Source organism: Hylobates moloch, unplaced genomic scaffold (assembly GCF_009828535.3).
Source record: "Hylobates moloch isolate HMO894 unplaced genomic scaffold, HMol_V3 SCAFFOLD_20, whole genome shotgun sequence".
Classification (NCBI taxonomy): Eukaryota; Metazoa; Chordata; class Mammalia; order Primates; family Hylobatidae; genus Hylobates; species Hylobates moloch.
This window is the reverse complement of record NW_026652295.1, coordinates 27,747,739-27,819,276: the sequence shown is the minus strand read 5'-3', so window position 1 is coordinate 27,819,276 and position 71,538 is coordinate 27,747,739. Positions and strand designations below refer to the sequence as shown.

Here is a 71,538-nt window from a genome sequence, read left to right as displayed (position 1 = left end):
GGCCTCCCAAAGTGCTGAGATTACAGGTGTGAGCCACTGCGCCCAGCCTCGAATGTTGGGAGAGAAGCTGAGTGTTGGGAGACAACAGGACTTCTATGTCTGCTAGACTTGCGGGCTCCTTGCTTCTAGCACTCCCATTATCTAAAGTAGCCATATGTTTCTCATTCACTTGATACACCGTTTCCTTTCGACCCCCACATCCTCACTACCTATTTCTTTGTTTGAGCACCAATAAATAGTGTGGGCTCCCAGAGCTCAGGGCCTTGGCAGCCTCCACACTCGTGATGGCTACTTAGTCCCACTTTCTCTCTCAAATTGTCTTTTTCTCATTTCTTTGGCTCCGCAGGACTTCGTCGCCCCCACGACCTGGTGTTGGGTCTGATCAGCCCAACACTCAAATATGCCATTATTAAGCTATTGGTGTTGAAATAAAACTCACTAATTCAAAGCCACTTGGAGATTTTACTTTTCTCTACAGTACAGCCAGTTGTTACTAAAATGTAAACAATGAAACTCACTTGAAGCAGAGAAAAAAGGGGATGGGGATAAATGAGGATTTTAAACATCAAACTGCTATAGAAACTGCTTTACCCAAAATTTTGTTCCACAGCCTTTATTGGATTACCTATCAGTGCAAACAAACTCTAGTCATGTGGACAGGTCTCAATTTTGTGAAAAATAATTTGGATCTAGCTTTTTTTTCTTTTTTTTTTTTTTGAGATGGAGTTTCACTCTTGTTGTCCAAGCTGGAGTGCAATGGTGAGATCTCAGCTCATTGCAACCTCCATCTCCCAAGTTCAAGTAATACTCCTGCCTGAGCCTCCTGAGAAGCTGGGATTACAGGGGTGCACCACCACTCCCAGCTACTTTTTTGTATTTTTAGTAGAAATGGGGTTTCACCATGTTAGCCAGCCTGGTCTCCAACTCCTGACCTCAGATGATCCTCCCACCTCGGCCTCCTAAAGTGCTGGGATTTCAGGTTTGAGCCACTGCACCCGGCCTGATCCAACTATCTTTTGTAAAATAATAAATTTTTGATGTTGTCTCATGGCTAGAGTTCCAAGTAAAAGCTGTTGGATATTGGTTTGTGTGTATAGATACATGCTTAAATGTGTTTATGTGTATGTATGTACATTGTGTTACGCCTAGCATACTACCAAACGGCTTATACATAAATGAGTACTCATAAATTAAGTCCAAATGCTTTTCAAGTTCATATGAATTTAGTAATCTTTAATAATCTAGCTTTAAAATTATTGCTAAATTAAAAATAGAAATGTCTTCGAATTGTCAGCATACGTTTTTGTTTCAGTTTACTGATTAGTTTTACATTTGCCTCTGCTAGATATTTTAAGGTGTCAGGGTTTGACATAAAGGTCGTAAGTCTGTAAACCCAGCCAAAAACAGAATGATCTTTGTGTGATTTTTTGGTAAGTATGACTAATTTAATATTGTTAGGTCAGTGAAAACAGCTAAACTTCCTGAGTTATTGGCAAAAATACCCATGTGTTTAACTTTCAAGTTCTTGCGTAGGTGAACACCTGACTAACAGAAAAGTAATTCAGAATGAGTAACTTTGTCTACTGCCTTCATTCCCGAGTAATCTACGTACTGCTAAAAATTAATAAATTGAGTAAATGTAAGAGATAAATGCTTACAGGTGAACTTTTTGTGTAGTTTAAAACCTCAAAATTGTTTTAAGTACTTGTTGAATGGCTGGATCATTTCCAATTTAAAAAATGGCATAATATAGGGTATTGGTCACACACTTCCACAGCCTTAGTGGAAAATGAAATCTATTGTGTCCAGAAATGGTGGGTTCTTTGTCTCACTGACTTCAAGAATGAAGCCACAGACCCTTGCAATGAGTGTTACTTCTTTTTGTTTGTTTTTGAGATGGTGTCTCACTGTCACCCAGGCTGGAGTGCAGTGGTGCAATCTCGGCTCACTGCAAGCTCTGCCTTCTGGGTTCACGCCATTCTCCTGCCTCAGCCTCCCGAGTAGCTGAGACCACAGGCGCCCACCACCTCGCCCAGCTAATTTTTTTTTGTATTTTTAGTAGAGACGGGGTTTCACCGTGTTAGCCAGGATGGTCTGGATCTCCTGACCTCGTGATTCGCCCGCCTCAGCCTCCTGAAGCGCTGGGATTACAAGCGTGAGCAACCGCGCCCGGCCGAGCGTTACATCACTTAAGGTGGTGCGTCTGGAGTTTTTTTCCTTCTGGTGGGTTCGTGGTCTACACTGGCTCAGAAGTAGAAGCTGCAGACCTTTGTGGTAAGTAGTATAGTTCATAAAAGCAGTGTAAACCCAAAGAGCACACAGCAGCAAGTTATTACAGCCAAAGACCAAAGCTTCCACAACGTGGCTAGGCAATCTGAGCAGGTTACCACTGCCGGTTCGGGCAGCCTGCTTTTATTCTCTTATCTGCCCCACCCACATCCTGCTGATTGGTAGAGCCGAGTGGTCTGTTTTGACAGGGCGCTGATTGGTGCGTTTACAATCCCTGAGCTAGACATGTAGGTTCTCCAAGGCCCACCAAACTCAGGAGTCCTGCTGGCTTCACCCAGTAGATCCCGCACCGGGGCTGCAGGTGGAGCTGCCTGCAAGTCCTGCGCCATGCGCTCGCACTTTTCAGGCCTTGGGTGATCGTATGGGACTGGGTGCCGTGGAGCAGGGGGTGGCGCTCATCGGGGAGGCTCGGGCTGCACAGGAGCCCACGGAGGCGGGGGAAGGCTCAGGCATGGCGGGTTGCAGTCCCGAGGCCTGTCCCGCGGGAAGGCAGCTAAGGTCCGGCGAGAAATCGAGCGCAACGCCCGTAGGCTGGCACTGCTGGGGACCCAGTACACCCTCCGCAGCCGCTGGCCCGGATGCTAAGTCCCTCACTGCCCGGGGCCGGCAGGGCCGGCCGGCTCATCCGAGTGCTGGGCCCGCCAAGCCCACGCCCACCCGGAACTCCGGCTGGCCCGCAAGCGCCGCGCGCAGCCCCGGTTCCCGCTCGCGTCTCTCCCTCCACACCTCCCTGCAAGCTGAGGGAGCGGGCTCCGGCCTTGGCCAACCCAGAAAGGGGTTCCCACAGTGCAGTGGTGGGCTGAAGGGCTCAAGTGCCGCCAAAGGGGGAGCCCAGGCAGAGGAGGTGCTGAGAGCGAGCGTGGGCTATGAGAACTGCCAGCACGCTGTAACCGCTCACTATGATATGGGGGAAGCATTGGCAGACCTCAGTGAGCTGGATAAAAATAAGGACCAGGTCCAGAGAGTAATCAAAAAGCAAAAAGGGGATGGGCCAAATGGGCACCTGTATGCTTGCAGGTAACGAACATGAAACAGTACTTCCCGCTGTCGGGGGGACACACTGAAATCACCCAAACAATCCAGAAACTACATAAGGTACAAATAGACTGGCCCAGAGCCCCTACAGCAGCCCTGTGTGGCCTGTGAAGCCAGGTGATGCCTGGAAGATGACAGTGGATTACTGCTAGCTAGACAAAGTGGTACTCCCTGTACATGCAGCTGTATCCAATATTGCTCAACTGCTAGAGCAAGCAGTACCGAAGCTGGGAAGTATCCATGCTGTGACTGACTTCATTAATACCTTTTCCAGTATTCCTTTAGCTGAAGATTCGCAAGACTAGTTGGCCTCCACTTGGAAGGGCCAAGAATGGACTTTCCAAGTGCCGCCACAAGGGCACCTGCAAAGCCCCACCATCTGTCACAGTATGGTTGCACAGGAGCTGTCTATAATCTCTTTGCCTGCCTTGGTCTCCCTGTTTCACTAAATGATAACATGCTAACCTCAGAGTCTCTTACAGATTTGGAGACTATCCTACAAACTGTTTTGGACAGCCTGAAGGAGGGATAAGAAGTCAACCCCAAAACGATACAGGGGCTTGGCATGGCTGTCAAATTCCTGAGAGTTACCTGGTTGGGTAAGATGTGAAACATACCCAAAGCTGTCATTGATAAGATAGTAGTCTGCTCTCCAGACAGTAGAGCAACTCCAGGTTTTCCTAGGTTTACTGGGCTACTGGAGGATATTCATTCCTCGTCTGGCACAAGTACACCACCCATTATATACCCTAATAAAGACAGGTAAAAAATGAGACGACATAAATAAAGCAAGAGGCATTTGACAAAACAAAAATATTGGTGAAACAAGCCCAAGCATAGAGACTCTACTGCTGTATTTGTAATCACCGGAGATGTCACAGGGAGGAATTTAGGTTTGGGGCAAAAGCAACTAATGGGAATGGTACCTATAGGGTTTTGGTCTCAGTTATGGGAGGGAGCCAACATGGTAGTGGAGCCACCTATCAGGCCAACCACCATATATAAGGGTACCCTGCCAATATCTGCTAGGCCCTGGTACATTGATGGGCATAGCAAAGATATCCAACACTGGGCAGCAGAAGAAAATATAGACTGGACCGGGTGCAGTGGGTCATGCCTGTAATCCCAGCAATTTGGGAGGCTGAGATGGGCAGATCACTTGAGGTCAGGAGTTTGAGAGCAGTCTGGCCAACGTGGTGAAACCCTATCTCTACTAAAAATACAAAAATCAGCTAGGCGTGGTGGTGCATGCTTGTAGTCCCAGCTACTTGGGAGGCTGAGGTGGGAGAATTGCTTTAACCCGGGAGGCGGAGGTTGCAGTGAGCCGAGATCGCACCATTGCATTCCAGCCTGGGCCACAGAGCAAGACTCTGTCTCAAAAAAAAAAAAAAAGAAGAAAATATAGACTGGAGGTTCCACTTACCACCACAATCCAACAGAGGCAGGACTTACAGAAAGAAATAATGGCCTGTTGAAGACCCAGATGTGTGCACTGTTTCAGGATGGCTCTTTAAGTTCCTGGACTAAGAATCTCCGTAAAGCCATACAAACTTTAAATGAGTCACCCACTAGCACACATGGCATCACTCCTTATAAATGGTTGGCAAGGCCTGTAAGACATGTCCCACAAACTCTCGGGGTTACATCAAAGACACTGAGCCATGCTCCTGAGGCAGATGGTGAGACAGGTTCCTGAGAACACCAGCGGATCTGCCAAGCAGTGATGGCTACAGGGACCTGAAGCTGAGCTGGAATATGCCTCCATACTGGATTAGTTTTATAGTACTGGAGGATGCCATGATAACTGCCATAGAAGCAGTGGTCCCAGCTGTGCTCCTTGATAGAGTTCCGAGAGACTTACTTTATCAACATGTGGCAGCACCCGTACCTGCTGGAGTAATTATAGTATGGATAGCATGGGCAAGGCTGGAAACTTATCAATTGGCTATTACGGCTGCTTCTAGGAAAAGAAGACATGTGTGGTTTTGTAATCCAGGCCTGAAGCCCACAGTGGCATCCCTAATAGTGCCAATGGGAGAAAACACAATGATGATAATGTTGCAAGGAGTGGCCGGGCGCAGTGGCTCACGCCTGTAATCCCAGCACTTTGGGAGGCCAAGGCAGGTGGATCACGAGGCCAGGAGATTGAGACCATCCCGGCTAACACGGTGAAACCCCGTCTCCACTAAAAATACAAAAAATTAGCTGGGTGTGGTGGCGGGCACCTGTAGTCCCAGCTACTCAGGAGGCTGAGGCAGGAGAATGGCGTGAACCCGGGAGGTGGAGCTTGCAGTGAGCCGAGATCGCGCCACTGCACTCCAGCCTGGGTGACAGAGCGAGACTCTGTCTCAAGAAAATAAAAAAAAAAAAATAGGTCGGGCGCGGTGGCTCACGCCTGTAATCCCAGCACTTTGGGAGGCCGAAGCGGGCGGATCACGAGGTCAGGATATCGAGACCATCCTGGTTAACACGGTGAAACCCCGTCTCTACTAAAAATACAAAAAATTAGCCGGGCACAGTGGCGGGCGCCTGTAGTCCCAGCTACTCGGGGGGCTGAGGCAGGAGAATGGCGTGAACCCAGAAGGCGGAGCTTGCAGTGAGCCGAGATTGCGCCACTGCACTCCGGGCTGGGCGAAAGAGCGAGACCCCGTCTCAAAAAAAAAAAATGTTGCAAGGAGTGAATACGCCCTTGAGGGTTCCTACTAACCACCTGTGTTTATACCCATAGGTTGTTCCTACTACTCATGGCAGCTGGTAATGTCTTTCTAGACTGAGCTGCAACTCCAGAAGCAGTCAACAACCAGTCAGATACCTCTCCCTATGAAATAATAATGATATGCCTTAAAATACTCTGCCTTTCTCCTGACAGAACTGGAGTGACTTGTACAATAGCACTGATAATGCAACCTGGGCTCACTAGGGGTTGCCTCCACCTAGAGGCTCAATCGCCAACGTGACAAAGACCGAAAATGTGCCTTTCTAGGTGCTACCTGTTGCACCTATTTCCCTGATGAAGAGAGTAATGTCACAGGTACTTTAAACCATTTGTCAACTCAGATCCATGATACAACCTAATTAGGTTTCTTTTACTCATTCTCAAATTGGTTACACAGCTTCTCTAGTCATGGGAATTATGTTTTGCTAATAGACATTATAATTGTAGTTAACTTCTGCTTTTTGTGCTCCTACGTATACTGTAGATGTGGCCTGTATGTGCAAGCCATGGCTATACATTATAGACCTGTATAGTTCTTTCCTTGCACCCTACTCAGGGAGTCTCGCACAAGACTGGCAGAAAGAATGTAAGAGATGGGGGGGCAGGGTGGATTGTAGCATGACAGATCACTCACCATGTTACTTAAGAGTGTATGTCTACTGCCTGAACCCTGAAGGCCCAGTGGTGAGCCAAGGCCACGATGCCCAGCAGAGGAGCAGGTGTCCTTGAGAACACAAACATCCCAGAGAGTATATGAGAACCTACCAAGAAAAACAGTCTCATTGCTCAAACACAGTAGGCAAAAAGCCAGAAAATTAACTTAAAAACAGTTTAAAGACAGGAGGCGGGATGGATCTCTGGAGCTATCCTGCTGCACCCAGGAGTACCCTGTATCTAAGTCCTACTAAACTCACCTGCTTATTAAGCTGGGTTGTCTTTGGTCTTCCGGGACCTTCCCAGTTTGAGGGGAACGTTACAGTCCCAAGTTTTTCTTGTCATACTTTCCAATCTTTCTCCTCCCCTTGTTAACTTTCCCCAGATCCTAGTTTCAGTTTCTGTTGTTGTGGCTAGATTTTCAGGCCCAGTGGTTTTCAAATTTGCCTGAATATCAAATTCAACTGGGAAATATTAAATAACACAATATTCCACAGATGTGAAGACGATCTGGCTGTGACATCTGTCATCCCACAATAATTCCTGGGCCCTTTTCTGGAGACTCTGAAAGCACTCAGCATCTCAGTCTCTGGGGTAAGGCCTGGGGATTCTTGTTTTAATTAACTCCCCCAGGTAAATTTTCACCTTTGGGGACTCCTGCAGTGTTGTCCCAAAAGCACTTATAGGAAGGTCTAGGGCAGAAAAACATCTTTTCCCACCCAGTGCCAGGTTCATGGCTGACACTTCATAATAAAAGATAGATTAACAAGGGAAAAGCAGGCCGGGTGCAGTGGCTCACACCTGTAATCCCAGCACTTTGGGAGGCTGAGGCTGGTGGATTACCTGAGATCAGGAGTTTGAGACCAGCCTGGCCAACATGGAGAAACCCCCGTCTCTACTAAAAATACAAAATTAGCTGGGCATTGTGGCACACCCCTCTAATCCCAGCTACTAGGGAGGCTGAGGCAGAAGAATCGCTTGAACCCGGGAGGCGGAGGTTGTGGTGAGCCGAGATCGCGCCATTGCACTCTGGCCTGGGCAATAAGAGTGAAATTCTGTCTCAAAAAAAAAAAGGGAAAAGCATAAAAACAAAAGGGAAAACCATACAAATCTATTAAACATAAGTTTTATCGACACAAGAGCCTTCAGAAATGAAGACCTAAAGAAATAGGAAAATCTGCGTACAGCAGACCCTTGAATAACGTTGTTTCATTCAACATCATTTTGTTATAATGTTGATGAGAAAAAAAATCTATTTCTCCTGGAAGCCACTGTCTGTGAGTTTCTTCCCACATCCCAAAAATGTGCACATTAGGTTCATTGGCATATCTAGTCTGAGTCTAGTGTCATCGGTCTGAGTGAGAGAGCACGTGAGCATATGTGTGAGTGTGTGTGTATGAGCCAGCCCTATGATGGAATGGCCACCTGTCCACGGTGGGTTCCCTCCTGACACTCTGAGGAGTGGAATTAGGCTTTAGCCACCCAAGACCTTGAACTGGAGTAAGCAGGTTGAAAAATGCATGAATGAATACAAGTTACTGTAAAAGCAAAATTCAGGAAGCATACCATAATCCTACAAATGCATGACAATAAACGATATGGTGCTAAAACACTCAGCCAGCCGCCATATTGATAGGTGACAGCATGCTGGCAGCCCTCACAGCCTTCGCTTGCTCTCGGCGCCTCCTCGGCCTTGGTGCCCACTCTGGCCGCGCTTGAGGAGCCCTTCAGCCCGCCGCTACACTGTGGGAACCCCTTTCCGGGCTAGCCAAGGCCGGAGCCGGCTCCCTCAGCTTGCAGGGAGGTGTGGAGGGAGAAGCGCAGGCGGAAACCCGGACTGCGCGCGGAGCTTGTGGCCCAGCGTGAGTTCCGGGTGGGCGTGCGCTCGGCGGGCCCCGCACTCGCAGAGGCCCCCGAGTCTGCCAGCCCCGGGCAGTGAGGGGCTTAGCACCTGGGTCAGCAGCTGCTGTGCTTGACTTCTCGCCGGGCCTTAGCTGCCTCCCGGCGGGGCAGGGCTTGTGACCTGCAGCCCGCCAAGCCTGAGCCTCCCCTCACCGCCGTGGGCTCCTGCGCGGCCTGAGCCTCCCCGACGAGCGCCGCCCCCTGCTCCCTGGCACCCAGTCCCATCGACCACCCAAAGGCTGGGGACTGCGGGCGCACCGCGCGGGACTGGCAAGCAGCTCTGTGCCCGAGGGCAGGATCCACTAGGTGAAGCCAGCTGGGCTCCTGGGTCTGGTGGGGACTTGGAGAACCTTTATGTCTAGCTAAGGGATTGTAAATACACCAGTCGGCACTCTATCTAGCTCAAGGTTTGTAAACACACCAATCAGCACCCTGTGTCTAGTTCAGGGTTTGTGAATGCACCAATTGACACTCTGTCTAGCTACTCTGGTGGGGACTGGGAGAACTTTTGTGTCCATACTTCGCATCTTGCTAATCTAGTGGGGATGTGGAGAACTTTTGTGTCTAGTTCAGGGATTGTAAACACACCAGTCAGCACCCTGTCAAAACAGACCAGCCAGTGCTCTGTAAAACAGACCAATCGGCTCTCTGTAAAATGGACCAATCAGCAGGATGTGGGTGGGGCCAGATAAGAGAATAAAAGCGGGCTGCCCGAGCCCCCGGCGGTAGCTTTGTGGAGTCGCTTTCTATAGCATGGAAAGTTTAAGTGCTTCTGCTCTGTAGTAATCGTTGCTGCTCGCTTTTTGGGGTCCGTGTTACTTTTATGAGCTGTAATCGCTACTGTGAAAATCTGCGGCTTCACTCCTGAAGCTAGCGAGATCGTGAGCCCGCTGGGAGAAGCGGACAACTCCCACGCGCAGCCTTATAGAGCTGTAACATTGATAGCGAAGGCCTGCGGTTTCACTCCTGCGCAAATGAGAACACGAACTCACCAGAAGGAAAAAACTCCCGACACGCTGCCTGTAAGAACTGTAACACTCACCACGAGGGTCCGTGCCTCATTCTTGAAGTCAGTGAGACCAAGAGCCCATCTATCCTGGACACAATATTGTATTTGAACTGTGTGTTGGTAGAAATTGCTCTCTCCAATTGTTTTGCAAACGTTTATTCCTTGATCTAACCCACCACCACCAGAACTGCAGTCACTGATTAACCAAAAATAGGTTAATTATATTGTTTTTGGTGATCTTAACTATGTGCAGCTCCCATTTACTTCAATATTTAATATTATAAGTGTTTGGAGTCTTTATTTAGAAATTTGGTGTTCTTGTGACTAGAAATTTGCCACAGAAACTTGTTTGTATCTGTCTAGTCGGGTAAAATTAGTTTTATTAAAACACTGACAGGAATCTTATTTTTTTTTTTTTTTTTTTTTTGAGACGGATCTCCCTGTGGCGCAATCTCAGCTCACTGCAAGCTCTGCCTCCCGGGTTCACGCCATTCTCCTGCCTCAGCCTCTCCGAGTAGCTGGGACTACAGGCGCCCGCCACCACGCCCGGCTAATTTTTTGTATTTTTAGTAGAGACGGGGTTTCACCGTGGTCTCGATCTCCTGACCTCGTGATCCGCCCGCCTCGGCCTCCCAAAGTGCTGGGATTACAAGCGTGAGCCACCGCGCCCGGCCATGAATTCCTGTATTTTTATGCTTAGGCTTGATGAAGTGGATAGTCCTGTAGCAGTATAATTGGATAAAAGAGGGTATGATCTACTGGTTATAAACTGGGGTGTACTCAACAAAGCCTGTTTATTCAGATTCGCCTTGGTATCTCTGTGTCTTCATTTATTTCCTCCAGGTACTTTTCCTCACCTCTGAAATGGCAGTTTTATCACCTACTTTAATGGGAAGATCAGCTAGCTTTCATGGCCCGCTTCACGGAACAAGGGCCCAGAGAAAGAGACGTTTCTGCTTCTGCTGTTCTCTCAAATGTTGAGGTGCCATATTTTGGGAGTAGTGTGACTTGAACCCAGTCAAAAGACGTCTAAGTCTCTCTAACCTCTGGGTCATAGGGTCGCCTGTAGCCTGTGCATTGTACTTATACAGTATGCCATTTCCCATGTCTGTCCACCTCTAGGCGCACAGTCCAGCTGGCTTTGACTGGTCAGGAGGGCCAGGCCTGGACCTGGGGTGGTACTGTTGTTTTCAGGTTTCCAAGGAGAAACAGATCCCTTAAGGATGAGAGCGAATCAGAAAAAAACACACGAAAAAGGATTTAGGATTTGCTCCAGAAGCTCACTTCTGGATTGACTGTTGTACCAAGGTTTGGCGAACGGCGGAAAGCGCCTGCCGGTGTGCCAAAGAGTGGAGAGGTCTGAGAACTCTCCAGGAGCACGGAGGGTTTGTGCAGTCATAAATCGTGTTGTTTCTGCATACTTTTTATTCCGTGGAGGATTCCGCTCGGGAGATGGCGCCGTAAACGCAGGTGCGTCCTGGCTCCTTTCTCTTCCCAGTGCGCATCTCGGCGACTCTCACCACCCGAGCCTCAGAGCCCGTGAAACGCAGCATGCGCAGGTTCTCCACCCCGAGGCCGGGCGCGGGAACCTGCAGGGGCAGTAACTACGACCGGGACAAGCCGATCTGCAATTTCTCTCCTGTCTTCTCTCCCACTTAGATCTAAATTCCCACGACGGCGTTTAGAGCTTTTTGTCTTCCTGCGTTATGCTCGCGGTTTCTTGGCAACCTCTCAAAGCAGAGATCACCCCATCACAGATCTTTCTCTGGGGGCGGCCGGGCAAGACGGCTCCCTTATAAACGCCGACAGGTGGCTGTCGATTGGGCGTCCGAGAGGGTGACCTGCAGTGGGAGATCCCAGGCCCAGCACGGGACTTTCGATATAACATTCAGTTTTCCTTCTCTCAGCGTAGCCAGGAAACAATATCCAGTGTAGCGAATTCAAAATTAAGTTCGACAAAATATGCTTCTTGGCATGACCGACAATAGTAACAGGTTATACAGATATTTTGGCCTATAGGGAGCGCGAGGGGGTGTAGCTCAGTGGTAGAGCGCGTGCTTAGCATGCACGAGGCCCCGGGTTCAATCCCCGGCACCTCCAGTGTTTTTTGTTTTTTTTTTTTCCCCTCCTGCAGGTTGTGTCATTGTTTGCAAAATCATGTCTATCATGTCCACGACTCGCCTCAATTTTGTTTTTTTGTTTTTTGTGGCACTTTCATTCTTTCTCTCAATTCTTCAAATTCATATGGAAATCAAGGAAATCAAGCTCCATTTTGCTTTCAATATTGATGCATTTCTGCTCTGAGGCTTTGACACCACCCTGGGTGGCTGTGTCAAGAGACGAAAGACAAAACGAAAGAGGCCGGGGAAGCACAGACTGGATCAGAATTCCAAATCCCGAAAAACAAGCAAGGCATCAAATTAACAAGCCCAATCACATTGGTTACATTTCCCAGTATTATCGAAGATCAAGCAAGAAAGAAAAAGAAAGCAAATGCGAAACCACAGGTAATTTTTTAAAATTTTGGATCCCTTCTTTTTGAGCTGTTCCTTGGTCAAGGGACAGACCCAGAGAATAGGAAAACTGCCACGGATTTCCCCACCACTCTCTTCCCATCGTAGTTTCCTCCTTTTTTCTTTTTCCCCCATCAGGTGTCTCTTGTTCCGATTTTACACTTTGTAGGCCCCCCCTTTTTTTTTTTTTTTTGGAGACAGAGTCTCACTGTCTCCCAGGCTGGAGTGCAGAGTGCAATGGCGCCATCTCGGTTCACGTGCAATCTCTGCCTCCCACCCGCAAGTGATTCTCCTGCCTTAGCCTCCCAAGTAGCTGGAATTACAGGCATGCACCACCATGCCCGGCTAATTTTTCTTTAGTGGAGACGGGGGTTTCACCACGCTGGTCTCGAACCCCTGACCTCAAGTGAACCACACCCCCCCCCCCCCCCCGCCTTCTAAAGCGCCGGGATTCCAGGCGTGAGCAACCACGCCCAGCCTACTTTGTATGCATTTCTTTGACTCATTGTTATTGTTTCTGACTTTATTTAGGTTAACTTTTATTAAAGCAAAATATAAGCTTTGGATCCAAATATAAATTCTTTATTGTGTTAAATAAATTGAAGCCTTCGTATTTGGCTAACTTGAAGCAGCACTTAGCTAGTTTTAAAAGATAAGGAAGGGAATCACAAAATAAAGATACACATCCCCACTCCCTTCTCTTCCCAATTCTAACCGCAGCTCACATTTTGAAGGGCCTCACACATGCATGTGTGAACATCTCAGCATATTAGCGGTGGCAGTTATCTGTAAGGAGTCTGCAGTAACCTTAATTCTTGCCTCCTTAGGAGAAGGAAAGAATTCGATTGAGGGTCATAAGGCCGAAGGAGAGACCGAGGCAAGTCTTAGAGCAGGGGTGAAATATTATTGAAAAGATTTAGAGCAGTAATGAAAGGAAGGAAAGTACACTTGGAAGAGGGCCAAGCAGGCGACTTGAAAGACCAAGTGCATGGCTTGACCTCTTGACCTGGGGTCGTAAACGTTGGTATACTTCCTAAACCTTGTGTTATTTCTCCCCACTCCTGAGATCTTATTGGGAAGTGACTGACCACCAGTTTCACGTGTTTTCTGTTAAGAAACTGCCGTTCTCTGGTACCAGCTGTGACCAATTATTTTATTTACTTTGAGACGGAGTCTCGTTCTGTCGCCCAGGCTGGAGTGCAGCGGCGCGATCTCGGCTCACTGTAAGCTCCGCCTCCCGGGTTCACACCATTCTCCTGCCTCAGCCTCCAGCTGTGACTACAGGCGCCTGCCACCACGTCCGGCTAATTTTTTTTTTTTTTTTAGTAGAGACGGGGTTTCACCATGTTAGGATGGTTTCGGTCTCCTGACCTTGTGATCCCCCCGCCTCGGCCTCCCAGTGCTGGGATTACAGGCATTGAGCCACCACGCCCGGCTGTGACCAATTATTACTTCAGAGAAACAGTTAACAACCGCCTGACCATCAGCTGATGGTTGCCCAACACCCCTGGTGTGTGTGTGGGGGCAGAACCCCCTTCTGCCCTGCTCATACCTGTGCTGCCAACTCTAACAAACACTTACTTCCAAGCTTCATACACACTCCTGGCAAAGAGCCACTCGTGTGGCACCTCTCAGGCCTTGAGGGACAAACATTAATGGCACAGTCTGCCCTCAAAAGGGTGGATCAACAAAGAGGCCTGTGCAGAACAGAGGATCAGGGCTGTTTCGGTAGGGAATTCTGGGAGCCCAGGTAAATAGAGTATGGACTCCATGCCCAAAGGGACATGCATGGCCAGGGAAGGGCCCAGGGCATAAGCAGCCGTTGCCCACCCAGGGTTAAGGATGTGTGCCCTGAGCTCAAAGGTATATTTGTGCTTAACAATACCCACAATGGTCCTTTCCAGTGCAGTTCTAAGGTAAATCTTTCTCGCTGTCTTTTCCAAAATACCGTTTCCTGACTCAGGGATGTATCTAATTTGGAAATGCAACTTGTACCTGCTGGACAGGACTGACATTAGATTTTGACAATACCTGCAAAATTAGTGTAACAAAGTAGACTCTGTCAGAGGAAGAATCAGTCTAAACTTTATAGATTTCTTTTTAAAACGTATTTATTACAAGTCTCCAAGAGGGCTTTATTTTTTCTTTTCAACATCTTGTTTTTCAGCTTCCTTGGCTCTTTTTGCCCATATGCCAAAGAGCCAAGCATTGGCACCGGCCATGCGGAGACTAGCGAAAGCTTTGAAATTCCTCTACTTCTCAGTGATGACTCGGGCTTTCTCCTTATAGATATTCCTGATGGGCATGACCGGTCCTGTCAGCTGGGTGGCTAATTTCTGTTCTTCAGCAGAACTGTCTCCCTTCTTGGGGGCCAAGGGCTTCCTGGGGAAGAGGATGAGTTTGGAGCAGTACTCCTTCAGACGCTGCACATTGGCCTGCAGGGACTCGGTGGACTTGTTCTGTCTCCTCGGATCCACAGAGATGCCACTGGTCCGCGCCACCTTCTTGTGAATGCCTCCCACCCTGAGCTCCAGGCTGAAGCCTCTTCCGACCCTGATACCGCACAGCGGGGCACAGCACGATGGACGGGATGGGTCCCGACTCCGGGCGCGGGGCGATGCGGCGCCCTTAGGCTTGCCGGGCCTTGATTCTGCGGATCTTCTGGGCGGGTTGGCTGAACCACGTGGCCACGCTTCGCTGCCAGTCCTTGTGGAAGTGGGTGCTTCAAAGTCATGCCATTCTTGCTGAGCGCCATGGCTGCCCACAGCCCTCCTACGCAGGACACACTGTAGATTTCCATAGCAGTGTTATATAGTAAGGTTTTATGGCGAGTTTTGTAGCATAGATCATATTACCTTAGGACTGATGGTAAAGTTTTAGTCTAAGGAAAGCTCTGAAAATTTGAAAATGTGTAACCACCCAATGAGTTCAGCTTGCCCACTGCCTGGACAGAACCATTTATCAAGACAGGGGCTTGCAGAGCCGGCTGTGTGGGAGACTCGTTTTATTATTACTCAAATCAGTCTCCCTAAGTGGATTGGAGTTTTTAAGGATAATTTGGTGGGTAGGGGACCAGTGAGTTGGGAAAGTTGATTGGTTGTGTGGGAGATGAAATCAGAGGGAGTCAAAGCTGTCCTCTTGCGTTGGCTCAATTCCTGGATGGGGGCCACAAGACCAGATGAGCCAGTTTATCGTTATGGGTGGTGCCAACTGATCCATAGAGTGCGGGGTCTGCAAAATATCTCAAGCACTGATCTTCGGTTTTACAATACTGATGTTATCCCGAGGAGCAATTTGGGGAGGTTTAGAATCTTGCAGCCTCCAGCTGCATGACCCCTAAACCATAATTTCTAATCTTGTGGCTAATTTGTTAGTCCTGCAAAAGCAGTCTAGTCCCCAGGCAGGAAGTGGGTTCGTTTTGGAAAGGGCTGCTTTTGTCTTTGTTCCAAAGCTAAACTATAAACTAAATTCCTCTCAAAGTTAGGTCAGCCTACGACCAGGAATGAACAAGGACAGCTTGGAGGTTAGAAGCAAGATGGAATTGGTTAGGTTAGATCTCTTTCACTGTCTGTTATAATTTTGCGATGGTGTTTTCAAATGTTGACTTAAAGAAGACCATAAATTTGTGTTGCTTTCTCAGATTTTGAGAATAAGAACAAAAAGTATATGTTTTAATGGGAGATTCTTAAGAATTTTGCTACTGAAGTGGATTTCTCTGTCCATTAACAGCGCTAAATGTTTTGTATTTCCCAGGTGGAAAAACAAAATCTGCAAGCTTTGAATGATACTTGTTGTTAGGTTTTGGTAACAAAGCTGTTGTACTATTCCCATTTCAATGCTCAATAGCCACACGTGGCATGTCATACGTACCAGTTGGACAGCACAGATATAGAATATTTTCATCATTGTAAAAAGCCCTATTTGACAACACTAACTTAAGGTATTAATCTTTCAGAAGAGAAAGCTTCAGTCCAACCCAAAATTATTCAATTGTACTTTTTAAAATATTGTTGAAACACGTTCAATTTTTTAAAATTTTGGAAAACTGAATAAAATCCATTTGTAAATGCCCAAATGGTACTGGAGGTGAAAAACTGAAGCCTTGCTATAGTTTTAGTTTTTTGGAGGGTTATGATCAACACAGAGAAAAGATTCAGCCACCCATAGAGCTTCTTGAGGAAAATTTTCTAATAATAATTTTGAAAATTTGGGGTGAATTTGTTCTTGCCATTATTTATGGGTGCTTTTATGTGCTAGGCACATCAAAGTTCTGGAGAATGACAGGCACAACCAAATGGCTATCTTGGGAAGACCAAAGTCCTTTGCCATATATGAGAGTTTTGAGATGGCCAATACCTTTCAGTATGGTAGATTCTTGTTTTTGAATATGCCCTCTGGGTTTTCAAAACACAGAGAAACTGTTTTTACAATACCTATAGTAGTTATCTAGGGCATTTTCTTTAGCTTCAAAAGTTCTATCGTTAGAATGGACTTCAATATTCATAACTGAGTTATTTCCTCTAATCATTAACATTTTCCCATGTTTTATTGTAGTGCTCATGTTATAATAGCATATAATAATATGTATGAACAACCTGAAAACATATGTGTATGAACAACCTGAAGCCACATGTACTCTCAGTATACAGGTTAATCCTTAAACCTTCAACAAGGTGTCATGCTCAAACTGGAACTACATTTGTGCTTCACACAAAGACCTTTCCGTCAATGACTGACTACATATACAACCATGGTTTTGTAAGACTATAATACCATATTTTTACTGTACCTTTTCTGTGTTTAAGGACACAAATACTTATCTGTGTGTTCCACTACCCTACAGTATTCAATACAGTAACATGCTGTAGCGGTTTTTAGCCTAGAGGCAATGGGCTACACCATATAACCTAGGTGTGGAGTAAACTATACCATCTAGGTTTGTGTTAAATACTCTAAAATGTTCGCACAGTGATGAAATGGCCTAATGACTAATTTTTCAGATCATATCCCTGAGGTTGATCTAGGCATGACTGTATTAGTCCAGTCATCTGAGTAGATGTTGGCAAAAGGATAGTTTTCATTACAGAAAATTAAGTTATGGCATATCCAGTAGAAAAGCATATCTTGAATTTGTTTTATTTTTAATTTTAAAAAAAGTTTTAGAGCAGTTTATAAGCAGTTTTTAAGTTTTTAAGATCACATTATAAGTTCATTTACCATATTCTACCACCATAACTTGATGTAAGCCTGAATGAACATAAGTGCAGCCTTACCATATACTAAGTTCAGGCTTACATCAAGTTATGGTGATAGTATATGGTGAGACGTTTTGCCCTGAAAGTCCTTATTTTAAAATATGTATAGTTAAACTGACAAAGCATGTGAGACAAAAGGAAAGGAGAAAACCAGATGGATTCTAGTGAGTTTCAGCTGCCATCCTCTGACTTGCATGCAAGGCCAAAGATTCACTAATCCAACAAGTGCTTGCTAAAGATTTAGGGGAAATAACATTGCTTTTTTATTTCATTTCCCCCCAATAGTTCATTCCATTAATAGTGCTAGGAAGTTTTGACATAAGAATAGGAACACTTTTCTCGGGTTTTGAAGGGCCTTGTATAGTCATGCAAAGAAGAGCATTGTACAGTCATACCAAGTCTACAGTATGAGGGCGTAGCACAGATATAAGGTACTGGATTATATCTTTTTTTTTTTTTTTTTTTTTTGAGATGGAGTTTCACTCTTGTTGCCCAGGCTGGAGTGCAAGGTCACAATCTCGGCTCACTGCAACCTCCACCTCCCGAGTTCAAGCAAACTCCTGCCTCAGCCTCCCGAGTAGTTGGGATTACAGGCACGCACCACCATGCCTGGCTAATTTTGTATTTTTAGTAGAGACGGGGTTGCTCCATCTTGGGTCAGGCTGGTCTCGAACTCCCGACCTCAGGTGATCCGCCTGCCTCAGCCTCCCAAGTGCTGGGATTACAGACCTGAGCCACCACGCCTGGCCATCTCTATTTTTTAAAAATAGATTTGTGTGTAAATGTCTCAGTTATTTTAAAAACCTTGGTGCTATTTAATACTGTGGTTAACACTTTGGAAGAAAATGGCTAGGTTTGAGCCTGACCTTGTTGGTATAGGCTCACTCACACCTCCAGAATATGGGCTTTGATAAAAGAAAAACTTCAGCTGAATTAAATTTAAAGGAGTTTAATTGAGCAATTAACGGTTTGCAAATCGGGCAGCCCCCCAAAATCACAACAGGTTCACAGAGACTCAGCGCAGCCACGTGGTGGAAGAAGATTTATAGACCGAAAAAAAAAAAAAAAAAAAAAAAGGGCCGGGCGCAGTGGCTCACGCCTGTAATCCCAGCACTTTGGGAGGCTGAGGCATGTGGATCACGAGGTCAGCAGTTCAAGACAAGCCTGACCAATACGGTGAAACCCCGTCTCTAATAAAAATACAAAAAAATTAGCTGGCTGTGGTAGCATGCTCCTGTAATCCCAGCTACTCAGGAGGCTGAGCCAGGAGAATCACTTGAACCCCGGAGGCAGAGGTTTCAGTGAGCCGAGATTGAGCCACTGCACTCCAGCCTGGGCAACAGAGCAAAACAGCAAAACTCCGTCTCAAAAAAAAAAAAAAAAAAAAAACAAAGGAATGACATATGGAAATTGGAAGTGAGGTACAGAATGGCTGGATTGGTTACAGCTCGGTTTTTGCCTTATTTGAACACAGTTTGAACACTCAGCAGTGTATGAATGGTTGAATTACAGCCATTGGGATTGGCCAAGACTCAGCTATTGTTGTAGGCACATATTCCTAAATTAGGTTTTCAATCTTGTCTACCCATTAAGCTAGGTTGCAATTCCTCCACAAGGACCCAAATATAGAAGTATGGAGTCTTTCTCAGGCCATATTTAGTTCGCTTTAACAGCATAATCCGCAGATTATGGTGCAATGGATTCAGCTGATACTCAGGGGTGCTGACTCTAGTTTTCAATTAAGACAAGTGAAGAGAGACAGAACTCTTCCAGATAATGGATGTCTAGGTAATTCAGATAATCCCCCTGGTAAAGACAATAAAGCTGGATGATACATAAAAATAATTCTTAAAGCATTAAAAATATAAACTAGTAATCAATTTTACCTGCTGAGTTTCAGTAAAAGAAACAAACCCAGAAAAGTGAATCCAGCAGTTGGGACCACTTTTGCCCTGGCAACATTTGTAATCTGGACGTAGACGCCAAGAGACTTATCTATGTTTCTGATAGCCTCATAGGGTTAGAGGAACAAAAAGAAACCCAGGGCTGCCCAAAGTGGGGACATTGGTGATCATGCACTCCCACTTAGGCTGCTTTCTAGGAGTAAAGGGGGACTGTAAGTAAACCTGCTCACCCATAAACTGCAGCTTGGCTTACTATCATCTGGGTAGCCCATAAGACCCCAAACCTTGACACTGGTTTAAGGTGGGCTGTATTTCAGCCCATCTAGGTTTCTGAAGATGCAAAGGAAAATCCTCTCTGAAGGAATAAAACTTTAACCTAGACTTCACATTATTTCTAGAAATATTTTTTTCAAATACAAAAACCAGCATATAAACATGTGCATACACATGAACAAACGAGTCTCCATGAAAATCGACAGAAACAATAGACACAAAAAAAGAAAAAAATGACAGATACCAGAAATAGAATCTACTAGACTTCAGATCTGGAAATTATCAGACAAGAGTGTAACAAAAGAGCTTACTATATTCAAAGAAAAGCTAATCTAAAAAATTCAAGGAGCAAATTGAAAAATATAAAAACTGACAAAGTAGATTTAAAAATAAAAACCAAAATTTATTTGTAACTGAAATATATAGTAACCAAAATTAAGAACTTGAAGGTTAAATTAACAGCAAACTTGACCCAACTGAAAAGAATATTAGCGAAGTGGAAAATTATTTAGAAGAAATTATTCAGAACAGTCTGGGCGTGGTGGCTCACGTCTGTAAACCCAGCACTTTGGGAGGCTGAGGCGGGTGGATCACGAGGTCAGGAGATCGAGACCATCCTGACTAACTCGGTGAAACCCCGTCTCTACTAAAAATACAAAAAATTAGCCAGGTGTGGTGGTAGGCGCCTGTAGTCCCAGATACTTGGGAGGCTGAGGCAGGAAAATGGTGTGAACCCAGAAGGCGGAGCTTGCAGTGAGCCGAGATCGCCCCACTGCACTCCAGCCTGGTGACAGAGCGAGAATCCGTCTCAAAAAAAAAAAAAAATTATTCAGAACAAAGTATGGAGATACAAAATAATGGTATTACTAGAAGAGAGGATAAGGAGATCTAATATATATTTAATTAGAATCTTTAATGGATGAAAGACAATAGAGCAGAGGCAATATTTGAATAAATAACAACTGAGATATATAAGACATGGAGAAATGCCACCTGTATTCCCTCTCGAAGGATTCATTTGCCTTAGTTGTTTGGAGTGCTGCCAATGTTCTAGGGTTTATCTCAGCTGCAGAGAGGTGATTCTCCCAAAAGCACACCCTTCCTGGGATGATGCACCTTCAACAATTGATTGCAGTGGAGTAGAAAGATTTGTCGTTTTGGCACCACAGGAGTATAGGCCATATGTAATCCAGTGCTCCCTACGGTGTTGGTTGAGACTTTGGCAGGTCTGCATCTCAGCTTAACTCACTTTTCCAGTTTGACAGCCTCATTCACAGTGCTCAGACCTTAGAAGTATTTTGTGTTAGGAAAAGGACAATTGACTGGGCATGGTGGCTCATGCCTGTAATCCCAGCACTTTGGGAGGCCGAGGTGGGAGGATCACTTGAGGTCAGGAGTTTGAGACCAGCCTGGCCAACATGGCAAAACCCCTTCTCTACTAAAAATACAAAAAATTAGCCAGGGGTAGTGACAGGCACCTGTAATCCCAGCTACTTGGGAGGCTGAGGCAGGATAGTCACTGGAACCTGGGAGGTGGAGGTTGCGGTGAGCTGAGATTGCACAGTTGCAATCCAGCCTGGGTGACGGGGCAAGCCTCCATCTCAAAAAAAAAAAAAATTGTCAAAAAGTAAGAAGCATAGTAGGGGGTCAGAACTATAAATAAATACTATCAGGGCTCAGGTCTAAGGGGGGAAATATTTTATTCTCTTTTATTTTTTGTACTTTAAGTTCTAGGGTACATGTGCACAATGTGCAGGTTTGTTACATATGTATACACGTGCCATGTTGGTGTCCTGCACTCATTAACTTGTCATTTACATTAGGTATTTCTCCTAATGCTATCCCTCCCTGCTAACCCACCCCACGACAGGCCCCGGTGTGTGATGTTCCCCGCCCTGTGTCTAAATGTTCTCATTGTTCAATTCCCCCCTATGAGTGAGAATATGCAGTGTTTGCTTTTCTGTCCTTGTTATGGTTTGCTGAGCATGATGGTTTTCAGCTTCACCCATGTCCCTACAAAGGACATGAACTCATCCTTTTTAATGGCTGCATAGTATTCCATGGTGTATATGTGCCACATTTTCCTAATCCAGTCTATCACTGATGGACATTTGGGTTGGTTCCAAGTCTTTGCTGTTGTGAATAGTGCCATAATAAACATACGTGTGCATGTGTCTTTATAGTAGCATGATTTATAATCCTTTGGGCATATACCCAGTAAAGGGATTGCTGAGTCAAATGGTATTTCTAGTTCTAGATCCTTAAGGAATCATCACACTGTCTTCCACAATGGCTGAACTAGTTTACACTCCCACCAACAGTGTAAAAGCATTCCTATTTCTCCACATCCTCTCCAGCACCTATCGTTTCCTGACTTTTTAATGATTGCCATTTTAACTGGTGTGAGATGGTATCTCATTGTGGTTTTGATTTGCCTTTGTCTGATGATCAGTGATGATGAGCATTTTTTCATGTGTTTGCTGGCTGCATAAATGTCTTCTTTTGAGAAGTGTCTGTTCATATCCTTTGCCCACTTTTTGATGGGGTTGTTTGATTTTTTCTTGTAAATTTATTTAAGTTCTTTGTAGATTCTGGATATTAGCCCTTTGTCAGATGGGTAGATCGCAAAAATTTTCTCCCATTCTGTAGGTTGCCTGTTCACTCTGATGGTGGTTTCTTTTGCTGTGCAGAAGCTCTTTAGTTTAATTAGATTCCATTTGTCAATTTTGGTTTTTGTTGCTGTTGCTTTTTGTGTTTTAGTCATGAAGTCCTTGTCCATGCCTATGTGCTGAATGTTATTGCCTAGGTTTTCTTCTAGGGTTTTTATGGTTTTAGGTCTAACATTTAAGTCTTTAATCTATCTTGAATTAATTTTTGTATAAGGTGTAAGGAAGGGATCCAGTTTCAGCTTTCTACATATTAGCCAGTTTTCTCAGCACCATTTATTAAATAGGGAATCCTTTCCCCATTTCTTGTTTTTGTCAGTTTTGTCAAAGATCAAATGGTTGTAGATGTGTGGTATTATTTCTGAGGGCACTGTTCTGTTCCATTGGTCTATATCTCTGTTTTGATACCAGTACCATGATGTTTTGGTTACTGTAGCCTTGTAGTATAGTTTGAAGTCAGGTAGCGTGATGCCTCCAGCTTTGTTCTTTTTGCTTAGGATTGTCTTGGCAATGCAGGCCCTTTTTTGGTTCCATATGAACTTTAAAGTAGTCTTTTCCAATTCTGTGAAGAAAGTCACTGGTAGCTTGATGGGGATGGCATTGAATCTATAAATTACCTTGGGCAGTATGGCCATTTTCATGATATTGATTCTTCCTATCCATGAGCATGGAATGTTCTTCCATTTGTTTGTGTCCTCTTTTATTTCGTTGAGCAGTGGTTTGTAGTTCTCCTTGAAGAGGTCCTTCACATCCGTTGTAAGTTGGATTCCTAGGTATTTGATTCTCTTTGTAGCAGTTGTGAATGGGAGTTCACTCACAATTTGGCTCTCTATCTGTTATTGGTGTATAAGAATGCTTGTGATTTTTGCACATTGATTTTGTATCCTGAGACTGAAGTCGCTTATCAGCTTAAGGAGATTTTGGACGGAGATAATGGGGTTTTCTAAATATACAATCACGTCATCTGCAAACAGGGACAATTTGACTTCCTCTTTTCCTAACTGAATACCCTTTATTTCTTTCTCTTGCCTGATTGCCCTGGCCGGAACTTCCAACACTATGTTGAATAGGAGTGGTGAGAGAGGGCATCCCTGTCTTGTGCCAGTTTTCAAAGGGAACGCTTCCAGTTTTTGCCCATTCAATATGATATTGGCTGTGGGTTTGTCATAAATAGCTCTTATTATTTTGAGATACGTCCCGTCAGTACCTAGTTTATTGAGAGTTTTTAGCATGAAGGGCTGTTGGATTTTGTCAAAGGCCTTTTCTGCATCTATTGAGATAATCACGTGGTTTTTGGCTTTGGTTCTGTTTATGTAATGGATTACATTTGTTGATTTGCGTATGTTGAACCAGCCTTCCATCCCAGGGATGAAGCCCACTTGATCTTGGTGGATAAGCTTTTCGATGTGCTGCTGGATTTGGTTTGCCTGTATTTTATTGAGGATTTTCACATTGATGTTCATCAGGGATATTGGTCTAAAATTCTCTTTTTTTGTCATGTCTCTACCAGGCTTTGGTATCAGGATGATGCTGGCGTCATAAAATGAGTTAGGGATGAGTCCCTCTTTTTCTATTGTTTAGAATAGTTTCAGAAGAAATCGGACCAGCTCCTCTTTGTACCTCTGTTAGAATTCTGCTGTGAATCCGTGTGGTCCTGGACTTTTTTTGGTTGGTAGGCTATTAGTTATTGCCTCAATTTCAGAGCCTGTTATTGGTCTTTTCAGGGATTCAACTTCTTCCTAGTTTAGTCTTAGGAGGGTGTATGTGTCCAGGAATTTATCCATTTCTTCTAGATTTTCTAGTTTATTTGCATAGAGGTGTTTATAGTATTCTCTGATGGTAGTTTGTATTTCTGTGGGATCAGTGGTGATATCCCCTTTATCATTTTTCACTGCATCTGTTTGATTATTCTCTCTTTTCTTCTTTATTAGTCTTGCTAGCAGTCTATCAATTTTGTTTTCTTTTCAAAAAACCAGCTCCTGGATTCATTGATTTTCTGAAGGGTTTTTTGTGTTTCTATCTCCTTCCGTTCTGCTCTGATCTTAGTTATTTCTTGCCTTCTGCTAGCTTTTGCATTTGTTTGCTCTTGCTTCTCTAGTTCTTTTAATTGTGATGTTAGGGTGTCAATTTTAGATCTTTCCTGCTTTCTCTTGTGGGCATTTAGTGCTATAAATTTCCCTCTACACACTGCTTTAAATGTGTCCCAGAGATTCTGGTATGTTGTGTCTTTGTTCTTGTTGGTTTCAAAGAACATCTTTATTTCTGCCTTCATTTTGTTATGTACCCAGTAGTCATTCAGGAGCAAGTTGTTCAGTTTCCATGTAGTTCTGCGGTTTTGAATGAGTTTCTTAATCCTGAGTTCTAATTTGATTGCACTGTGGTCTGTGAGACAGTTTGTTGTGATTTCTGTTCTTTTGTATTTGCCGAGGAGTGCTTTACTTCCAACTTTGTGGTCAATTTTGGAATAAGTGCGATGTGGTGCTGAGAAGAACGTATATTCTGTTGATTTGGGATGGAGAGTTCTGTAGATGTCTATTAAGTCTGCTTGGTCCAGAGCTGAGTTCAAGTCCTGCATATCCTTGTTAACCTTCTGTCTCGTTGATCTGTCTAATATTGACAGTGGGGTGTTAAAGTCTCCCATTATTATTGTGTGGGAGTCTAAGTCTCTTTGTAGGTCTCTAAGGACTTGCTTTATGAATCTGGGTGTTCCTGTATTGGGTGCATATATATTTAGGATAGTTTGCTCTTCTTGTTGAATTGATCCCTTTACCATTATGTAATGGCCTTCTTTGTCTCTTTTGATCTTTGTTGGTTTAAAGTCTGTTTTATCAGAGACTAGGATTGCAACACCTGCTTTTTTTTGCTTTACATTTGCTTGGTAGATCTTCCTCCATCCCTTTATTTTGAGCCATGTGCGTCTCTGCATGTGAGATGGGTCTCCTGAATACAGCACACTTGATGGGTCTTGACTCTATCCAATTTGCCAGTCTGTGTCTTTCAATTGGGGCATTTAGCCCATTTACATTTAAGGTTAACATTGTTATGTGTGAATTTGATCCTGTCATGATGTTAGCTGGTTATTTTGCCCATTAGTTGATGCAGTTTCTTCCTAGCATCGATGGTCTTTACAATTTGGCATGTTTTTGCAGTGGCTGGTACCAGTTGTTCCTTTCCATGTTTAGTGTTTCCTTCAGGAGCTCTTGTAAGGCAGGCCTGGTGGTGACAAAATCTCTCAGCATTTGCTTGCTGTAAAGGATTTTATTTCTCCTTCACTTATGAAGCCTAGTTTGGCTGAATATGAAATTCTAGGTTGAAAATTCTTTTCTTTAAGAATGTTGAATATTGGCCCCCACTCTCTTCTGGTTTGTAGAGTTTCTGCCGAGAGATCAGCCATTAGTCTGATGGGCTTCCCTTTGTGGGTCACCGGACCTTTGTTTCTGGCTGCCCTTAACATTTTTTCCTTCATTTCAACCTTGGTGAATCTGACAATTATGTGTCTTGGGATTGTTCTTCTCGAGGAGTATCTTTGTGGTGTTCTCTGTATTTCCTGAATTTGAATGTTCGCCTGCCTTACTAGGTTGGGGAAGTTCTCCTGGATAATATCCTGAAGAGTGTTTTCCAACTTGGTTCCATTCTCTCCGTCAGTGTCAGGTACACCAATCAGACGTAGATTTGGTCTTTTCACATAGTCCCATATTTCTTGGAGGCTTTGTTTGTTTCTTTTTACCCTTTTTTCTTTTATTTATTTATTTTTTGAGACGGAGTCTTGCTGTGTCACCCAGGCTGGAGTGCGATCTTGGCTCACTGCAAACTCCGCCTCCCAGGTTCATGCTATTCTCCTGCCTTGGCCTCCCGAGTAGCTGGGACTACAGGCGCCCGCCACTATGCCCAGCTAATTTTTTGTATTTTTAGTAGAGACGGGGTTTCACCGTGCTAGCCAGGATGGTCTCGATCTCCTGACCTCGTGATCCCCCCACCTTGGCCTCCCAAAGTGCTGGATAATTACAGGTGTGAGCCACCGTGCCTGGCCTTTTTTTACCCTTTTATCTCTAAATTCTCTTCTCACTTCATTTCATTAATTTGATCTTCAATCACTGATACCCTTTCTTCCACTTCACTAAATCAGCTACTGAAGCTTGTACATGCATCACTTAGTTCTTGTGCCATGGTTTTCAGCTCCATCGGGTCCTTTGAGGTCTTCTCTACACTGTTTATTCTAGTTAGCCATTTGTCTAATCTTTTTTCAAGGTTTTTAGCTTCCTTATGATGGGTTCAAACAGCCTCCTTTAGCTCGGAGAAGGTTGTTATTACTGACCTTCTGAAGCCTACTTCTATCAATTCGTCAAAGTCATTCTCTGTCCAGCTTTTTTCTGTTGCTGAGGAGCTGCGATCCTTTGGAGGAGAAGAGGCGCTCTGGTTTTTAGAATTTTCAGCTTTTCTGCTCTAGTTTCTCTCCATCTTTGTGGTTTTATCTACCTTTGGTCTTTGATGATGGTGACCTACAGATGGTGTTTTAGTGTGGATGTCTTTTTTGTTGATGTTGATGCTATTCCTTTCTGTTTGTTAGTTTTCCTTCTAGTAGCCAGGTCCCTCAGCTGCAGGTCTGTTGGAGTTTGCTAGAGGTCCACTCCAGACCCTGTTGGCCTGGGTATCACCAGTGGAGGCTGCACAACAGCAGATATTGCAGAACAGCAAATATTGCTGCCTGATCCTTCCTCTGGAAGCTTTGTCTCAGAGGGGCACCTGGCTGTATGAGATGTCAGCCGGCCCCTACTGGGAGGTGTCTCCCAGTTAGGCTACACAGGGCTCAGGGACCCACTTGAGGAGGCAGCCTGTCCGTTCTCAGAGCTCAAACTGCATTTTGGGAGAACCACTGCTCTCTTCAGAGCTGTCAGACAGGGACGTTTAAGTCTGCAGAAGTTTCTGCTGCCTTTTGTTCAGCTATGCCCTGCCCCCAGAGGTGGAGTCTACAAAGGCAGGCAGGCCTCCTTGAGCTGTGGTGGGCTCCACCCAGTATGAGCTTCCTGGCCACTTTGTTTACCTACTCAAGCCTCAGCAATGGCGGACCCCCTCCCCCAGCCAGGCTGCCACCATGCTGTTTGATATCAGACTGCTGCACTAGCAGTGAGCAAGGCTCCGTGGGCATAGGACCCTCTGAGCCAGGCTCGTGGTATAATCTCCTGGTGTGCCATTTGCTAAGACTGTTGGAAAAGTGCAGTATTAGGGCAGGAGTGTCCCGATTTTCCAGGTACAGTCTTTCACGGCTTACCTTGGCTAGGAAAGGGAAATCCCCTGACCCTTGCGTTTCCCAGGTGAGGCGATGCCCCACCCTGCTTCAGTTCGCCCTCCATGGGCTGTACCCACTGTCCAACCAGTCCCAGTGAGATGAACCAGTTACCTCAGTTGGAAATGCAGAAATCACCCATCTTCTGCGGCGATCACGCTGGGAACTGCAGACCAGAGCTGTTCCTATTCGGCCATCTTGTTTTCACTCTATTTTATTCTCTTCTAACAGGGAATTTCTTTTTTTTTTTTTTTTTTTTTGAGATGGAGTCTCACTCTGTCCCCCAGGCTGGAGTTCAGTGGCACAATCTCAGCTCACTGCAACCTCCGACTCCTGGGTTCAAGTGATTCTTCTGCCTCAGCTTCCCGAGTAGTTGGGACTACAGGTGGGTGCCACCATGCCCAGCTAATTTTTGTATTTCTAGTAGAGATGGGGTTTCACCATGTTGGCCAGGCTGGTCTCAAACTCCTGACCTCATGATCCACATACCTTGGTCTCCAAAAGTGCTGGGATTACAGGTGTGAGCCACCATGCCCCACAGTAATGTTTCCATTTCAGCTCTGATTTTAGTAACTTGGACCATCTCTCCCTTATCTTGGTCAATCTAGTTTAGGGCTGCCAATTTTGTTTACCTTTTTAAGAAATAAATAGTTTATTTTATTTATTTATTGTTTTTCTATTTCATTAGTTTCCACTTTAATCTTTATTTCTTTCCTTCCTCTTGCTTTAGCTTTAGTTTGCTCATCTTTTTCCAGTGTCTTACAATGTAAGGGCTATTGATTTGAGATCTTTTGTCTTTCCTAACTTAAACATTTCCAGCTATAAATTTACTTCTTAGCACTGTTTTAGCTGTACCCAGTACATTTTGATATGTTGTGCTGTTGTGCACTCTTTTTTTTTTTTTTTTTTTTGAGACCTAGTCTCACTTTGTCACCCAGGCTGGAGTGCAGTGGCACATTCTCAGCTCACTGCAACCTCACCTTCCCAGGTTCAAACGATTCTCATGTCTCAGCCTCCCCAGTAGCTGGGATTACAGACATGTGCCACCACACCCAGCTAATTTTTTATATTTTCTTGTACAGACAAGGTTTTGCTATGTTGGCTAGGCTGGTCTCCAACTCCTGGCCTCAAGTGATCTGCATGCCTTGGCCTCCCAAACTGCTAGGATTACAGGTGTGAGCCACTGCACCTGACTGAACTCATTTTTATTTATCTGAACGTATTTAAATTGTTTTAAATCAAAGTAAAACACATAACATTAAATTTATCATCTTAACCATTTTTAAGTGTACAGTCTAGTAGTATTAAGTATATTCACATTGTTATGCAACAGATCTCTGGAACACTTTTATCTTTCAACACTGAAACTCTATGCCCAACAAACACTAATTCTCCTCTCCCTTCCAGCCAGTCCTTGGCAACCATCTTTCTACCTTCTGTTTCTATAATTGTGTCTACTTTAGATACTTCATATTAGTGGAATCATACAGTGTCTGTTCTTTTGTGACTGGCTTACTTCACTTACCATGATGTCCTCAAGATTTATCTATTATTGTAGTATGTGATAGGATTTCCTCCTTTTTTAAGGCGACATAATATTCCATTGTATGTATATACCACATTTTGTATATCCATTCATCTGTCAATTGACATTTGTTTTGCTTTTACCTCTTGGCTAGTGTGAATAGTGCTACAGATATCTCTTTAGGATCCCACTTTGAATGCTTTTGAATTCTTTTGAAACCCCCCCAGAAGTAGGATTGCTGGATTATATGGGAATCGTAATTTTAATTTTATGAAGAAACCCTGTGTTGGGAAAACTCTCACCAACCATTTTCCTCTAGTCTCACACCACAATAATCATCAACATAGAAGACTACTGTGGCCAAATGTGTGAAGGTTTTTCCCCCACACATCAAGCAGCAGACACCAGCTAGGTGTCCTCCAATTCAGTTCTGACACTGTCTACCTGAAGGTAATGTCAGTTCCTGCAGGTTGGGGGCTGAGTCCCCAAGACTTCCCCCTATAGCCTCAGATACCAGTTGCAAGTCTGGGTCTCTGGGACTTCCTGACTGACTGGTTTCAAGTTGGGGTTCCTACAACCTCCTCTTTGGGTTAAGTTAATTTGCTGGAGTGGCTCACAGAACTCAGGGAAACATTTACATTTACCAGTTTATTATAAAGGACATTTAAAGGACAGATGAATAGACTGGTAGGGCAAGGTATGGTGGAAGGGGTATGGAGTTTCCATGCCCTCCCTGGGCATGCCACCCTCCAGCAATCTCCATGGGTTCAGCTATCTGGAGGCCTTCGAACCCAGTCTTCTTGGGTTTTTATGGAAGCATTCCTTCCTCAAAGACATGAGGCTGGACCCTCCCGGGGAGGGTCTTAAGACCCATAATGAAAAAGATGGGGTAATATTAGAGTTCTGCCTTGGGGCATGAAAGGAAGTCAGGAGGCAGCTTCTGCTCCTTGATGCCTGCCCCTGAGGCCTAACACACACAACATTATAACAAAAGACTGTAACAATGGAGATGGAAGTTATGAACCAGTAACTGTGGATGAAAACCTATAACCTGTATATATGCATGTATATATGCATATATAGGCCATGAACTCTACACTGTTTTTCATAATGGCTGCACCATTTTACATCCCTGCCAACAGTGCACACATTTCCAATTTCTGCATATCCTCTCCAGCACTTGTTATTTTTATATTCTTTTCATAGGGCCATCCTAACAGATGTGAGATTGCATTTCATTATGATTTTGATTTGTATTTCTCTAATGATTAGTAATGTTGAGCATTTTTTCATATGCTTATTGGCTATTTGTATATCTTATTTCAAGAAATATTTATTAAAGTCTGTTGCCCATTTTAAAATCAGGTTATTTGTTTTTTGTTGTTGTTGAGTTGTAGAAGTTCCTTATATACGCTGGATATTAAGGAACTTACTTAGGAAATGTCTGATAAAGGAACTGTCCTTTATCAGTTGCAAACATTTTCCTCCTGTTCTATAGGTTGTGTTTTCACTTTTTTGACTGTTTCCTTTGATGTGTGTAAGTTTTTAAGTTTGGTGTGGTCCCGTTTGTCTATTTTTGCTTTTGTTGTCTGTATTCTTGGTGGCCTCTCCAAGAAATCACTGTCAAATCCAATGTCCTGAAGCTTTTCTTCCATGTTTTCTTCGAGGAGTTGTATAGTTTTTGGTCTTATGTTTAGGTCTTTAACCCATTTTGAATTAATTTTTTGTATATGTATAAAGATAAGGTCCAATACATTCTTTTGCATGTAGATATCCACTTTTTCCAATACTGTTTATTGAAGGATCTGTTCTTTCTCCATTGTGTAGTCTTGGCATCATTGTCAAAATTATTCTTCCATATATGCAAGTATTTTTTTCTGGGCTCTCTGTTCCATAAGTCTATATACCTGTCTTTATGTCAGTAATACAACCATCTTTTTTTTTTTTTTTTTTTTTGAGACGGAGTCTCGCTCTGTCACCCAGGCTGGAGTGCAGTGGCGTGATCTTGGCTCACTGCAACCTCTGCCTGCCATGTTCAAGCAATTCTCCTGCCTCAGCCTCCCAAGTAGCTGGGACTACAGGCGCGTGCTGCTGTGCCCGGCTAATCTTTTGTATTTTTAGTAGAGACAGGGTTTTACTATGCTGGCCAGGCTGGCCTAGAACTTCTGACCTCGTGATCCACCCGCCTTGGCCTCCCAAAGTGCTGATATTACAGGCATGAGCCACCAAGCCTGGCCCCTACAACCATCTTAATTAACATTGCTTTGTAGTATGGTTCAAAATCAGGAAGAATGAGTTCTACAACTTTGTTCTTCTTTTTCAAGATTGTTTTGGCTATTCGGGTTCCCTGGAGATTCCATATGAGTCTTAGGATGGTTTTTTCCGATTTTTTCCTATTTCTGCAAAAAATGCCATTGAGTTTTTGATAAGAAATCCATTGAATCTGTAGATCACATTGGATAATATGTACGTATTCACAGTATTAAAGTCTTCCACTCCAGAAGCACAGGATGCCTTTCCATTTATTTGTATCTTCCCTCATTTCTTTTAGCAATGTTTTGTAGTTTTTCCTGTACAAGTCTTTGACCTCCTTGGTTCAGTTTATGCCTAAATATTTTATTCTTTTTGGTGCTATAGTAAATGGGATTGTTTTCTTAATTTTCTTTTCAGGTTGGTCATTGTAGTTTGTAGAAATGCAACTGATTTTTGTGTGTTCATTTTATACCCTGCTACTTTTCTAAAGTTGTTTATTAGTTGTAACAGTTTTTTTGTGTGTGTGGGAAGGTCTTCAGGGTTTCCACATGTAAGATCGTGTCATCTGTAAACGGATAATTTTAGTTTTCTTTTCCAATTTGGATGACTTTTGTTTCTTTTTTTCCTTCTTTTCTTCCTTCTCTTTTGTTTCAAGAAGGGATCTGGCTCTGTCACCCATGCTGGAGTGCAATGGTGTGATCTCGGCTCACTGCAACCTCTGCCTCCCGGGTTCAAGTGAACCTGCCTCAGCCTCCGAAGTAACTGGGATTACAGGTGCCATCATGCCCGGCTAGTTTTTGTAGTTTTTTATGGTGATGGGGTTTCACCATGTTGCCTAGGCTGGTCTTGAACACCTAGGCTCAAGCAATGCACCCTCTCGGCCTCCCAAAGTGCTGGAATTACAGGCGGTAGCCACCGCACTGGGGCTCTTTTTCTTGTCTAATTGCTCTAAGTAGGACTTCTAGTGCTATGTTGAACAGTAGTGGTGAGAGTAAGCATCCTTGCCTTGTTCTAGATCTTAGAGGAAAAGCTTAAGGCCACTGAATATATTACCTGTGGGCTTTTCATGTATGGCTTTTATTAAGTTGAGGTAGTTTCATTCTATTCCTAGTTTGTTGAGTGCTTTTTTTCATAAAAATGTGTTGAATTTTGTTGAATCTTTTCTCTATGTCAATTGAGATGATCATGTGATTATTGCCCTTCATTTTATTAACAGGGAATATTGTATAACCCTGGATATTTCAGTCCCAAGAGTGCTAATACTCTGATATTACTCTTCGTGGTGATGCAGTTTTGGGTATGCCCCCCAGTCACCCTGGGATTACAGTGGTGCTGGCAATGTTCTTTTTCACTCTTTTTCTGACCACACCTTACTGTTGCGTTTCCGTTATTGCTGACCAGTTGTTGTATTGTTTTCAATAATGCCCTGAGGTATAAATTCCTCTATGAACAAATCCAATCAAAATATAGCTCCTTAAATGGAATAGTTTCTGATGTAAGTATTTGATATTTGTCCTGACCCCAGAAGGGTTCCTCCTAACTGTCTTATTTCCTGATTCTCTCCTGCATAATAGCCAGAATACAGTTTAAGATCTATCTTTCTTAGATTCACAAATTTCCTCCCAATTACCTTTCATCAAAATCCCCACCATTCTTGAGAATGCCCTTAGCTTTCAACTTCTCTATTCTCTGTTACAAATTAAATCAGTTATTTTGGGAAAGGATTGGAAGCTATCTACGTTTTGGTTCACTTACTTTTTTTTTTTTTTTTTTTTTTTTTTTTTTTTGAGATGGAATCTTGCTCTGTCACCCAGGCTGGGGTGTAGTGGCGCAATCTCAGCTCACTGCAAACTCCACCTCCTGGGTTCAAGCGATTCTCCTGCCTCAGCCTCCACAGTAGCTGGGATTAGAGGCGCACACCACCATGCCCAGCTTTTTTTTTTTTTTTTTTGTATTTTTAGTAGAGATGGGTTTTCACCATGTTGGCCAGGCTGGTCTCAAACTCCTGATCTCAGGGGATCCGCCCGCCTTGGCCTCCCAAAGTGCTGGGATTACAGGCATGAGCCATCGTGCCTGGCTTACTCACTTGTTTCTATAGGAAAAATCTCTGAGCTACGACTCTGGAGCTAGAGGTGGGAACAATTGCATGTTTCTCTTTGTGGAAGAAATGTTCTAGATGCTGAACACTCAGTGGATGGAGTGCAGTAGTCTGAAATCCTCTTGGCTTGTATTTCTTGTTTTGAAGCCACTGCCTCACATACTACAGTAAAGAGCTATTAGCACCTCAGTATTCTCTGTGTGCCATGCTCAAGATAGAGTATTACCTATGTAGGGATGGAGGAAAAGCTTCTTCTCTGCCCACTGAAATTTGCTGAAAATGAAGTGACAAAGGCAGATTAATAAAAGAAAAAGACACACAACATTTATTTAACATACATAAGCATGGGGTAATTGTAGGAGAGTGATTACCCAGTGTCCCAGTGAAGTTCAGATGCATATATGCCCTTCTTCATAGGGGAAGGAGAGATTGAAGCTGATCATTTCGTATTCCTTTTTACAGTGACATTATATTGATGTGCCATAGTTTTCTCAAATTGACGCTTTTGTCAGACTTTTGGATTGTTTCCTTCTTTTTTTTTTGAGATGGAGTCTCGCTCTGTCTCCCAAGCTAGAGTGCAGAGGAGTGATCTTGGCTCATTGCAACCTCCAGCTCCCAGGTTCAAGCGATTCTCCTGCTTCAGCCTCCCAAATAGCCACCAGGTCTGGCTAATTTTTTCTATTTTTAGTAGAGACGGGGTTTCATCGTGTTAGCCAGGATGGTCTCGATCTCCTGACCTCATGATCCACCCGCCTCGGCCTCCCAAAGTGCTGGGATTACAGGCGTGAGGACCATTTTTATTTTGATAGTATATATTAGGGAAAGCTTTGCAGAAGTGGAATTTGTGGGTTAAAGGGTAAATAATTATACCTTTTTTCTAGATACTGCAAATTTTCTGCCCTTGGAATTATACCATTTCCCATTCCCACCAGTACTCTATGAAAAGACTAATTTCTCGGCAACCTTGACAACAAAGTATGCTATCCAATCTAATTTAGTATGTATTTCACTTATTACGAGTAAAGTCAGGGTATTTGGGGTATCCATCGCTTTGAGTATTTATCATTTCTTTGTGTTGGTTCAGGTTCTCTCTTCTAGCTACTTTGAAATACAGAATACATTGTTGCTAACTATAGTCACCCTACTCTACTATCAACGTTAGAGGCTGGCTGTGGTGGCTAGGCACCTCTAATCCCAGCTACTCCGGAGGCTGAGGCAGGAGAATCACTTGAACCTGGGAGGCAGAGGTTGCAGTGAGCTGGGATGGTACCACTGCACTCCAGCCTGGGCAAGAGAATCAGACTCCAACTCAAAAAAAAAAAAAAAAAAAAAAAAAAAGAACCTATACCTTGTATCTAATTGTATGTTTGTACCCATTGACCAACCTCTCTTTGTACACAGCTCCAATGCACACACCCTTCCCTGACCCTGGTATCTATGATTCTACTCTCTACCTCCATGAGATCAACTTTTTAAATTCCCACATATGACTGAAAAGATGCGAAATTTGTCTTTCTGTTTCTCGCTTACTTTATTTAACATAATGACCTCCAGTGCCAATTACAATGGATTATATTAATATCTTTACTAATAATGAGTGATCTTTACATTCCTGGAATAAACCCCACTTGGACATCCTGTATTATTGTTTTAAATGTGCTATTGGATTCTGTTTGCTATTAATTTTATTTAAGATTTAGGCATTACATTTCATATATTTCATATGTGAAATTGACCTGTAGTTTTCATTTTTAGTGTAAACTGAAATGTTTGTGATTGATGTTATACTAACTTTATAAAATGCTAGTTTCTATGCTTTGAATAATTTAAATAGCATCATGATTTTTTGATATTTGACAGTTTGGTAGAATTTCTTTATGAAAGTATTTGAGCTTGGTGCCCTTTTTATTGAGTATGCCTGTTAAACTATTTTTCTTAACTGGTCTCTTTAGACTTTCTGTCTCTACAAGGGTTAGTTTGAGTATGCTACATTTATCTACAAAATCCACTAAGTTTGCCAGTTATTTGCTAGTTGTGTTATGTTATCTCTGATGATTTCAAAAAAGGTCTTCTGTGTTGATGATTATTTCCTCCAGTTCTAATTTTGTGTATTTGCACTTATTTTCTCTTTGTTGGCTAGAGGTTTGTCTATTTTGCTGACTTTCAAATATCCAGCTTTTTTGTATCTTTATTAGTTCTACTTTGTTTCTAACTCATTCTCTGAATTTGTCCCTATAACTCTTCCTTCCTCATTCTTTTGGTTTATTTTGTTGTTCATTTAGTAGCATCTTGAGCTGTGTTTGATTGGTTTGTTATTTTTTGTTGTTATCGATGTAAGTATGTGAGGAAATAAATTTCCTTCTGATAAATTCTTTAGCTCTATCTCACAGATTGTATGTCACATTTGCACTTTTGTCCTTTTCAAGAAATCATGTAATTAAAATTTGTATTTCCTTCTTGACTCGAGTTGTATTATAGCATGCTTTAAAATTTTCCAGTGGAAGTGACTTTTATTTTTTATTTTATCAATTCCTAGTTTTATTGCATGATGGTCAGAGAATGATATTTGTGTTATTTCTATACTTTGGAACTTACTGAAGTTTTCTTCTGTGGTCCGTTTTCATGAATGTTTCACAGGTACTACAAAAGAAAGTGGTGCGGAGAGAGAGGTATACCGGACCCAAACTCTCTCACCACACTCTTCCCCGTTCCTTGATTATTTCCGGTAGTGCTCCTGAATCCACATTTTTTATGAAAAAAACCCACTTTATTCTTCTTGTATGCGACCCTCTGCAAACTTTTTTTTAAAAATAAAGTATTCAAGTATGATTGACGTCTCTTTAATCTCAGATGGGCTGATAATACGATTGGATAATTCTATTATTCACCACATCCCCTTATCTTGTCTTTCTGCCCATTTAAGCTACTCTCCCAGTGTTAGCTGAGACCCTCTGGGTTCCTTGGGCTGGGAGGCAGAAGCCCAGAGCTCAGAGGATGAGGTTGGTGAGCCAGACCCGGCTCACGGAGGGCTTGATGAATCGCTCATGCGCGTGTTGATTGTATACCGCCCTCGTATCATTTTCTGCCGAATCGGGACCGCACCGGGAGCGGATTCTGCCCGAGAGAGGGCGCAATTTGGCGCGTGCTCCTCTTGCTCTCTCCCCAGTCCGCGCCTCGCTGGGCTCAGCACCCCGGCCGCCGGCGCGACGGAGGTTCGGGTCCAAAGCAGTGGCTGCACCGACACGAACCGGTCTGCGTTTGTCTACCTGTCTTCCCTCTCCACCTGCATCTAATATGGTCTCTAAACGCCTCGCTTTGTACTTTGTGGCTTTCTGGCAGCCCTTTAAAGCAGCGGAGAAAGAAAGGAGAGAGTCAAGACACGGGAGAAAATGTTTCATTCCTGGTTCTTCTAGTGGTGCCCGGAAAGTGACTCCGGACTGACGAGGAGAAAAATCCCAGGGCCATCAATAGAGGCCTTCTGTGTAGAATGCGGTTTGCTCAGCTGTCAGCAAAGAGGGACCCAAAACCTTGGCTTGTTACAACTAACTGTTCTGAAACCTAGCAAAATGGTCAGATTCTGTCTTGAATATACTCTCGAGAAAGCTGTTTCAGTAAGGGGGTGTAGCTCAGTGGTAGAGCGCGTGCTTAGCATGCACGAGGCCCCGGGTTCAATCCCCGGCACCTCCATTTCCTTTGTTTCTTTTTTTTCCCATTGCTTTATTTTCCTTGCTTAAACAGAAAGTAACCCTATTTCACAACGGTTTTGCCATTAATATTAGTGCTGTTCCATCTCTACTCCTCAGCCTTGACACGACTCAGGGGGGCTGCCTAAGCAAAAGGTGGAAAAGATGGAGCTGGAAGACAAAGACGGCTCCGGATTCCAAAACTTAAATGGCGTCGCCAAATTGACGAGCTCAATAACCTTTGGAGTATTATTATTTAAAAAGTAGGAAATAAAAGATAAATGTAGAAATATTTAATGAAAGAAAAACGTAAGCTCTCAATTTCCTTTATTACTTTTTTTTTTTTTTTGAGATGGAGTCTCGCTCTGTCGCCTCACTGGGCGACACGATCTTGACTCACTGCAAGCTCCACCTCCCGGGTTTACGCCATTCTCCTGGCTCAGCCTCTCGAGTAGCTGGGACTACAGGCGCCCGCCACCACGCCCGGCTAATTTTTTGTATTTTTTAGTAGAGACGGAGTTTCACTGTGTTAGCCAGGATGGTCGCGATCTCCTGACCTCGTGATCCGCCCGCCTCGGCCTCCCAAAGTGCTGGGATTACAGGCGTGAGCCACTGCGCCTGGCCGATTTCCTTTATTTCTTTTCTGGTCCTTGTTTAGCCATGATCCATTGCAGGCTGAGCCCTGAGAAACACAGAGCCTTCCAAACTGGGAAATTGAGAAAGTTATTTTCATCAATGAATGTAGAGGCGTCACACTTCCGCCGAAATAGCTCCATTGGGAAGCATGCTCTGCTGAAGATCTCAAACTTCACGGATTGATTTCCAGTTTTATTCTGTCTTCACTCTTGCCGGATAATTTGACTTCCCTTAGATGACGTTACAGAAGTAATTTTACCTAAGACAGGTGCGCCCTCTATCGTAAGGATATTTTTCAGACTCTTGGTCCACACAAGAGTTGGTGGTACAGGAGAGCTTGTTAAGAAGAGCGAAATCTCAGCTTCACCTCAGATGTATTTAAACAGAAGCAGCAGTTTAACAGGAACCACAAGAGATTCTTTAGCAACATTTAAGAAGCATTATGACGTGCTTTGAAGTGGAGTAAAGGTGTATAGTATAAATACACGGCTGTGTTTTTTCCCCCAATTTTATATTCTAATATAGAAAACATAATTGCAAAAAATATATATTTCTATTGCTGAATCATTTTTGTGTTCTAATCGTTGACTCTGTTCCTTCCCTCTCTGGTAATATTGTATTTATTAATATTTTTTGAATCACAATTCATGATTGAATATGATGTGAAGTTTTCATTTTCTTTTTTCTTTTTTTTTTTTTGAGACGGAGTCTCGCTCTGTCGTCCAGGTTGGAGTGCAGTGGCGCAATCTCGGATCACTGCAAGCTCCGCGTCCCGGGTTCATGCCATTCTCCTGCCTCAGCCTGAGGAGTAGCTGGGACTACAGGAGCCCGCCGCCACCCCCGGCTAATTTTTTGTATTTTTTTTTAAGTAGAGACGGGGTTTCACCGTGTTAGCCAGGATGGTCTGGATCTCCTGACCTCGTGATCCGCCCCCCTCGGCCTCCCAGAGTGTTGGGATTACAGGCGTGAGCCACCGCGCCCGGCCAAAACAGCCTAGATAATTTTCCTCACATCTTCCCAGCACTTTCACGCTCACACACACACACACACCCCAGAGCTTGTAGAGTTTTGTGGGTGACACTTAAATACCCAATTTCAGTGAAACCTGACATTATGTTTCCTCTTACCTATTCCACTATCCCTATGAGCCAACAGAGAGAAATTCTGCCTAACCGTAAGGTGTTCCCAACTTCGAAAGGGGCTCAGTGATATACTTACCAATATAGGTAAAGTCATAAACACGGAGGATGAGAATGAAGATGAATGAGAAAAGATAACACCTACTGAGAATCTAGCCAGGAAATGAGACTTTCTGGGTCTTTTGTGAAAGTTTCAAGGCGCGGTGGCTCACGCTTGTAATCCCAGCACTTTGGGAGGCCGAGGCGGGTCAGGAGACCGAGACCACGGTGAAACCCCGTCTCTACTAAAAAATACAAAAAATTAGCCGGGCGTGGTGGCGGGCCCTTGTAGTCCCAGCTACTCGGAGAGGCTGAGGCAGGAGAATGGCGTGAACCCGGGAGGCGGAGCTTGCAGTGAGCCGAGATTGCGCCACTGCACTCCAGCCCGGGCGACAGAGCAAGACACTGTCTCAAAAAAAAAAAAAAAAAAAAAGTTTCAAGGCTATGGTGATAACCAGTGTGAATTCCAGGGTTGAAAATAATCTAGGAAGAATTTCATTTTTTCACTTTGCACAACTATCAGTAAATAAGTTCCTGATCTCATATCTCAAAGGACACTTTGAGTTCTCATTGTACTCACACTCTATTGGCGCCTTCTACTCACTCCCACCTCCACGTATTCAGATCAGAACACTGGGCTGAGTTCACTGTGTTTCATCAATGGGCAGGATCCTACGGAAGAATATGGTAAGTTCAACACGTTCCCAAACAAACTCACCTCCTCCTCCTAATATCTTGTCCATTCCTTCAAAGAACAATAAGCCTCTCTATTCTGCTTTTTTTCCTCCTGTTTGTTGAGGCTCTCTTTTATGGATTCCCCACTTTCTGGCTTGCTCTATAAATCCAGTAAGTCTTCGAATCCTGTGTCTAGCTACCTATGAACGTGCCTTCAAAATTTAAAAGTTTTTCTCCATCCTTGAATCTGCTATTTATTTCATGTCTTGAACATTATTCTGGACTACTCCATGAACCTCCTCAGTTACCTTCATGCTGTAATACAATCAAGAACCCCTTGGCAATGATAACAAGTTGCATGTGGATTTTATTCTCACCTGGGGTTTTCTAATCAAAGTTTTGCTCTTACCATTCCTGTGGAGCAAACAGCAATAGCAGAAGTGTTTTATTCAGGAAAAAGCTGGTCAGTTTTCTAATGCAAGTTTCCAGTATTCTGTGTTCCATTTCAAGCTTTATTTGCCAAAATTTTAATATCCCCCACAGCTGGGGGTCTTCTAACTTAAAATGGTCACAAATCCTGCTTCTACACCCAACACTTAGTGCTAAAACAATGAACATAGGAATGGAGACCACAGAATATAATGAGATATTCCTTTATTTTACATTTTATTTAATTTTTTACATCTTTAGATTGGAGAAATACCTTTTTAGGGTTTTTTGGTTTTTGGTTTTGGTTTTTTGAGACAGAGTCTCACTCTGTCCCCCAGGCTGGAGTGCAGTGGTGCCATCTCCGCTCACTGCAGCCTCCACCTGCCAGGTTCAAGAGATTCTCCTGCCTCAACCTCTGAGCAGCTAGGATTACAGGCACGTGCCATCATGCCCGGCTAATTTATGTATTTTTAATAGAGACAGAGTTTCACCATGTTGGCTTGGCTGGCATCGAACTTCTGACCTTAAATGATCTGCCAGCCTCCACCTTGCAAACTGCTGCGATTACAAGCATGAGCTACCGTGCCCGGCCACCTTTTTAATTTTTAAAATTTTTTTTATTTCCGTATTTTTATTGTTTTCACATACTGCAATAGTAGTTGGAGGACGACACAAATATCTCTTGAGGAGATGTTCAGTGATAGAACGTGTGTCTTACATATAGGAGGCAAGTTCAGCTCCTGAGCACCTCCAACTGTCAGTTTCCGAGTTCTTAATACCACTCCTCAGTACAAAGCACACTCAGGTGTCTTACTCTCTTTCTGTTGCCTGTCACATAAGAAGTAAACACGTGACCCAAGACGTTAATTTCTGATTTTTTTTTTTTTTTTGTCAGAGACGGAGTCTCACTCAGTCACCCAGGCTGGAGTGCAGTGGCGGGATCTGCTCACTGCAAGCTCCGCCTCCTGGGTTCACGCCATTCTTCTGCCTCAGCCTCCTGAGTAGCTGGTACTACAGGCGCCCGCCACTACGCCCGGCTAATTTTTTTTTTTTTTTTTTTTGGTATTTTTAGTAGAGACGGGGTTTCACCGTGTTAGCCAGGATGGTCTCGATCTCCTGACCTCGTGATCCGCCCGCCTCCGCATCCCAAAGTGCTGGGATTACAGGCGTGAGCCACCGTGCCCGGCCTCTTTTTTTTTTAAGATTTTTTTTAAATTATTATACTTTAAGTTCTAGGGTACATGTGCACAACATGCAGGTTTGTTACATATGTATACATGTGCCATGTTGGTGTGCTGCACCCATTAACTCCTCATTTACATTAGGTATTTCCCCTAATGCTATCCCTCCCCTATACCCCCCACCCCGCGACAGGCCCCAGTGTGTGGTGTTCCCCACCCCATGTCAAGTGTTCTCATTGTTCAATTCCCACCTATGAGTGAGAACATGTAGTGTTTGGTTTTCTGTCCTTGCGATAGTTTGTTCAGAATGATGGTTTCCAGCTTCATCCATGTCCCTACAAAGGACATGAACTCATCCTCTTTTACGGCTGTATAGTATTCCATGGTGTATATGTGCCACGTTTTCTTAATTCAGTCTATCATTGATGGACATTTGGGTTGGTTCCAAGTCTTTACTATTGTGAATAGTGCCACAATAAACATATGTGTGCATGTGTCTTTACAGCAGCATGATTTATAATCCTTTGGGTATATACCCAGTAATGGGATCACTGGGTCAAATGGTATTTCTAGTTCTAGATCCTTGAGGAATCGCCACACCGACTTCCACAATGGTTGAACTAGTTTACAGTCCCACGAGCAGTGTAAAAGGGTTCCTGTTTCTCCACATCCTCTCCAGCACCTGTTGTTTCCTGACTTTTTAATGATCGCCATTCTAACTGGTGTGAAATGGTGTCTCATTGAGGTTTTGATTTGCCTTTCTCCGATGGCCAGTGATGATGAGCATTTTTTCATGTGTCTGTTGGCTGCATAAATGTCTTCTTTTGAGAAGTGTTTGTTCATATCCTTCTCCCACTTTTTGATGGGGTTGTTTGATTTTTTCTTGTAAATCTATTTAAGTTCTTTGTAGATTCTAGATATTAGCCCTTTGTCAGATGGGTAGATCGCAAAAATTTTCTCCAATTCTGTAGGTTACCTGTTCACTTTGATGGTGGTTTCTTTTGCTGTGCAGAAGCTCTTTAGTTTAATTAGATCCCATTTGTCTATTTTGGCTTTTGTTGCCATTGCTTTTGGTGTTTTAGTCATGAAGTTCTTGCCCATGCCTATGTCCTGAATGGTATTGCCTAGGTTTTCTTCTAGGGTTTTCACTGTTTTAGGTCTAAAATTGAAGTCTTTGATCCATCTTGAATTAATTTCTGTGTGAGGTGTAAGGAAGGGATCCAGTTTCAGCTTTCTACATATGGCTAGCCAGTTTTCCCAGCACTATTTATTAAATAGGGAATCCTTTCCCCATTTCTTGTTTTTGTCAGGTTTGTCAAAGATCAAATGGTTGTAGATGTGTGGTATTATTTCTGAGGGCTGTATTGTGTTCCATTGGTCTATATCTCTGTTTTGGTACCAGTACCATGCTGTTTTGGTTACTGTAGCCTTGTAGTATAGTTTGAAGTCAGGTAGCATGATGCCTCCAGCTTTGTTCTTTTGGCTTAGGATTGTCTTGGCAATACAGGTTCTTTTTTGTTCCATATGAACTTTAAAGTAGTTTTCTCCAATTCTGTGAAGAAAGTCATTGGTAGCTTGATGGGGATGGCATTGAGTCTATAAATTACCTTGGGCAGTATGGCCATTTTCACGATATTGATTCTTCCTATCCATGAACATGGAATGTTCTTCCATTTGTTTGTGTCCTCTTTTATTTTGTTGAGCAGTGGTTTGTAGTTCTCCTTGAAGAGGTCCTTCACATCCGTTGTAAGCTGGATTCCTAGGTATTTGATTCTCTTTGTAGCAGTTGTGAATGGGAGTTCACTCACGATTTGGCTCTCTATCTGTTATTGGTGTATAAGAATGCTTGTGATTTTTGCACATTGATTTTTGTATCCTGAGACTTTGCTGAAGTTGCTTATCAGCTTAAGGAGATTTTGGACTGAGACGATGGGGTTTTCTAAATATACAATCATGTCATCTGCAAACAGGGACAATTTGACTTCCTCTTTTCCTAACTGAATACCCTTTATTTCTTTCTCTTGCCTGATTGCCCTGGCCGGAACTTCCAACACTATGTTGAATAGGAGTGGTGAGAGAGGGCACCCCTGTCTTGTGCCAGTTTTCAAAGGGAATGCTTCCAGTTTTTGCCCATTCAATATGATATTGGCTGTGGGTTTGTCATAAATAGCTCTTATTATTTTGAGATACGTCCCATCAATACCTAGTTTATTGAGAGTTTTTAGCATGAAGGGCTGTTGAATTTTGCCAAGATGCTAATTTCAATGTTACATTATTTAGACTTCATTAGCCTCAAAACCATTCAAGGCAGCTGGCAGAGTAGAATAAGCTTGTCGTTGATTAGTTTCCTATGGCTGCTGTAACAAATTATCTCAAATTAGGTGGGTTATAACAACAGAAATTTATTCTTTCACACTTCCGGAGGCCAAAAGTCTGATATGAGTGCAGTAATGTGCTACATATTGACATTTTAGTAAACCACAGACCACATATCCTACCGTGGTCTTATAAGATTATAAAGGAGTTGGCTAGGCACAGTGGCTCACGCCTGTAATCCCAACACTTTGGGAGGCCAAGGCAGGCAGATCACCTGAGGTTGAGGGTTTGAGACCAGCCTGACCAACATGGTGAAACCCCCGTCTCTGCTAAAAATACAAATTAGTCGTGCATGGTGGCACACACCTGTAATCTCAGCTACTTGGGAGGCTGAGGCAGGAGAATCACTTGAACCCGGGAGGCAGAGTTTGCAGTGAGCCGAGATCCTACCATCACACTCCAGCCTGGGCAACAAGAGCAAAACTCTGTCTCAAAACAAAACAAAACAAACCACCTGCTAAATTCTAATATAAATTGGGGAATTTGTATCTTTTTCTCAGCCTAGCAACATTTAAAATGGAATGGGAACCATTTGAGAAACACATACCGTCCAAATCTTGACATTATTTCAGAACACCATCTTGCCTCTTCCTCACCTCAACAACCAAACAATCAGCAACAGTGGAATATATATGTGTGTGTGTGTATGTGCGTGTGTATGTGTGTGTATATATATATGCATATATACATATGACAAAAATTATTTCTCTAAACTATTTGATAATGATTTTCAGACATTATATCTTTTTATTCCTAAATACTTCAATGTGTATTTCTTAAGAACAAGGTCAATTTCTTACCAGAGCACAATTATCAAATTTAGTGAACTTAACATTGATAAAACAGTATTATCTAATATAGTCTATAAAAATTTTAATTGTGTCAATAAAATCTTTTATAGAAATGTCTCTCCCAAACTAGGTGCCATTTCAGAATCACATATGAATCTAGTTGTCTTGACGTTTCAGTCTCCTTCACTTTGGAACAGATTCTTAATCTTCTTGTCTTTCATGAATATGTTTTTGAAGAGCATATGCCAGTGGTTTTGTGGAATGTTTCTTAATTTGTGTAGTCATGATTACATTCAGGTTATGGAAATGTCACAGAAATCATGTTACCCTCTATCACACCAAGAGGCATGTGATGTCAGTTTTTCTCACTATTTTTTATTTTTATTTTATTATTATTATTATTATTTTTGAGACGGAATTTCGCTCTTCTTGCCCAGGCTAGCGTGCAATGGTGCGATCTCGGCTCACTACGATTTTGTATTTTTAGTAGAGACGGGGTTTCTCCATGTTGGTCAGGCTGGTCTCGAACTCCCAACCTCAGGTGATTCCCCCTGCCTCGGCCTCCCAAAGTGCTGGAAGTACAGGCGTGAGCCACCATGCCCGGCCCAAATGAGGATTTTCTAATTTTATCCTTACTTCCACATTCATCACTTGGCATACAAGTGTAAGGAAAATCTTCCCATCTTCCATATTTATTTGTTTAAGTTCCCAAGATTGATAATCACTTATTGTCATCATTAATGCTCAAAATGTGTCAGATTTGGCCATTGAGATCCCTTTCAAGCTGGCTTCTGTGTCCTTTTAAATCATACCCATCAATTCTGAGCACCTACATTCTGGCACAGCAAGATATCTTAGGTTCATCTTGTAGTTTCCCTGGCACAGTCCTGGAGTCAGTGTAGTTGACACCAGTAGCTACTTTCTATTAGTATTGCTGGTTCCTTTTAGTAGGGAATGGTATTTGAAAATAAATATATAGAATTATCTTTGCTCATTGCATCTGAGGTATCATTTCTTCTAGGCCCAGTTAGCAGAGAGATCTGTGGAGAAATTTTACAATTAAGTGTATAATTTCATACTGATGCCTCTAATTCCCATCATCACCCATAGGACTATTTTTTACCTTCCTCCTTTCCCACAGTGAGAGCCTGGTTCCAGCAATATACAGGCTCACACATGCTCATTTTCCCAATCCTAAAATTCACACAAAATATCAGAATTGCTATTGCCTTAGCATTACAGAAAATATTCCTGATATATAGAGTTTAATATATGCTTGCTGTTCTTTTTCTTTTTACAATGAGAACAATGTGTAAACCATTTTCTTAGGTCAATTCTTTTCCTGAATTTTCAATGTGGTTATGTTATACTTTTGAAATGCTCTATTTGGAAATAGATTTGCTGATCCCAAATCAGGAACAGTGCTTTTCTTTTTACTGTTAAGGTACCTTTACATGGTATAACCGTGCCTAAGAGAGGGGGCACTTATAAACAGTGGAATTGGATACACATGGTAATTGTCTTTATGACATAGAGCACATACTCAGATAATGGTGGTCACCAGTTTTCCAAATACACAGGAGGTATGAGGGGATATAACTCAGTGGTAGAGCATGTATTTATCATGCACGAGGCCTTGGGCTGATTCCCCAGTACCTCCAGAGGTCCATTTTCTACCCTTTGGCACTGTAAGAAGAGCTCCATGGCCTTCCCCCCGAGCTGTCCAAAATGTCTTGCCTTGTCAAGATATTTGGGTTGATCTCTACATCTCTCTCTCATACAGAGAGGTAATTCGTGTTCATTCACTTAAGGTTATTTGCTGCTTTCGATTATCCACCTATTCTTTCTAAGCAGTCCCAGCAGTCACTAAGATGAACCACGCACTATGGAAGCAAGTACTATTCCTGGCCATCCAGCCTATTTCTAGTTGTAAATGAAATAATCAGAAACCATAGAACCATGTGGCCCAAGTCCTTTTGTGTGTGTGGTGTTTGTTTGTTTTTTTGAGACAGAGTTTCATTCTTGTTGCCCAGGCTGGAGTGCAATAGCACAATCTTGGCTCACCACAACCTCTGCCTCCTGGATTCAAGTGATTCTCCTGCCTCAGCCTCCCGAGTAGCTGGGATTACAAGCATTCACCACCATGCTCAGCTAATTTTGTATTTTTAGTAGAGATGGGGGTTTCTCCCTGTTGGTCAGGCTAGTCTTGAACTCCCGACCTCAGGTGATCTGCCCACCTCAGCCTCCCAAAGTGCTGTGATTACAGGCGTGTGCTACCACGCCTGGCCTTGTGTTTCTTCTTCTCACCCAGGTTGCAGAAGCCCTACAAGCTTTCACTAAAAGATTTCACTGCCAGTGGCTGAGGACCTGATGTGCTGGTGGTCACTTTTTCCATTAGAAACCCACAAACTCTAAAACTTAATGTAAACTATTTAACTACAAGCATACAATAAATGGCAAACATAATGACAAATGAGAAAAAGATCACAGTCACTTCAGCTGACATTTGGTAGGGGGAACATCTCTAGGTCCTCTAAGGAAGTTTCCGCCCTGAGATGCAAGCACTCTGAACTCCAGGGACCAAGATCAGTATAGGGTAAAGCTCATTTCTTTGTTTTCCATAAATAAAAATAATAAATGAACTTTTATTCTCCCAATCCCAAGGGATCCTCTTCTACATGATGTACTTATTCTCCAGGAATAACCTCTTTCTAAGCTACTGAACAATCCACACCTCCAGATTAGAGCTCTTTGCACAGTTTCTGATGCTGGTATCACAGGGCTAAGCAGAATCCACGCGGGGATACTCTGCAAGCATCTCAATACTATCTCGTTAAAAGGAATTCTCCTTCTATTTTCAGCTCTATTTCATTTAAACAAAAGATAAAAAATTAAGTTACTAAACACCCAGAAGGCAGAAAAGCGACCTCTCTCTGCATCTGCAGAAGCCAAGCTCGCGAGTGGGGCTTCCGTATGCGTCCTTTCTTTTACTCACTTTCTAAACGCTGTAACGGTCCACCACCTATCAGGTGGTCACAAGCCATCGCTAAAGTCAATTTTGAGGTCAACCCACTCGACTTGTGAGGGATTCACCTGTATTACCTCTGCACCTATGATAGGACTAAGAAGACGGTGGCTGCACATGTAGTTAACACCGATTGTACCGCGACTTCGCCTTTCCGCAGCCGCTGTGCCAATCTGCAGAGCCCTTTTGAGCCAAGAGCTGGACGTGAGGAGTAAAGAAGCTCATTGCAAACACCAGGAGGAGTTTCTTCAGGGTGAAGTTGACTTTCAATCGGCTTCATTCTAAAGGAAATATGTGGAGCAAACAAACGGGAACTTCCTTTCTCATCTTTTGCATTTCAAGCACAGCCTAATAAAATTAGACGTTTCCGCTGTCGTGCTCAGTCTCGAAGCTGTCGACAGATTCCGCTTCTAACTCAACACAAGCACCCAGGAAATCCCTTCAGCTGCCTCAGAAGCTACATTATCATTGGTTCCCAAACCCGCAAACAAAATCGCAACATCACGTGCTCCCCCCAAAGAGCCCAGCGTATCTATCGAGCGACGGAAAGAGCGGCGAGGCGCTCTCGAAGCCGTGGCAGTCTGAACGAACCGAACCAGGTCTCCTTCCTGGTCGAGCCTACCTCCCTAGGGACAAAAAGAAACCTCTCTTCCCTCATATCCAGACGAAGCGACGGAGAGATGCGTGCTTAGACTCACTCTACCATCCCGTTCATCCAAGTCCTAATAATCTTGAGGATGCTTTTCCTTGCCCTCTACCCCTCTCCCTTTTTGTGTTTCTCCACTTCACCGCACCGCGCCTCTTCCCTCTCTCCGCCAGCTAGCGCTTGGCTCCTCTCCACCTTCCCTCCCGTTTACTTCTGAATGAACTTTTCACAATAGTGCAGTGCACTCCTAGAACCATTTACACACATTTTAAGCACTGTGCTGAGATTTACATGTAGCCACTGTTTTAACTTCCACATCACTTTCCTTTTTTTTTTCCCTTCTCTGTATGCTCAACTTCAAACGTTTTCTGCAACATAGGCTGAGGCTGAGCCCATCTGGGGAGAGACGTCAGAAGGCGGGGATAAACCTAGAGGAATGTTGTTTCCTGTCTGGGGAGGCTTGGGCCTTACAAGAGGTAGAGAAAAAAAAGCCTGTAAGAGAATCTAAATTTTTTTGAGGAAATTATTCAAAAAATATTCTAATTGACCCTCCCAACAAATTTTGGCTAAAAACAGAAAGCCTGGACTCTCTCGGAATAGGAGACCGAGTTTGAAAACTGTCCAGACATAGGGACGGTTTTATTAAAATTCAATTTGCAAGTCGTTGTTGGCTGTAGCTATTTCCTCATTCCAGAGAGGATTGTTTCTGAAATTCGGTAAACTCTGAAATTGTTTCTAAGTTATTTAACGAGAGGAGTCCAATGTTTTCACACTTTTGAAGTGATATAAGAATTTCTAGGCTGAGGTGGGAGAACTGATTGAGCTGGGAGGCGAAAGTTGCAACGAGAGGAGATTGCCACTGCACTCCAGCCTGGCAGAGTGGGACCCTGTCTCTCTCTCTCTCTCTCTCTCGCTGGAATCTTCTCTCTCTCTCTCTCTATATATATATATATGTGTGTGTGTGTGTGTATTTTATATTATATATATTTATGTCACCATAATATATTTGTATTTTTAATTTATATATTTTATATTTCATATTTATATGTGTATATGTATATATATATATATATTGCGTGGTCACACTAAAATAAACATATGATTGCCATTTCCACCCCTGGGTCTCTATACCACCTAAGGTGGATGTGTTAGCTAGACTGGTAAAAGGAAGGAAACAGAGAAAAAGAATTGGCTCGCTCAGGATTTCTTCAGTCGGAAGCTGTAAACCTACTACCAGGTTAACGTGTTCAATAATCTTCTGCTCCTTTTTGCTGTGTCATTGAAGAGCAAGACAGAAAACAAAACAAAAAAGAGCCAAAAGAAGAGAAAAGGTAAAGTCTAGATAATTTCATTTTAGTTTTAGATAATTTCCTTTAGTTTTCCGAGTGGTGTTTCCATGGTGACCAAGCATGGCAGCATCTTCCTGATTTGACCTATTCCTCGCCTTGTCTTTTTTTCTTTTTTCTTTTTTTAGAGACAGAGTCTCGCTGTTGCCCAGGCTGGAGTGCAGTTGCGCGATCTCGGCTCACTGCAGCTTCGAACTCCCTGGTTCAAGCGATTTTCCTGCCTCAGCCTCTGAAGTAGCTGGGACTACAGGCGTGCGCCACCACTCCTGGCTAATTTTTATATTTCTTGTAGAAAAGGGGTTTCACAATGTTGGCCAGGCTGGTCTTGAACTCCTGACCTCAGGTGATCCACCCTCTACGGCCTCGCAAAATGCTGAGATTACAGGCGTGAGCCACCGTGCCCGGCCGTCTTGCCTTTTCTTTCCCGTCTTTTGCTGGGGAAAATTGGATCCTATTTTCACACATAAATTGCAGCAGAAGTTATATTTTTGGATTGGGGGGAGGTGAGTGAATGACGGGTGATGTTGAAGACAACAGAACTAGGCATTGGAAGATACACTGACCTTACAAATGGCAGTTTTTATATTTTGAAGAAATGACTAACAGAATACGTGCAGAGCAGCTGAAATAGCTCAGTTGGGAGAGCGTTAGACTGAAATTTTAAAAGTACCTGGTTCAATCCCGGGTTTCAGCAGATGCCTTTTGGTTGTTGCATAATTGTCTTTCCTTTATACAAAACTTGCACACCAACCCCAGAGGTCTATATATAACTCCAATTTTTTTGGCTTTTAAAAAATTCCATAAAGGTAATGTATATATATATGTATGTATATTTGTATCACTCTCTCCACTGAAGTCTTCCATGAAGTGTTAACTGACGGTATGTAAATTATTTAAAATCTTAAATCTAGAAAGTTACTAATTTTAAAACCTAAGAAATTCCAATACGCTATAGACTGTGTCAATTACAATTCATTTCTGATTTGATGTTATTTATGTGTGTTGGGCAGGGGTGTTTTAAATCACAAGAAATATGAAGAAACCTGTAGAAGAAGAACTATTATATTGTATGAGTGTATATATGTGGTGGTGGTATATTCAAGAAACATTTTGCAATTAGAAAAACCTCGGTTTGGCCGGGCGCCGTGGCTCACGCCTGTAATCCCCGCATTTTGGGAGGCCGAGGCAGGCGGATCACGAGGTCAAGAGATCGAGACCACAGTGAAACCCCCGTCTCTACTAAAAATACAAAAAAATTAGCTGGGCGCGGTGGCGAGCGCCTGTAGTCTCAGCTACTCAGGAGGCTGAGGCAGGAGAATGGCGTGAACCTGAGAGGCGGAGCTTGCAGTGAGCTGAGATCGCGCCACTGCAATCCAGCCTGGGTGGCGGAGGGAGACTCTGTCTCAAAAAAAAAAAAAAAAAAAAGAAAAGAAACACCTCGGTTTGTATCTTGAGTCAACTCCATAGCTCTGCAGTTAAACTGCTGGAAATGATACAGATCTCCCTGTCCCCAGGCTGGATCATGGCACGATCTTGGCTCACTGCAACTCTGCCTCCAGGTCCATTCCCGAGTAGCTGGGACTACAGGCGCCCGCCACCACGCCTGGCTAATTTTCTGTATTTTTAGTACAGACGGGGTTTCACCATGTTAACCAGGATGGTCTCGATCTCCTGACCTCGTGATCCACCCACCTCGGCCTCCCAAAGTGCTGGGATTACAGCGTGAACCACCGCACCCGGCCCTGTTTTGTTTTTTTGAGGCTGGGTCTCACTCTGTCACCCATGCTGGTGTGCAATGGTATGATCACAGCTCACTGCAGCCTCAGCCTCCCTGGACTCAAGTGATCCTCCCATGTCAGCCTCCTGAGTAGCTGAGACTACAGAAATGCAACAACAAGCCTGGCTTTCTCTTTCTCTCTCTCTCTTTTGTACTTTTTTTTGTAGAAACTGGGTTTTACCATGTTCCCCCAGCTGTTCTTGAAATCCTAGGCTCAAGCAACCTGCCCGCTTCTGCCTCCCAAAGTGCTGGGATTACAGGTGGGAACTACGGCACCAGGCCTAATTACAGGAATATTTTAAGTTTCTTACTGACAGGACATTTCTTTAGCCTAGAACCCTTGTCTAGAATTTCCAAATCTTAAGTTATTTCTTTACTGGTATCCAGGAAAGAACAAACATAAGTATTTCTTTCTTTTTTTTTTCTTTTTTCTTTTTTTTGAGACGGAGTCTTGCTAGGTTAGCCAGGCTAGAGTGCAGTGGAATGATCTCAGCTCACTGCAACGTCCGCCTCCCTGGCACAAGCAACTCTCCTGCCTCAGCCTCCCAAGCAGCTGGGATTACAGGCGTCCACCACCATGCCCGACTAATTTTTGTATTTTTAGTAGAGACGAGATTTCACCATTTTGGCCAGGCTGGTCTCCAACTCCTGACCTCGTGTTTCGCCTACCTCGGCCTCCCAAAGTGCTGGGATTATAGGTGTGAGCCACTGCGTCCGGTCAAAAATAAGGATTTCTAAGTTAATTATTCTGTCAAGACTCAGGTGCATGTGCTCCATTTTCCTTTTTTCACTTCAACTCCTCTCTTGAAATTCTGTGTTGGGATAATGGGCATTTTTTATCCTGTTTTTTTTTTTTTTTTTTTTTTTGTCATTTTGAATATATTTTCTTCTTTCAAATTGGTGTTTCATTTTCAGTATTATTTTCCCCTAACTCCTGCATACTGTGTGAGGAGACAATAATCTACAGTACTTCAACATCAGAACTGCATCCAATTGTGAAAGGAAAATTGGTACCAAATGAGAAGCAACCTCAGGGTGGGGACATTGACTGTACAGGAACTAGGAATCAGATACTTTATCCTTTAAGTCACTGAGGCCTTCTCAACTCAGAAGCTTGTGTTTTATTTCATTAAGAAATATTTGATAGGCTGTGCATGGTGGCTCACGCCTGTAATCTCAGCACTTTGGGAGGCTGAGGCGGGTAGATCACCTGAGATCAGAAGTTTAAGACCAGCCTGGCCAACATGGTGATACCCTGTCGCTACTAAAAATACAAAATAATAATAATAATAAATTAGCCGGGAGTGGTGGTGGATGCCTGTAATCCCAGCTACTAGGGAGGCTGAGGCAGGAAAATCCCTTGAACCCGGGAAGCGGAGGTTGCAGTGAGCCGAGATCACACCATTGCACTCCACCCTAGGCAACAAGAGCAAGACTCTGTCTAAAAAAAAAAAAAAAAAAACGGCAGCATTGAATGTTTTCTTGCCTAGCACAGTAATGCTAGCACAGTAATGATTTCTTTACATTTTGCTGAAATGAAAGGCCTAGGGGTAATTCTAAGCATGATCTGTCTCTTATTCAAAACCTTAAAAATGAGGCTAATAATGATTATGTAAACTGGGATGTTGTAAAGGTCTAAGGAGATCATGCATAGAAATGCATTTAGTCAAGTCCACTCGTGGCATGAAACGTAATTACTAGCAGACCATGCTCCATGTCCTTTGGCTCTGGGATTCTCCCAGAACAGCATCTAAATAGATAACATCGTCTCTAGACAATGCTGTCCAATCAAAAGATAACACAAGTCTTCTACTTTACCTTCTGGGATAAAAAGAATTTTTTAAAAAGATAATACAAATCTTAAACAAGAGCCACTTCCGTAGTTTTAAAGTTTCTAGTAGTCACATTTAAAAAATAAACAGACAATGTTTATTTTATATCATTTTTTGATAATTTCCACTTTTAGCCAGGCACCGTGGGTCATGCCTGTAATCCCGGCGCTTTGGGAGGCCGAGGTGGGTGAATCACCTGAGGTCAGGGGTTCGAGACCAGCCTGACCAACATGGTGAAACCTTGTCTCTACTAAAAATACAAAAATTAGCTGGGTGTTGTGGTGTCCGCCTGTAATTTCAGCTACTTGGGAGTCTGAGATAGGAGAATCACTTGAAACCTGGAGGAGGAGTTTGTAGTGAGCCCAGACAGCACCACTGCACTCTAGCCTGAGAGACAGACTCTCTGTCTCAAAATACTACTACTACTACTAATAATAATTTGAGCTTTTATTTTAGATTCAGGGGTACATGTCCAGGTTTGTTACATGAGTATATTGCATGATGCTGGGGTTGGGGTGGGATTAATCCCATCACCTGGGTAGTGAGCGTAGTATCCAATAGCTAGCTTTTCAAGCCTTTCCCCTTCTCGCCTCCCCCTCTAGTAGTGCCCAGTGTCTATTGTTTCCATCTTTTATGTCCAGTTTTACTAATATGTGTAAATTACCTTGCATGTCCAAAATACTGTTTTAACAAGTAATCAATCTTAAAATTATCAGTGAGATATTTTATGTTTAAAAAATGATATTACATCTGGCCAGGTGTGGCGGCTCATGCCTGTAATCCCAGCACTTTGGGAGGCTGAGAAGGGCAGATGACAAGGTCAGGAGTTTGAGACCAGCCTGGCCAGCATGGTGAAACCTCATCTCTACTAAAAATGCAAAAAAAAAAAAAAAAAATTTGCCGGGCATGGTGGCACGTGCCTGTAGTCCCAACTACTCAGGAGGCTGAGGCAGGAAAATGGCTTGAACCCAGCAGGCAGAGGTTGCAGTGAGCCAAGATTGCACCACTGCACTCCAGCCTAGGTGACAGAGCGAGACTCCATGAAAAAAAAATTATGTCTTTGAAATCTGGCACATATTTCTCACTTTCAACACATCTGAACTTAGACTAAGCAATTTGCACTACTCAATACCCAATGTGGCTAATGGTAACCATGTTGGACAGTGCAGATTTAAAGATATACTTTACATATTTTTAGGTTTTCGAAATTGAGTATGTATGACAGGGTGTTCTGTCTTCAAAATTAAATGTTTAATTTCTCAGAAGAATGCTGTGTTAAATGAGCTCATCCTACAGTTTTCACACAAAAAAACATGTTTCAATCGTGTTGTTGGTAGATAGTCTGAAGATAGCTACAGATATTTAATTATTTAAAATTCTCCCATTTTTATGAGGCAACCTTCTTGTTATGAATTCCCAAGAATCCAATAGACAGCCAAGTTTCTCCGGGTGTAACACAACATAAAGATGAAGGAGAGTTTCTGCAAACCGTCCTAATATAGCTTTTACAGCATCAAAGATCCTAGATAATCCTTCCCATCATTTACATGCACACACACAGACACATTCAGGCAGGCAAACACACATGAATACACATCAATTTTGTGTATAACAATTCTCTAGTTTCTCCTTCAGTGAAATCTATCACTCAGTGTTTCCTATTTTTATTCTAGAAATCCCATCAGCCAACTGAAAAGCCAAGTCTGCCATACAACTTGCAATCTGCCAATTTTGAAAGGCATCAATGTTATTTTATTAACATTGGCGAAGTCTCTCATATGGGCAAACCAGAATGAGAAAGAGTTAATAGTCACCAGAAATTTGGTGCTGAGAAATGGGTTTTCTTCTCATCTTCTTACATAGTTCAAAGGACACATGATAAGTACCAAGATTCAAGACCTTTTAGGAACAAACTTGTTTGTTGACTACAAATATCACGAATAGGTTTGTAATTTCCATATCTCAAAGTACACTTTTTAGTCTTTATCCATCCTCCATGTAATGTGTCTACTACTACTAATGCTTACAAATCCCAGGCTGGAGATGGAGTTAATTGCCTGAGTTCTCTGTGTAACATCCTCACAAGCGTGCCCCACAGATACTTTAAATTTAGTGTGAGCCAAACTAACTCGTCTTCTCCATCTTCCAATCTATCTCTCATTCCTAAAAGAGCTGTTAAAACCTCTCCCCTTTTCTGCACCTGCTTGTGTTTGTTTTTCTAAACCATTCTTCAACCCTGTTTGTATTTATTTTCGGTCTTATTCTCATAATTAAACCCTTCTCTCCATCCCCATAGCTGTTTTTCATTCATGCCTTATGAATCCCTTCCCATCCTCTCCTCTCCTCTCCTCTCTTCTCCTCTCCTCTCCTCTCCTCTCTCCTCTTCTCTCTCTGTTTTCCAGGCTGGAGGGCGGTGGTGCAATCATAGCTCCCTACAACCACCAACTCCCGAGCTCAAGCGATCCTCCCGCCTCAGCCTCTGGAGTAGCTGTGAGTACAAGTGTAAGACACCACGCCAGCTAGGGACCCTTAGGAAAAAATGCTAAGTGCATCACTGACAGGTTGTGGCTTTCCTCCATCAAATCTTACCTTTAATATTCCGATTGAGCAAACAACAATTATGAAGCGTTTTAGGCAGGAAAAGGCTGAATTTCTATGGCTTTGTGTCGTATCTGGAAGAAATCAAAAGAAACGAAAACCAGAACTTGATTCTTGCCAAGCATAATAGAAGGAGACCCTAAGAAATCATTGAAGCCACAATGGAAACTTCTTGTGGTTATTATCTGACACTTTTCTAATCTTTTGTTTTTCGTTTCAAGTCCTACACAGTATTCTAAAGAATCTGTATCCCCCATTAGCACCAAGTATCTCCTGCTAAGAACAGCTCTCCACACTCCATAATACTGACCACTACTGCCAGCATGCTCACGGAGAGTCTCAGGAAATGAAGGTTACCTCCTGAAAATTATTACAAAGAGATCTTTTAGTTAGGGGGTGTAGCTCAGTGGTAGAGCGCATGCTTTGCATGTATGAGGCCTCGGGTTCGATCCCCGACACCTCCAAGTGATGGTTTTGCTCTGGCAGTTCTCAAGCAACAGACTTCTGCCTCCTCACATTTTTCTATCCTATTTCTGCACATATAGACAGTAAAAATGTAGCCCAATGCGCAGCCTTGAACTATCTCCACTGGCTATGCTGTGAGCCTCGACATCACCTAAGGCGATTGCGACAGCAGAAGGAAGACAAACAAGAAATGCCGGGGGGGGGGGGGGGGGAGAAGAACGGGATGGCAACAGGGTCTCTTGAACCCAAACAAAAGCGTGCACTTTCACAGGCGGCTCGCGTTCGCTCCCATTTTGTACTACGATTAAAGAGACGCGAAGACAAAGGAGAAGAAGGGAGAAAAGCGCCCTGAAGGCATCTACTTTTTTTTAAGTTATTTTTGTTTTCTGGGCCAAAGAACAGAGCGAAAACCTCTGTCCACTGATTTTTCCAGCAGTCTCTCCCTGTCTACCTGCGCAGACAGCACAGCCACCAGTGTGATCCAGTACTGAGATAAGGACTGCTGTGGCTCTCCAGTCGCTTGAGATGGGAGTGGCAGGACGCTGGACAACCGAACGAAGACTATTGGGGAATTAGAGGCCTTCAGCGTTCGAGAAGCAGAAACCAATTCGAATCAATATTCCCTACTGATATTCCATAAGACTGATTTCTATTCCTGTATTTCCTCAGTCACTCCATTTTCCTCTTTACAATAAAATATTGCCTGGGAACCTCTGGTAACAGCAAACGGAGGCCCCATATGAAAAACTAGGAAAAGGTTTTCTGTCACAGTGGAAAATACATGCATACTAAAAGGTGTGTTGGGTACTTCCTGCCTTGGGAAAAACCAAACAAACGTTTCATGTTCTTTCTCGATCCATCTAATTACATCTGCTTTTTTTGGAGAGGGAACTCCCAAGAAATCCTATGCACTCTTGATACCTTTTAGGGCTTCCAGTGGTGTATGGTTTCAAAACTGCTGTTCTCTCTGTATATATATCCTGTTGAATTAAAGTGTCTTTGAGAGGCAAGAGATTATGTTGTTTGTTCCTAGTCCACCAGCCTATCAGGCTGGCATGATAGATACACTCTATGAGGCTGACATGACCTTACTTGATTCTTTTGTCCAGTGAAAATATCTATAACCAGCATCCAGGAGGGATACTGTCTGGTGAAACCTGCTTAGCTGAGGACTGGCTGTGTGTGTGCCTCCAGATCAATCATGTCTGTTTCGAGATACATTTTTTGGAGGAATACACACATGCCATGTATTTTCTTTTTGTTTCATACTTTTTCTTCTTTAATTTCCTGGTATCCATTGGTTCTCTCCAGGCAAACGGTGGGCATGTTAACCACTGTGGACACTGCACAGGAGAGCAAGGGGTGGGGGATTAGGGTGCTGCAAGCAGAATAATAAATTTCAGGCCCAACCTTAGGTCTATTGAATCAGAACTGCTGAGTATGGATGGGGCTCAGCCTCCTGTGTTTGAATAAGCCCTCAAGTGACTCTGATGCTAAAGCCTGCGAAGCACTGCTCTAGAAGTTTCAGGAGGTCCCAGGGTCAGGCACCTGCTAAGGAGGAAGAGTTGGTCCTGGGGTTCCCTGCCTATTCTCAATCAAAAACTGAAACCTAGGAAAGCCAGTGAGGTTTGTATTCATCTTATGTCAGGGGTGGGGTTGGATTTACCATTTCTTTGACCCTTTGAATATTTTAGGTAACTTTTCAGGTCACACACAACAGACTGATTTTTCTGTGAAAGAACTCACAGGAATTCTCTTGAACCAGGAGACTCTTTTGAGCTGAAATACCTGGAGCTCTCTCAAGCTATTTGGGCCTTTCAATTTGAAACCCAGGCTTGGATTATTCTAAGCCCTATGGCAGAGAGTAATCATTCTCTCTCCACCCACAGGGTGGGGACTCACCCTCAGGGTTGGGAGTGACTGCTGTTTCTCCAGCCCCCACCAATTCTACCAATGTTCTGGTTGTTAAAATCCAGTGTATGCATGAAATGTAATAAAAGTATCTTCATAGCAGTAAGTAGAGAGTTCCTTGTTGTGAGCAGACCGTTCCTCTTCCTCCTTGGAAAAAATTCTCTATCCACTTTCTGCATATTCATGTTTGTCTCTTTCTCTACACACACCTCAGCTGCTGCTTTATTTCCACTTGTCTCATGTAAGGATCTTTTATGTGGTAACCTTGGCTTTTCCCACTGTTCATGCTTCCACGAGTTGGATGTAGCCAATATAGGAGCCCACTGCAAGAGTGTAGGTGATATTGTCCAGAAAGAAACCCGAATTTCAGAGGCTTGCTAATGTGGAAGAAAGCCAAAATATTAGACTCATAGAGCTTCCCTCTGCTAGGTAGGTTGAAATCTGGACACCCTGAATTCCATAAAAACAAGGTAGTACTCCTTTTGAAAACCCTCTTAGGTTTAAAATATACTGGGACTGCCTTACCTTTCTTGTTTTTCATGACTTGTATTCCAAGCTCGACAAGCTAAAACAAAAACAAAAGCAAAGAACACTCTTCCTATCTATAACAAAGGTGCTTAAGCAGGAGGGTCTCTCTTCCCGGTTCAGCACTCTCCCCCTCGCAAACAGCAGGGAGTGGAAATAGGCGGCTTCTCTGTCGTTTCCTTAGAAGCCACCAAGACCACCGGCCTCTACCAAAACTCAAGGGTACCCGTGCTCCCCAGTGCCCCAGCCAGTAAAGGAGCTGCGAGGCGTTCTCAACGCCGCGACTGCCTTGAGCAAAACGAGGGCGATCTTGCGGGGAAAGGGTTTTCAGCTCACTTCTACAGGGAATGAGCCCCCTCGCTTATCGCGGACACCGAGGAAACGCAGCGGAGATGGGCTTCCGGGCTGCACTCCGCCTCCCGGCCCACCCAGATCCTCTGGCAGCCTCGGGCGCTCGCCCACTTCGCTTCTCCTCCGCCTTTGCCGCCGCCGCCGCTGCAGGTGCGCACCCCACCGCAGCCCTGCTTCCCTCTCGAACTCTTTTCGCAGGTGGTCCTCGTTCTCCTCTCCATCCGTCGTTTCTTGAGTTTCAGAACTGGAGCCATAGCGTCCCCAAGACGAAATCCATGTTGGGTTTCGCGACCATGGTGCTGGCCCAGGCGCTGGCGAGGGTAAGGACGGGCAGCGACCCACGCTCCTGGGTCTTCATTTCTAAGAGCTGGGAATTCCACTTTCTCACCTCCTCACCTGCACCTAAATCCCCCGAGGCGGTACTGACCCTTCTGTTTTAGTATCCATCTACGTTACTCTTGATAGAAGAGTACAGCCCTTGAAGGAAGAGGAAAAAGAAATTTGAGAAGGGAGAACTTAAAAAAAAAACTTTTTAGTTTGAAATTATTTCAAACCTACAGAAAAGTTGCAAAAATAATACAAAGAACTACCACACACACGTTACTCAGATTTAGCAATTCCCGATATTTTGCCACAATGATTCTCCTCTCTCTTTACGCCTAAACACACACACACTCTATTGTTTTTCTCATGGACTTTATTATTTATTTATTTATTTGTTTATTTATTGAGACAGGTCTTGCCCTATTGTCCAGGCTGGAGTGCAGTGGTGCGATCTCGGCTCACTGCAACCTCCGCCTCCTGGGTTCAAGCGATTCTCCTACCTCTGCTTCCCAAGTAGCTGGGATTAGAGATATGCACCACCACGCCATGTCAGTTTTTGTATTTTTAGTAGAGACGGGGCTTCACCATGTTGGCCAGGCGGGTCTGGAATTCCTAACCTCTGGTGATCCGCCCGCCTGGGTCTCCCAAAGTGCTGGGATTACAGGCGTGAGCTACTCCGGCGCTTCTGTGTTCTTTTAAATCATCCCCATCATTCTGGCACAGCAAGATACCTTAGGTTCATCTTGTAGTTTCCCTGGTACAGTCATGGAGTCAGCGAAGTCGACACGAGTAGCTACTTTCTGTTAGTATCTCTGGTTCCTTTTAGTAGAGAATGGTATTTGAAAATCAAAATATAGAGTTATCTTGCTCATTGTTTCTAAGGTACTTCTTCCAGGCCCAGTTAGCAGACAGATCTGTAGGGAAAATGTAACTTTTTTTTTTTTTGAGACAGAGTCTCACTCAGTCGCCCAGGCTGGAGTGCGGTGGCGCGATCTTGGCTCGCTGCAACGTCCGCCTCCCGAATTCAAGCGATTATTCTGCCCCAGCCTCCCGAATAGCTGGGACTACAGGCGCGGCCACCACACCCGGCAAATTTTTGTATTTTTAGTAGAGACAGGGTTTTGCCATGTTGGCCAGGCCGTTCTCGATTTCTGACCTGAAGTGATCCACACGTCTCAGCCTCTCAAAGTGCTGAGATTACAAGCGTGAGCCACCGCGTCCGGCCTATACAATTACATACGTATAATTTCGTACTGCTGCCTCCATTCCCATCAACACCAGCAGGACTATTCTTTACCTTCTTTCTCTTACAGTGACAGCCTGGTTCCAACAACACACCCGCTCACACACACTCATTTTCCCAATCCTAAAATTCACACAAAATCTCAGAATTCCTACAGCCTTAGCTCTACAAAAAATAACCCTCATACATAGCGTTTAAGATTTGTTTCCTCTTCTTTCTGTACTTACAATTAGAACAACGAACTGTGTAAAGCATTTTCTTAAATCAGTTATTTCAATGGGATTATGTTATTCTTTCACAATGCAGTTTTAAGTTGCCTCTATTTGTACTGAATTTTAGGATATTTTCACACACAGTTGAGTCAGTTTTATTTTTTGACTATGTGAGACTAACATGCTTCCAAGAGTCAAAAGAATACAGAACATTATAATCAGAAAATTTGCAAGAGAATGTTGTATGCCAGGACATACTCAAATGATTGAATGGAAGTATGCTCCAGGAAATCTAACGCGATGGAGAGCCCACCTTGGGGTGAGTTGATCTTGGACTGACCACAAATCAGGAACAGTGCCTTTATTTGTACTGTTAAGCTACCTTTCTTTTGGTGTAGAGGGGCCTAAGAGAAGAAACGCTTCTTGTAGGAAATTAAGAGTGGAAATGAAAACATAAAGATTGTCATGACACAGAGCCCAGACTCAGATAATAATAGTCATCAAAGTATTCTCTGAAAGTAGAGTTTTCCGGGGGGGTGTAGCTCAGTGGTAGAGCGCGTGCTTAGCATGCACGAGGTCCTGGGTTCGATCCCCAGTACCTCCAGGCTTTGTTTTCTTCCCCGGGACACCAGTAAGAAGCAGTCCATGATATTCCCCAACTTTAAATTTTTCTGTCTGTCAAGGTGAATTGTGTTGGCCTCTGCATTTCTCTCTCATACAGAGGGTGATTCGTTTTCATTCACTTGAGGTTATTTGCTGCCTAGGATTATCCGCCTATTCTTTCTAAGCAGTCCCATCAATCATTAACATGGACCACGCACGGGGGAAGCAAGTAGTATTCCTGGCCATCCAGCCGATTTCTAGCTGTAAAAGAAATCATCAGAAACCATAGGACTGTGTGGCCCAAGTCTGATTTCAGATCGGAAGCTAAAAGGCTAAAGTCCTTTTCTGTTTCTTTTTCTAACTCCCCCTAACCAGGTTGCAGAAGCCCTACAAGCTTTCACTAAAAGATTACACTGCCAGGGGTTGATGATTTGATGTGTGGTAGTCACTTTTTCCATTGGAGACCCACAGACTCTGAAACTTAAACTACTTAACTACAAACACACAACAAATGACTAAAAGACAGCATTCACCTCAGCTGAAATTTGGTGGAAGTAAAAAGCACTTCTCTGGGTCCTCTGAGGAAGCTTCTGGTCCGAGATGCAAACACTCTGAACTCCAGGGACCAAGATCAGTATAGGAGAAAGCTCATTTTGTTGTTTTACATAAATAGAAGTAATGAACGTTTATTCTTCCAATCCCAAAGGATCCTTTTGTACCTCACAGTACTTACTTTCCAGGATTGACCTCCTTCTAAGCTAGGGAACAACCCATACCTCCAGATTAGAGCTCCTTGTGGTATCACCGTGCTAAGCAGAAATCCACAGGGAAATAACTCTGCAAGCATGTTAATACTAACTTGTTAAAAGAAAATCTGCTTTTATTTTCAGCTTTATTTCATGCCAACAAAGGAAAAAAAATAAGTTACTAAACACCAAGAAGGCAGAAAAGCGACTTCTCTCCATCTGCAGAAGCCAAGCGAACTTGTGGGCTTCCGTATGCATCCTTTCTTCCATTCACTTTCTAAACGCTGTAACGGCCACCATCTATCAGGTGGTCACAAGCCATCGCTAAAGTCAATCTGAGGTCAACCCACTCGACTTGTGAGGGATTCAGCTATACTGCCTCTGTACCTGTAATAGGACTAAGGAGGCGGTGGCTGCACATGTAGTTAACACCGATTGTACCGTGACTCCGCCTTTCCGCAGACGCTTTCCAGCTCTTTAGAGTCCTTTTGAGTCAAGCTGGACGTGAGACATAAAGGAGATCGTTGCAAACGCCAGGAGGAGTTTCTTCAGGGCGAAGTTAACTTTCTTTTTTTTTTTTTTTTTTTTTTGAGACGGAGTCTCGCTCTGTCGCCCAGGCTGGAGTGCAGTGGCGCAATCTCGGCTCACTGCAAGCTCCGCCTCCCGGGTTCACGCCATTCTCCTGCCTCAGCCTCTCCGAGTAGCTGGGACTACAGGTGCCCGCCACTACGCCCGGCTAGTTTTTTGTATTTTTAGGAGAGACAGGGTTTCATCATGGTCTCGATCTCCTGACCTCGTGATCCGCCCGCCTCAGCCTCCCAAAGTGCTGGGATTACAAGCGTGAGCCACCGCGCCCGGCCGAAGTTAACTTTCAATCGGCTTCATTCTTTTGTTTTTTTTTTTTTGAGACGGAGTCTCGCTCTTCACCCAGGCTGGAGTGCAGTGGCACGATCTCGGCTCACTGCAAGCTCCGCCTCCTGGGTTCACGCCATTCTCCTGCCTCAGCCTATCCGAGCAGCTGGGACTACAGGCGCCCGCCACCACGCCCGGCTAAATTTTTTTGTATTTTTAGTAGAGACGGGGTTTCACCGTGGTCTCGATCTCCTGACCTCGTGATCCGCCCGCCTCGGCCTCCCAAAGTGCTGGGATTACAAGCATGAGCCACCGCGCCCGGCCCAATCGGCTTCATTCTAAGAGAAATATGTGGAGCAAACAAACGGAAACTTTCTTTCTCATCTTTTGCATTTCAAGCAAAAACTAATAAAATTAGATGTTTCCACCGTCATGCTCAGTTTCGAAGCTGCCAGCAGATCCCGGTTCTAACTTTTAACACAGGCACGCAGGAAATCGGGAAATCCCTGCAGCTCCCTCAGAAGCTACAGTATCAACGGTTCCTGAAGCGCAAACCAAAACCCAACATCACGCGCTCCTCCAAAGAGCTCAGCCGGTCTGTTGAGCGACGGAAATAGTGGAGAGGCGCTCTTGAAGCCGAAACGAACCAGGTCCCCTTCCTGGTCGAGTCTCCCTCCCTAGGGACAAAAAAAGTACCTCTCTTCCCTCATATCCAGAGGAAGCGAAGGAGGGATGTGGCGCTTAGACTCACTCTACCATCCCGTCCATCCAAGTCCTAATAATCTTGAGGATGCGACACAGCGAGACTCCGTCTCAACAGAACAAAACAAAACAACCCCAAGGAAGAGACAGAATGTACTGGAGGATAGGAAGTATCTAGGAAAAGCTTTTTTTTCTTGTATTTAAATTTAAGCCTTCATTTATATAAAATAAAACGCATAAAACCTATTCAGCTTACGGCTTATTACATATATAACCAAGATTCAGGCCAAGTACTGAATTTTTCAGCAACCAACAGCTGCCTTTTGCCTCATTTCAATTATCCTAACTCTCTGACCTCCACCTCCATAGATTATTTTTCTTATATTTTAAATAATATAAATGGGATTATATAATATCATCATAGTCTATTTTGGGCTGCTACAAAATCACTCAAGACTGGTAATTCGTAACGAACAGAACCCTTCCCTTCCCTTCCTTTCCCTTCCCTTCCCTTCCCTTCCCTTCCCTTCCCTTCCCTTCCCTTCACTTCCTGACAGAGTTTCACTCTTGTTGCCCAGGCTGGAGTGCAGTGGCGCAGTCGTGGCTCACTGCAACCTCTGCCTCCCAGATTCAAGCAATTCTCCTGTCTCAGCTTCCTGGGTAGCTGGGATTACAGGCGAATGCCACCATGCCCAGCTAATTTTTCTGTATTTTTAGTAGAGATGGGGTTTCACCATGTTTGCTAGGCTGGTCTTGAACTCCTGACCTCAGGTGATCCATCCACCTTGGCCTCCCAAAACGCTGGGATTACAGGAAACAGCCACCATGGCCAGGCCCAGAAACTTATTTTCTCACAGTTCTGGAGGCTGGGAAGTCCAAGATCAAGGCACTGGCTCTCATGTCTGGTAATGGCCTTTTTGTGGTGTCCTCACATGGCAGAAAACTGAGGGCAATAGAGAGATGAACTTCCTTTATCAAGTCTTATTATAAGGGTACCTAATATTATTCATGAGGAAGGAACCCTCATGGCTTAATCTTCTTAACGGCCCTATCTCTTGATAATTATCACATGGCGACACCTAAGCTTTGGAGGGGACACTTTCAAACCATAGCAAATCTGTACTCATTTGAGTATGGATTCCTTCACTCAATTTTTGTTAAAAAAAAATTAGATTCATTTTCTTCTCTTTTTTCGAGGTGGAGACTTGCTCTGTCACTGAGGCTGGAGCGCAGTGGCGCCATCTCGGCTCACTGCAAGCTCCACCTCCCGGGTTCACACCGTTCTCCTGCCTCAGCCTCCCGAGTAGCTGGGACTACAGGTGCCGTCCACCACGCCCAGCTAATTTTTTGTATTTTTAGTACAGACAGGGTCTCACCGTTTTAGCCAGGATGGTCTCGATCTCCTGACCTTGTGATCTGCCCACCTCGGCTTCCCAAAGTGCTGGGATTACAGGCTTGAGCCTCTGTGCCCAGCCTTCATTTTCTATATATTGTTGCTAGTAACAGTAGTTATTTTCTATTGCTCTGGAGTATTCTATTGTCTGAATACTGTACATCATTATTTATTAATTCATTTTACTGTCCAAGTACATTTGCAGCACCCCTCGTTTTTGGTTGAAATGTCTAATGCTGCTGTAAACGTTCTGATACATGTCCTTCAAGGGAAATGCTCATGCACTTCTCTTGGGTATAAATGTAACCGTCTAGTTTTGGGGTCATAGGTTATATATATATATTTAGTTTTAGTTGATATTTTCAGATAGTTTCCCAGTATAGGTAATAGCAGTTTACAGTCTCATCAGCCATGTATGCACATTCCAATTGCTTCACATACTCAGCAACACTTGATATTATCCACTTTTTAGGTTAAATGATTCTGATGAAGAGCAATATTATTTTGAGCTTTTTTTTTTTGACAGTGTGTTGCTGTGCTGCCCAGGCTGGAGTGCAGCGGCACAATCTTGGCTCACTGTAGCCTTTGCCTCCCAGGATCAAGAGATTCTCATGCCTCAGCCTCCTGAGTAGCTGGGACTACAGGGGCATGTGGCCGTCTAAATTTTTAAATTTGTAGTAGAGACCGGGTTTTGCCATGTTGGCCAGGCTGGTCTTGAACTCCTAACCTCAGGTGATCCACCTGCCTCGACCTCCCAAAGTGCTGGGAGTATAGGCGTGAGCCACTGTGCCCAGCCTTGTTATGTTTTTAATTTGCATTTCCTTTATAGCAAAAGATGTCGAGCATATTTTATTTTACTCAATAGCGATTTTTTGTGAAGTGCATATTAATTTGCTCTTTCTTATTGAAGTTTTAGTCTTTTTCTTAGTGCTTTGTAGAAGTTCTTAACATATTCCAGGTAAAGATCCTTAGTAAAATATAAGTATTGAAATATCTTCTCCTAGACTGTGGCTCATCATCTTTTCTTAAGGAGGATGGGGCTTGAAAAACTTTGTAAGCAGATGAAAGAGAAGAAATGGAGACAGACAGGTTGAAGACCCCAGAGTAAGTTCCATCTGGACATCTTACCTATTGACTGTGGGAGAAAATGCCCCCAGGCAGTTTGCTGGAGAGGAAACCTCAGAATAAACTGATGGGGTGAAATGTTCCAGAAGCAGAAACAGTGTGATTTGGTCTGTGATTCTCTTACATTTCTCCTAGCAGCTTCAGGGGATATAGTTTAGACGTAAGAAATAGTGAGATATGAGACAGTGGATTTTCTATCCAGCCAACTTATCATATTTTTGAAGACCTCTCAGAAATGCGACTAATGCGTCAAAAAAGATCTTCACGATGTTTCTGTAGTGAGAGAGGTGTGGCTCAGTGGTAGTGTGTCCTTGCCTTGCACAGGGTTCAAAAGCATACACGTTCATCTGTTTTTCACAGTTCTCGCCACTCTGTACTTTTCTCCTTTTAAAAACATGTCTTGCGTGGTCACACTAAAATAAACATATTATACTTTCCATTTCCACCCCCTGGGTCTCTGTACCACCCAAGGTGGATGTGTCAGCACGAGACCAGTGAAAGGAAGGGAATAGCGAAAATGAATTGTCTCGCTCAGGATTTTTTTAGTCAGAAGCTATAAACCCGCCACCACATTAACTTGCCCAATAATCCTCTGTTCCTTTTTGCCATATCGTTGAAGAGCAAGACAGAAAAACAAGAGCCCAGAGAAAAGGAAAAGCCTAGAAAATTTTCTTTTGAATTCCCTTGGTATTCTGAGCAGTGACCATGTAGGGGAGCATGTTCTTGCTTTGCTCTATTCTTCACCTTTGCCTTTTTTCCCCTGGCTTTTGCTAACCCATTCATTGTCCTTAAAATTGGGTCCTATTTTCAGACATAAATTGGAGAAGAATCTGTATTTTGGGGGTGAAGGGGTGAGTGAATGACAGGTGATATTGAAGACAACAGAATTGGAAGATATACTGACCCTACAAATGACAGTTTTTATATTTTGAAGAAATAGCGAAAAGAACGAGCTCAGAGGAGCCGAAATAGCTCAGTTGGGAGAGCGTTAGACTGAAGATCTAAAGGTCCCTGGTTCAATCCCGGGTTTCGGCAGGGCTTTTTTTTTTCTTTTTTTCAGTTTTGCCTAGTAGAACCCTTATTTTTTTTTTAATTTATTTTTTTGACGGAGTTTCACTCTTGTTGCCCAGGCTGGAGTGCAATGGAGCGAACTCGGCTCACCGCAACCTCCGCCTCTTGAGTTCAAGCGATTCTCCTGCCTCAGCCTCCCGAATAGCTGGGATTATAGGCATGCGCCACCACGCCTGGCTAATTTTGTATCTTTAGTAGAGACGGAGTTTCTCCATGTTGGTCAGGCTGGTCTCGAACTCCCGACCTCAGGTGATCGGCCCGACTCGGCCTCCCAAAGTGCTGGGATTACAGGCGTAAGCCACAGCGCCCGGCTAATACAACCCTTATACAACACTTGTATGCCAATCCCAGAAGGGTGTATAGAACTCCAATTTTTTGCTGTTGAAAATCCGATAAAGATAATACACACACACACATATATATATTATATATATCATCTTCTTTGGTTGCATATTCACTGAATCTTCCATGAGTCTGAGATTAAATAATTATTCCAGGCTGGAGTGCAGTGGCGCGATCTCGGCTCAGTGCAATCTCTGCCTCCCGGGTTCAAGGATTCTCCTGGCTCAGCCTCTCCAGTAGCTGGGATTACAGGCGCCTTCCATTTCAAGTCGTATACAGTATTCTAAATAATTTGTATTCCACATTAGTACCTAGTATCTTCTACTCACAGCAGCTGCAGACACTCCACAATACTCAGAAAAAGAAAGTTACCTCCTGGAAATTATTACAAGAAGGTCTTTCGGGAGGGGGGTGTAGCTCAGTGGTAGAGCGCATGCTTTGCATGTATGAGGGCCCGGGTTCGATCCCCGGCACCTCCAAACGGTGGTTTTGCTCTGGTAGTGCTCAAACCTAATTCTCAAGCAACATAGATTTACTTCTGCCTCTGCACCTTTTTCTATCCTATTTCTGCACATATAGAGAGTAAAGACGTAACCCAATGGGTTGCCTCCATTTATAACCCATCTCTATGCTGTGAGCTTCTACATCACCGAAGGCGATTGCGACGGCAGAAGGAAGGTGAAAAAGAAATGAGGAAGAAAGAAGAATGGGATCCCAACAGGGTCTCTTGAACCCAAACAAAAGTGTGCACACCCACCGGCGGTTCACATTCGCTCTCATTTTGTACTATGATTAAAGAGAAGGAAAGACAAAGAAGAAGGGAAAAGGGAGAAAAGCTCCCGCGGCCATTCTTTTTTCTTTTTTTTTTTTTTGAGACAGAGTCTCGCTCTGTAGCCCAGGCTGGAGTGCAGTGGCGCGATCTCGGCTCACTGCAACCTCTGCCTCTCGGGTTCAAGCGATTCTCCTGCCTCGGCAGCTGGGTTTACAGGTGCGTGCCATCACGCTCAGGTAATTTTTGTATTTTTAGTAGAGACAGGGTTTCACCATGTTGGCCACTCTGGTCTCGAACTCCAGACCTCAGGTGATCCACCCGCCACGTTTCCCAAAGTGCTGGGATTACAGGCGTGAGCCGCCCCTCCCAGCATCATCTTTTATTATTATTATTTTTTTTACATTAGTTTTGTTTTCTGGGCCAAAGAACAGAGCGAAAGCATCTGTCTACTGATTTCTCCTCCAGTCTCTCCCTGTCAACCTACGCAGAAAGCACAGCCACAAGTGTGATCCAATACTGAGAGAAGGACTGCTGTGGCTCTCCAGCCGCTTGAGATGGGAGTGGAAGGACGCTGGAAGACAGAACAAAGACTGTCAGGGAATTAGAGGCCTTCAACATGCGAGGAGCAGAAATCGATACGGATCAACATCCCTACTGATACAATTGATTCATTTTCCTGTATTTCCTCAGCCATTCCATTTTCCTCGTTAAAATAAAACATTGCCTGGAAACCTCTGTTAACAGCCAACGGAGGACTCATATGAAAAAGTAGGAAAAGTTTTTCTGTCACAATGGAAAATAGACGCAAAGTAAAAGGTGAGTGGATCGCAGGTGCGTTGAGCACGTCCTCAGGTAAAAACAAAAGAAAACAAACTTTTTTTTGTTCTTTCTCTGTCAGTCCCATCACATCTGCATTGCATGACCAGGGAACTCCCAGGAAATCCTATCCACTGATGATATCTTTTAGGGGTTTCCAATGCTGTATGTTTCAAAATTGCTGTCCTCTGTACATGTTTGCTGTTGAATCAAAGCATCTTTGAGAGGCAACAGAGTATGATGTTTGTCACCATCCACAAGTCTAACACTCTATCAGGCTAGGATGTCCTTACTTCTTGATTCTTTTATACGGTGAAAATATCCATAAGCAGTATCCAGGAGGGATACTGTCTGGTGAAACCTGCTTAGCTGAGGATTGGCTGTGTGCCCCCAGGCCAATCATATGTTTGTTTAAAGATGCATTTTTTGGAGACAGGTAATGAAGACATGCCATATATTTTCTTTTCATTTCTTATTTTTTTCCCCCTGCTACCTACTGGTTCTCTCCAGGCACTTTAAGGAAACAGTGTCATGTTTGCCACAAAGGATGCTGCACAGGAGAGCAAGGGGCGAGGGATTAGGGTGCTACCAGCGGAATGCCAAGTTCCAGGCCCAATCTCAGATCTACAGAATCAGAATTGATGACAGCGGGGCCCAGCCGCCTGGGTTGAATAAGCCCTCAAGTGACTCTGATGCTAAAGTTTGAGAAGCACTGCCCTAGAAGTTTCAGAAGGAGGTCCCAGGGCCAGATGCTTGCTAAGGAGAAAGAGTTGCTCCCGGGGTTCCCTACCTATTTTCAATAAAAAACTCAAACCATGTAGGAAAGCCAGTAAGGTTTATATTTGCCTTACATGGGGGGTGAGAACGGATTTATTACCTCTTTGAGATCTTCAATATTTTAGATGACTAGAGATCATACACAAGAGCCTTTGATTTTCCTGTAGAAGAACTCACAGGAGTTCTTTAGAGCCAGGAAACTCTTTCCAGCCAAAACACCTGGAGCCATCCCAAGCTATTTTGGCCTTTCAATTTGAAACCCAGGCTTGGAAGTTTCTAAGCTCTAAGGAAGACACTGTAATCATTCTTTCTCCACCCTCAGGGTTGGAATTCACCCTGCTGTCTCTCTAGCCCCCACCAATTCTGCCAATGTTCTGGTCTAAGATCAAGTTGTTAAAACCCAGTCTATGTGGCTGGGAGCGGTGGCTCATGCTTGTAATCCCAGCACTTTGGGAGGCCAAGTCGGGTGAATCACGAGGTGAAGAGAGTGAGACCATCCTGGCCAACATGGTGAAACCCATCTCTACCAAAAATGCAACAATTAGCTGGGCATGGTGGCCGGGGAGGCTGAGGCAGGAGAATAAAAAATTAGCTGGGCATAGTGGCCACGCCTGTAGTCCCAGCTACGGGGAGGCTGAGGCAGGAGAATCCCTTGAACCCGGGAAGCGGAGATTGCAGTGAGCCGAGATGGCGCCACTGCACTCAAGCCTGGTGACACAGCGAGACTCCATCAAAAACAAAAAAACAAAAACAAACGAAAAACGCAATCTAATGCATAAAATGTAATTAAAATATCTTCGCAGCATTAAGTAGAGAGTTCCTTGTTGTTAGGAGACTGTTCCTCTTCCTCCTTGGAAGATGTTCTCTGTCTGTCTACCTTCTGCGTTTTCACATTTGTCTCTTCTTCTCCACACCTAAGCCAGTGCTTTATTTCCACTTGTCTAGTGTAGGGATATACTTTTGTGTGGTGGCCTTGGTTTTCCCCACTCTTCTTGCTTCCAAGAGTTGGATGTAGGCAATGTAGGAGCCCACTGCCAAAGTATGGGTGATATTCTCCAGAAAGAAACCTAAATTTCAGAGGCTTGCTGATGTGGAAGAAAGCGAGGATATTTGACTCATAGAGCTTCGTACTGCTAGGCAGGTGGAAATCTGGACACCCTGAATTCCTTAGGAACAAGGTATAAGTACTTCTGAAAACCAATTTAAGTTTAAAATATACTGAGACTCCCTTATCTTTCTTGTTTTTCATGACATATTCCAAGCTCAAGAAGCTAAACACACACACACACACACACACACACACACACACACACACACACACACTCTCAAATACCAAAACAGAACACACTCTTCTACCTGTAACAAAGGGGCTTAAGCAGGAGGGTCTCTCTTCCTGGTTCAACACTCTCCCCCTCACGAACAGTAGGGATTGGAAATAGGCGGCTTCTCTGTCCTTTCCTCGGAAGCCACCAATATCACCCGCCTGTACCAAAACTCAAGGGTACCCCTGCTCCCCAGTGCCCCAGCCAGTAAAGGAGCTGCGAGGCGTTCTCAACGCCGCGACTACCTTGAGCAAAAAGAGGGAGATCTTGAGGGGAAAGTGTTTTCAGCTCACTTCTCCTACAGGGAATGAGCCCTCTGGTTCTTATCGCGGACACCGAAGAAACGCAGCAGAGATGGGCACCCGGGCTGCCCAGATCCTCTGGCAGCCTCGGGCGCTCGTCACTTTGCTCCTCCTCCGCCTTTGCTGCTGCCGCCA

The 71,538-nt window shown here is 43.8% G+C and overlaps 7 non-coding genes and 1 pseudogene across 7 annotated transcripts; 7 read left to right on the top strand and 1 right to left on the bottom strand.

Annotated features, from left to right (window-relative positions):
* Window positions 1–11,633: 11,633 nt before the first annotated feature.
* TRNAA-AGC (transfer RNA alanine (anticodon AGC)) lies at window positions 11,634–11,705 on the top strand. The gene has a single exon. It is a non-coding gene; the product is annotated as a tRNA-Ala (tRNA).
* A 2,548-nt stretch (window positions 11,706–14,253) lies between these two features.
* Window positions 14,254–14,873, bottom strand: LOC116460124 (large ribosomal subunit protein eL13-like; annotated as a pseudogene).
* A 22,118-nt stretch (window positions 14,874–36,991) lies between these two features.
* On the top strand, window positions 36,992–37,063 carry TRNAA-AGC (transfer RNA alanine (anticodon AGC)). The gene has a single exon. It is a non-coding gene; the product is annotated as a tRNA-Ala (tRNA).
* Window positions 37,064–49,963: 12,900 nt separating this feature from the next.
* On the top strand, window positions 49,964–50,036 carry TRNAF-GAA (transfer RNA phenylalanine (anticodon GAA)). Its single transcript has one exon. It is a non-coding gene; the product is annotated as a tRNA-Phe (tRNA).
* Window positions 50,037–55,941: 5,905 nt separating this feature from the next.
* Window positions 55,942–56,013, top strand: TRNAA-UGC (transfer RNA alanine (anticodon UGC)). The gene has a single exon. It is a non-coding gene; the product is annotated as a tRNA-Ala (tRNA).
* A 5,099-nt stretch (window positions 56,014–61,112) lies between these two features.
* TRNAA-AGC (transfer RNA alanine (anticodon AGC)) lies at window positions 61,113–61,184 on the top strand. The gene has a single exon. It is a non-coding gene; the product is annotated as a tRNA-Ala (tRNA).
* Window positions 61,185–66,963: 5,779 nt separating this feature from the next.
* On the top strand, window positions 66,964–67,036 carry TRNAF-GAA (transfer RNA phenylalanine (anticodon GAA)). Its single transcript has one exon. It is a non-coding gene; the product is annotated as a tRNA-Phe (tRNA).
* Window positions 67,037–67,821: 785 nt separating this feature from the next.
* Window positions 67,822–67,893, top strand: TRNAA-UGC (transfer RNA alanine (anticodon UGC)). The gene has a single exon. It is a non-coding gene; the product is annotated as a tRNA-Ala (tRNA).
* The last annotated feature ends 3,645 nt before the right edge of the window (window positions 67,894–71,538 follow it).